This window comes from Hoplias malabaricus, chromosome 1, assembly GCF_029633855.1.
Source record: "Hoplias malabaricus isolate fHopMal1 chromosome 1, fHopMal1.hap1, whole genome shotgun sequence".
Lineage (NCBI taxonomy): Eukaryota > Metazoa > Chordata > Actinopteri > Characiformes > Erythrinidae > Hoplias > Hoplias malabaricus.
Genome location: NC_089800.1, coordinates 89091419 through 89163019, shown reverse-complemented (window position 1 = coordinate 89163019; position 71601 = coordinate 89091419). Strand labels below are relative to the sequence as shown.

General features: G+C 44.9%; 4 protein-coding genes across 7 annotated transcripts in view; 2 read left to right on the top strand and 2 right to left on the bottom strand.

The window, feature by feature from the left end:
* daam1a (dishevelled associated activator of morphogenesis 1a) overlaps positions 1-15175 on the top strand; it is a 69359-nt gene extending 54184 nt beyond the window's left edge. For both annotated transcript variants that reach the window (XM_066675960.1, XM_066675961.1), the window contains exons 16-25: positions 4137-4234; positions 4758-4842; positions 5161-5267; positions 6871-6959; positions 7979-8147; positions 8843-8950; positions 9066-9126; positions 9256-9390; positions 11497-11667; positions 12768-15175. In XM_066675960.1, coding sequence (XP_066532057.1) covers positions 4137-4234; positions 4758-4842; positions 5161-5267; positions 6871-6959; positions 7979-8147; positions 8843-8950; positions 9066-9126; positions 9256-9390; positions 11497-11667; positions 12768-12977 — 1233 coding nt within the window. In that variant the 3' untranslated portion in view covers positions 12978-15175. The remainder of the gene's footprint in view (positions 1-4136; positions 4235-4757; positions 4843-5160; positions 5268-6870; positions 6960-7978; positions 8148-8842; positions 8951-9065; positions 9127-9255; positions 9391-11496; positions 11668-12767) is intronic.
* Positions 15176-27922: 12747 nt separating this feature from the next.
* On the bottom strand, positions 27923-30286 carry LOC136663970 (G-protein coupled receptor 135). The gene has a single exon (XM_066640952.1). It carries the CDS (start codon positions 30089-30091, stop codon positions 28820-28822), a length of 1272 nt encoding a protein of 423 aa, XP_066497049.1. The 5' UTR covers positions 30092-30286; the 3' UTR covers positions 27923-28819.
* Positions 30287-31489: 1203 nt separating this feature from the next.
* Positions 31490-45994, top strand: jkamp (jnk1/mapk8 associated membrane protein). Its single transcript, XM_066675959.1, has 7 exons — positions 31490-31603; positions 33252-33331; positions 38991-39145; positions 39839-40045; positions 40614-40795; positions 42246-42322; positions 43936-45994. Exons 1-7 carry the CDS (start codon positions 31600-31602, stop codon positions 44152-44154), a joined length of 924 nt encoding a protein of 307 aa, XP_066532056.1. The 5' UTR covers positions 31490-31599; the 3' UTR covers positions 44155-45994.
* Positions 45995-46078: 84 nt separating this feature from the next.
* ccdc175 (coiled-coil domain containing 175) lies at positions 46079-65932 on the bottom strand. Of its 3 annotated transcripts, XR_010803793.1 has the most exons (20): positions 65546-65932; positions 63762-63847; positions 61245-61356; positions 60795-60930; positions 59915-60143; positions 58992-59114; positions 58131-58240; positions 56768-56849; positions 55175-55311; positions 52490-52600; positions 52031-52102; positions 51801-51936; positions 51592-51720; positions 50522-50660; positions 50251-50330; positions 49730-49882; positions 48210-48312; positions 47953-48041; positions 47746-47789; positions 47138-47210 (listed from the first exon to the last, which is right to left on the bottom strand). XR_010803793.1 is itself a non-coding variant. In XM_066675957.1 (19 exons), the coding sequence occupies exons 1-19, from the start codon at positions 65610-65612 to the stop codon at positions 47040-47042; spliced, it is 2220 nt and encodes a 739-aa protein (XP_066532054.1). In that variant the 5' UTR covers positions 65613-65928; the 3' UTR covers positions 46079-47039. The 3 variants fall into 3 exon arrangements, 2 of the variants coding, with proteins under 2 accessions (XP_066532054.1, XP_066532055.1); XM_066675957.1 differs by lacking the exon at positions 47953-48041 and having other exon boundaries at positions 46079-47210; positions 65546-65928; XM_066675958.1 differs by lacking the exons at positions 47953-48041; positions 65546-65932 and adding an exon at positions 64502-64639 and having other exon boundaries at positions 46081-47210.
* Positions 65933-71601: the final 5669 nt, after the last annotated feature.

Sequence of the window (71601 nt, the reverse complement as noted above, 5' to 3'; positions counted from 1 at the left end):
ACTAAGCTCTAAGCTGAAAAACAGGCTGCTTCAAATTCACCTTTGTAATTTTACTAATTAAACTTATAAATATATACTTCATGTAGTACTTCAGCCTACTCAGCTTTTTGAATCATGGTAGCACAGGGCATCAGGTGTCGTAAGAGAGGTCATTTACTGATATCACACTCACACAGACTCATTATAAACAGTGTTTCAGCTTTACAGAGTTTTCTCTGATTTGGATTATATCAGAATAAATATTGTGACAACTAGAGGTCTCGTGTCGGTCCACAGTGGTGTGTCAGTACCCTGCTCAGCAACTGACCAACTGCACTTATTTTACCAAAGCTGAGAGATCCACACAAAATAATAACCTTTTACAAATTACCCCAGCAGTGGTCAGTCAGTGTGATTCTGACCGGCAGAAACAGAGGAGACAGATCTACGGCAGATCAGTCCGAGCCCAGTACGAGCCGTGTCTTCAGGAGAGAATCTGCAGAAGAGAAACATCTTCAGCCAATCAGATACAAGCTTCTGATTTAGGAACCGTCCACTAATAATTCCTTCAGTAACGTCCAGTGGTTCCCAAAATGCAACCAATACAGATTGATCCACACAAAACCATTTTGCGTTAATGGACATCAGTCATAAACTACACTGTACACACACAGCTCCTCACTCCCTCTACAGTGAACTACATCAGACACAAACTACACTGTACACACACAGCTCCTCGCTCCCTCTACAGTGAACTACATCAGTCACAAACTACACTGTACACACACAGCTCCTCGCTCCCTCTACAGTGAACTACATCAGTCACAAACTACACTGTACACACACAGCTCCTCGCTCCCTCTACAGTGAACTACATCAGTCACAAACTACACTGTACACACACAGCTCCTCTCTCCCTCTACAGTGAACTACGTCAGTCATAAACTACACTGTACACACACAGCTCCTCTCTCCCTCTACAGTGAACTACATCAGTCACAAACTACACTGTACACACACAGCTCCTCGCTCCCTCTACAGTGAACTACATCAGTCACAAACTACACTGTACACACAGCTCCTCGCTCCCTCTACAGTGAACTAAATCAGACACAAACTACACTGTACACACACAGCTCCTCGCTCCCTCTACAGTGAACTACATCAGTCACAAACTACACTGTACACACACAGCTCCTCGCTCCCTCTACAGTGAACTACATCAGTCACAAACTACACTGTACACACACAGCTCCTCGCTCCCTCTACAGTGAACTACATCAGTCACAAACTACACTGTACACACACAGCTCCTCGCTCCCTCTACAGTGAACTACATCAGTCATAAACTACACTGTACACACACAGCTCCTCGCTCCCTCTACAGTGAACTACATCAGTCACAAACTACACTGTACACACACAGCACCTCGCTCCCTCTACAGTGAACTACATCAGTCACAAACTACACTGTACACACACAGCACCTCGCTCCCTCTACAGTGAACTACATCAGTCACAAACTACACTGTACACACACAACTCCTCTCTCCCTCTACAGTGAACTACATCAGTCACAAACTACACTGTACACACACAGCTCCTCGCTCCCTCTACAGTGAACTACATCAGTCATAAACTACACTGTACACACACAGTTCCTCGCTCCCTCTACAGTGAACTACATCAGTCACAAACTACACTGTACACACACAGCTCCTCGCTCCCTCTACAGTGAACTACATCAGTCATAAACTACACTGTACACACACAGCTCCTCGCTCCCTCTACAGTGAACTACATCAGTCATAAACTACACTGTACACACACAGCTCCTCTCTCCCTCTACAGTGAACTACATCAGTCACAAACTACACTGTACACACACAGCTCCTCGCTCCCTCTACAGTGAACTACATCAGTCACAAACTACACTGTACACACACAACTCCTCTCTCCCTCTACAGTGAACTACATCAGTCACAAACTACACTGTACACACACAGCTCCTCGCTCCCTCTACAGTGAACTACATCAGTCATAAACTACACTGTACACACACAGTTCCTCGCTCCCTCTACAGTGAACTACATCAGTCACAAACTACACTGTACACACACAGCTCCTCGCTCCCTCTACAGTGAACTACATCAGTCATAAACTACACTGTACACACACAGCTCCTCGCTCCCTCTACAGTGAACTACATCAGTCACAAACTACACTGTACACACACAGCTCCTCGCTCCCTCTACAGTGAACTACATCAGTCACAAACTACACTGTACACACACAGCTCCTCGCTCCCTCTACAGTGAACTACATCAGTCATAAACTACACTGTACACACACAGTTCCTCGCTCCCTCTACAGTGAACTACATCAGTCACAAACTACACTGTACACACACAGCTCCTCGCTCCCTCTACAGTGAACTACATCAGTCATAAACTACACTGTACACACACAGCTCCTCGCTCCCTCTACAGTGAACTACATCAGTCATAAACTACACTGTACACACACAGCTCCTCACTCCCTCTACAGTGAACTACATCAGTCACAAACTACACTGTACACACACAGCTCCTCGCTCCCTCTACAGTGAACTACATCAGTCACAAACTACACTGTACACACACAACTCCTCTCTCCCTCTACAGTGAACTACATCAGTCACAAACTACACTGTACACACACAGCTCCTCGCTCCCTCTACAGTGAACTACATCAGTCATAAACTACACTGTACACACACAGCTCCTCGCTCCCTCTACAGTGAACTACATCAGTCATAAACTACACTGTACACACACAGCTCCTCGCTCCCTCTACAGTGAACTACATCAGTCATAAACTACACTGTACACACACAGCTCCTCGCTCCCTCTACAGTGAACTACATCAGTCATAAACTACACTGTACACACACAGCTCCTCGCTCCCTCTACAGTGAACTACATCAGTCATAAACTACACTGTACACACACAGCTCCTCGCTCCCTCTACAGTGAACTACATCAGTCACAAACTACACTGTACACACACAGACAGCACTAGAGTTCAGATTCACACAGATGAATAAATAGAAATGATGTGTGTTAGAAATATACACTGCACTGTTAACATCTAGATTCAGTCGTTTCAGGACGTGTGTAGTGCACTACAGAGGGAGGATGGAGTGATTTGGGATGAAACCTGTGTGTTTCTCTCATGTCTCATGGTGTTTTGAAGCCTCTTTTTAAGAGGTACTATGGCCCCCTACTGGTCTGGCATAGATACTGACAGATCTTTTTGTTGAACCACTATTGCAGGGGTAATTAAATAAAACTCATTAAGGTCCAGTTAGAGAATCTTTTCTCAAACCAAGGTCCAGAACATAATGTGTAACCTGCACCTGATCAGTGCCACGTCCTGTACATTGAAGTAGCCTCGTAGTTATAGCAACATTTTATGTCGTTAACAACTGAATTTCAAATCACTTTCAATTACACTTCAATATTCAATAAGATTCATAAATATTATAAATAACAAATACTCTAAAGAAAATGTCCCTTTCTTGTTTCAAGTCAAATTTACAAATAAAAATAACGCACATGTAAATAAAGTCCCTAATGAGTTGCAGTTGACTTTACTGCTTTTCCATTAGCAGCGATCTGATTGGCTCTCATAGCTGGAGGGCGGGACTTTATCCGTAAACAGAATCCATGTTCATCGTTATGAGAATTTCAACCCGTAATTGTTCCTTTATTATTAAAGTTTCTGGTTTTAACTCGCACCGCACCGTCGTCCCGAAAGTGTCCCTAAAGAGCTCTGATCTCGTCCCTCGGGCTGTTTTTACTGGCCCCAGGACAGCGGCGTCTGGACCCTGCCCTGTGTGTGTCACTCAGTGGAGTCACAGCGCTCGTCATAATGCACAGATCTGATTGGCTGAGGAGCCTCACGTGTGATATGCAGAAACACATGTGATTGGTCTGTGAGTTTCCTGGAGCGCTAAACCTGCATCGTAACGACTAGAAGAGTCACACCACTTCAAACACACACTCTGTTCACAATTAAACAGCTCTTAATAGTTTATCAGCTACAGTTTATTAGTTTATTTTCCTCTGAATTTCTCCTCTTTCTCGTTACTGATATTTATCTTGAATATTTTACAGAAAGAGTCTGAGGACGATGCAGTGACCTCTAAGAAGGTGAAGGAGCTTTCAGTCATCGATGGACGTCGAGCTCAGAACTGTAACATCCTCCTCTCACGGTCAGTAACAACCCTGATATAAAGAGTTCGGTGACAAATTTGATGTATACAATTTTATATACAATTTTATACGTTAAGTTACATTTTATACGTACGCCACTTGCAGAGAATCGTCTGAGCCATAGGTTAGTTTAGATCTCAAAGTGCAGGGCTAACGTTGCTAACAAAGACTAGAACCCAATAGTCACCCAAATAACCCTCATCACTTCTGTAAACGAATACATCACATATAAAGCTCTCAGACTCTGTGTTTGTTAGAGTTCTTCTTTATACACACTGTCAGAAATGTTCTCAACTAAAGTATCTCTTTAGATTTTTTATTTAAAGCTGATAGGGTGTTGATCCTGTTGATGGTTGTGCAATGTCAGTTAACCCTTTAAACTCTAAGTGTATTATTCAGGTCCTACTTTAAAAAAATAACTTTTTTGCACCAAAACCTACTTTGACCAGAGGTGCACAAACTTTTGCCCAACGGGAGATAAGGTGTGTACTACCCTCACTGTCTCCGTCTATTCCTGGGCAGGTTAAAGCTGTCTAATGATGAGATTAAAAGGGCCATTTTGACCATGGATGAGCACGAGGACCTGCCCAAAGACATGCTCGAACAGGTAAAACACACACACACACACACACACACTTTGCAGTGTTGCATCCAAGGTGCAGTCATTGTAAGGTGCAAACCGTATCCCGTTTGTGTGAGGGATCCTGGACTAGGAGGAAATATGAGGACGGTGTAATGAAGGAACAGCTCTATCTCCTCCCTCAACATCCACAGATGAAGTGCCCCTGAGGAAAGCACCTAACCCAGCAACACAAAGCTGTTGTACAATCGTGCAGTGCGAGTAAAAGCATGTTTCACGCTTCGCATTCGTGTAAAAGGTGAGCCTCTGAAGGAACAGTCTCTCTGTTTTTCTCGTGTTGTGCAGCTGCTGAAATTCATTCCTGAGAAAAGTGATGTGGATCTTCTGGAGGAGCACAAACACGAGCTGGACCGGATGGCCCGAGCGGACCGCTTCCTCTACGATATGAGCAGGTACCAGTGTCTATATCAAATACTGCTCAGTCCAACAGCTCCAGAGTGGAGTAAATAACACTGACCATGTTTCAGATGAGCTTTAAGGGCCGTTTCTTCCACAACACAAAGTAGTCCCCTTCTGAGTTAAATATAGAGCTTTAAAACTATTAAAGCATCCAGTTCATCTCAGATTTCTCAGTGTTTTGCTTCGACTGGATGAGTGTAAATGAATCGTGAGTGATATAAGATCAGCTTTATTTACTGCAATCATTTGGCACTTCTTTAGCATCAAAGACACGTGACTGTCTGTGAGGAGTGTGGTGTGTTCTCCCTGTGTCTGCGTGGGTTTCCTCCGGGTGACTGTCAGTGAGGAGTGTGGTGTGTTCTCTCTGTGTCTGCGTGGGTTTCCTCCGGGTGACTGTCTGTGAGGAGTGTGGTGTGTTCTCTCTGTGTCTGCGTGGGTTTCCTCCGGGTGACTGTCTGTGAGGAGTGTGGTGTGTTCTCCCTGTGTCTGCGTGGGTTTCCTCTGGGTGACTGTCTGTGAGGAGTGTGGTGTGTTCTCTCTGTGTCTGCGTGGGTTTCCTCCGGGTGACTGTCTGTGAGGAGTGTGGTGTGTTCTCCCTGTGTCTGCGTGGGTTTCCTCCGGGTGACTGTCAGTGAGGAGTGTGGTGTGTTCTCTCTGTGTCTGCGTGGGTTTCCTCCGGGTGACTGTCTGTGAGGAGTGTGGTGTGTTCTCTCTGTGTCTGCGTGGGTTTCCTCCGGGTGACTGTCTGTGAGAAGTGTGGTGTGTTCTCTCTGTGTCTGCGTGGGTTTCCTCCGGGTGACTGTCTGTGAGGAGTGTGGTGTGTTCTCTCTGTGTCTGTGTGGGTTTCCTCCGGGTGACTGTCTGTGAGGAGTGTGGTGTGTTCTCTCTGTGTTTGTGTGGGTTCCCTCCGGGTGCTCCGGTTTCCTCCCACAGTCCAAAAACACACGTCGGTAGGTGGATTGGCAGCTCGAAAGTGTCCGTAGGTGTGAGTGTGTGAATGAATGTGTGTGTGTGTTGCCCTGTGAAGGATTGGCGCCCCCTCCAGGGTGTGTTCCCGCCTTGCGCCCAATGATTCCATGTAGGCTCTGGACCCACCGCGACCCTGAATTGGATAAGGGTTACAGATAATGAATGAATGAATGAATGAAATTGACGGGGATCAGAAAGGTTTGGGAAATCTGACCACGCTTGTTTTATGATCAGATTTCACCAGATACAGTTTATTCAGTTTTACTTAAAAGGGTTTGAGGATCTCAATAAGGTCCTTTGGGATGAAATACCTATGTATCAGTATCTATTCACCCATCGCCAGTGAACACTACACAGGATTACAGCTGTGCTGCAGCTGCCGTCATCTCGGGAGAACTTCCGTCTGAAAAGAGCCGCTCTGTGTTTCCACTTTAGAACAACGGTTTCTCCGAGGGCACGACTCGGATCGGTTTATGGTTCCAGACGCGTAATGGTTTCCGTGCTGATGGTGTTAAATAAGGTTTATAGTCTCCGTGCAGCTGGAGGGTTGAGGAATCCTGACCTCTCCTGGTGTGTTGTTGTCAGTCTCGGTGTGAGAGTCACAGTCATTTCTGTCTGAAACTGCAGGATTGACCACTACCATCAAAGACTGCAGTCCCTCTACTTCAAGAAGAAGTTCGCCGAAAGAGTCGCGGAAATCAAGCCCAAAGTCGAAGGTACGCTGCCTTTTAAAGTTGTAAACACAAATACACCACATGCCACCAACAGTCTGTAGACACCCCCTTATTTATGTCGGGATCAGACTGCACAATGTTTTTGTTCTTCAGGACGTTCACTGTGTCAGATTAGTGCTGTAAACGTGTGCCGTGTCTCGGTCGTGAGACTGGGGACACTACAGGTTTGACACGGACCACTCTTGGTTCTCGTCACTGCGTGAGTTCCGATGTCGTCGGGAGGTGGAGCTGTAAACTGTGGATCACGGCGACAGAAGAGCTGTGTGAGATGCTGGAGGTTTTGTTCTGAAATGAAGTAGTAGTAAAAGTGATAGTGGGTGGTTCCTGGGTGTTACAGAGAGGACGGTGTGGACCGTCTCCTACAAAGAGAACCTGAGGAGATATTACACGTCCAGAGCGTTTCCTCAGTTCAGTTCCACTGACAGCTGCAGCAGAGCCTCCCTCTCTCTCTCTTCTCCGTGTTTACAGATGTGCCCCGGACAGAGCTCTGTCTCCTATCGGTCATCGTCAGGAACATGGCGTAGGAGACGTCAGACCGGGCCAAAAGGTCAAGACAACTCTAACACACTCCACTTCTTCTCCGGGAGTCGTGGGGCGTCTCAGAGACGCATCGTTGATCTTTGATTATGTCGCACTCCACGACCGCTCCTCAATTTCGTTTCAGACGCTGGATATTTGTCGGATACAACACAATTGTGTCAGAATCGGGCTAAATTCATGTAGTCTGATCCCGGCAGAAGTGAAATAAAACACTGTAAACCACCTGCACATGAACCTAAGGTCATCATGTCCAATGCCAATCATGAGCTAGAGGCATCTAAACACCTCCTGCACTGGGCTATGAAGTGGAACTGTGTTCTCAGGAGTGATGTGCCTCCATTCAATGCCATTGTTCTCACAGCAATGCTACAGCCACACACACCTCACACACCAGTGCTGTCTAACTGACTGCTCAGCTGATCTCTGGGGTTAATATTGATTGCAGTGTGTTTGTTTTTCAGCTCTCAGCTCGGCGTCTAAAGAAGTTCTCCAGAGCCGTAACCTGAGCCAGCTGCTGGAGGTGGTGCTGGCCCTGGGGAACTACATGAACAAAGGCCAGAGGGGAAACGCTTACGGCTTTAAAGTATCTTCCCTCAACAAGATCGCAGACACCAAGTCCAGCATCGACAAGTAAGAGTCAGAGCATCAGCCACGGCCCGTACATTCAGACACAGTCCCTTAGTTATTCCAGTAAACTCTCCATGGCCTTGTATCCGAGTATATTCCTGAATTTATCGCCTGAAAACTCCTGCTGAAGTGTTGTTGTCCAAGTCTCTCCCACGACGAGATTTCACTGAGAGTCTGATTTTAAAAAAAGAAAAGGTGAAATCTGCTGTAACTTCAGAGATTTTGCCAGCGCTGGTTTGTGCTGGATGTGAATGAGCTCTGCAGTTGGTGGTGATTGACAGGTCTCTGGACAGTCAGGGCTCTGCAGGGTTTACACCTCGGTTTGTATTCGGTGTGAGCGGGGACTGAGAAAGTACTCGGTTCCAGGACCAGATTTGGTCAGAGGAAAAGCAAAAGAGTCGAGTCAGTGCGGTTGAGTCAGTGAGGTTGATTCAGTGAGGTCAGGTGCTGATGTTGGATGATCACAAACACCTGGACATCCCAGAGGCATTGGATTGAACCCCACTGAACCCACTTCTTATGTGAGCAATAATCTAGTGCTCACTGTAACAGACTGTTTTTACACTTTCAAAAACTTAGCAAAGCAAAGACGTTCTGTCCGTGCTGATAACCCCCACCCTCTCTCTCTCTGTGTCTGTGTCTCTGTGTGTCTCTCTCTCTCTCTCTGTGTGTGTGTGTGTGTGTGTGTGTGTGTGTAGGAACATCACTCTGCTGCATTACCTGATCACCATCCTGGAGCAGAAGTACCCCAAGGTGGCACTGTTTCAGGAGGACCTGCAAAATGTTTCAGAAGCTGCTAAAGTCAAGTATGTGCTCCTAAATATCACTCACGTAAACACACACACACACACACACACACACACACACACACGTGTGCATTGTCCTGATGAAAGGGCTGTTTCTCTGTGTTGTTTACTGTAGTATGACCGAACTGGAGAAGGACATTAATAACTTGCGCAGCGGCCTGAAGAGTGTGGAGGCAGTGAGTGACCCTCTCTCTCACTTTGTTTACCTCATATTTTACAGTTATTTTACAGAAATATTAGTGAATTAAGTCTCAAATTATCTTTATTCTTCAAATGTGTGTGTGTGTGTGTGTGTGTGTGTTTAGGAGCTGGAGCATCAGAAGAAGGGTAGTGCTAGAGACCCTGGGGATAAGTTTGTGTCAGTGGTCAGTCAGTTCATCACCGTGGCCAGCTTCAGTTTCTCTGACGTAGAAGATTCTCTGCAGGAGGCGAAGGAGCTGGTAAGAGGCAAAACACTAGACATTTCTGACTGTTCACAGCCTGAGGGAGTCAGTAGCAAGAAAAACAACACGGTAGAATGCACCTAATGAGGATATTACACTATACAGCACATAGTAAAGTAACTGCACCCTCCGTAGAAGTGGGCAGAGGGAAGTACTGTGTGGCACAGACTTGGAGAACGTGTAGAAACGTGTGGACTATAAATACGACTCAGACCGGCTGTAGGATCATACAGATTTATAGAAAGGAAACTGTGGATGGAAAGCCAAAGAATGGTGCAGTGATAAACTGTCCCTACACCGTAAAAAACTGTAAATGACAATAAATGACTGTAAACTCTAAAAACAGTTTCTGTAAAAGTGAAATACTATAAATACTTTTATCAGCCAAAACCCTCCTTTTTACATCTCTTTACTGTAAAAAATATAATGTTTCAAAGTTAAATTCACTTGCACTGTGCTTTTAACAAAAATATTCCGTAGTATTCCAATAACAGACAACACTGTAAATTTTGCTTTTATTCTTTTGTAAAAATTACATTAATTCACTGTTAAACGCACAGACCATTAGGGGGCGGTACAAGTGGCCAAGGACTGGGCGGAGCTGAGACTCATTAGGGAGCTCCCAGCATGCCTTGCAGCTCCATATTTTCTGTCTTTGGATTTTTGATTTTTGATTGCATTAGTGAGGTGTGTGTGTGTGTGTGTGTGTGTGTGTGTGTGTGTGTGTGTTCAGTGTTGATGTGTGACGAGGTGTGTGTTGGTCAGAAAAGTTCAGGAAAGGTGCCCAGTTACTGCACATTTCTTTACTTCTTTCGGCAATACCTCCTTTTAAGGGCTGAATGTAGGAGGCTTATTTACAGTTTGGCTCCATTCTCTCATTTAAAACACTATTTACATCTAAATTTATGACAAAACAACGTTTCTTTGTTTTTTATGGAAATACTATGGGTTTTTTTACGGTGTGTATCTTTTTTACAGAAAAGTACTGTAATTAATGCTGATCTTTACGATTATTTACGAAAATAATACTGTAATGTCGTATACATTTTGACTGTAAATTTTACAGTGAATTTTTGGCAACTACAGCTGCAGTGTTTTATTTATTTATTTATTTTTTTTTACCATAAATTTTATGGATTGTTTTGTTTTTTTTACAGTGTAGAAGATACTGAAATAAATGGTCTACATGTGCAGTGTAAACAATGTGCAGTGTAAACCGGCTGATAACATTAGTCTATATCTATGTAATAACCTTATATCTATATGAGCTCTTATACATAAGAATGTAGGGTACAACTCTGACTGAGGTCATAGAGGTAATGCTTTTTACAGCTTTTTAAAATAGCAGCTCTGAGTAAAGCTGTCTGTCTGTTGGAGCCGGTCGTGGAGACGGTACGGTCCAGGTTTATAGTGAGACAGAACACGGTGAAGTGTGTAACTCTAGATCTCGGTCCCGAAACCTGGGCGCACACATTAAAGTGTGTGTGCTTTGAAGTGGACTTTAAAATCCCGAAGTGTGCTCCGCTCCTCACAGGTCTGAGTGGATTTATTGGCCCCTCCCTGACCACAACACACACCGTTAATGTTTAACTGGGGTCAGACACACGGATCCGTTTCAAAGACGGGTTTGGCCCGGTTTCAGCTCCGGAGGAACCACATGGAACGGATTTGGCTGCGTTTATAAAGACCTCAACATCACACAGACGCTTTGGGACCCTTCGCTTCCTTTTGAATTTTTGAGTGTGGCTTTATTGGACGTTAGCGGGTCCTCACACCTGTGAACACTGTAATACTGAGGAAGCAGCGGTGGGACGAGAGGGATGAGATTTTTTAATGTCGGTTTTAAGACAGCGAGAAAGTTGTGTGTTTACTCTTCTGCCAGATGTGTGTGTGTGTGTGTGTGTGTGTTAGAACATGCTAAAAGGCTAAACACCTGATTTTCTCTGTAGGACTCTGTAGGTTTTAAAATAGGTTAAGGGCGTAATTACTGGGACCTCCAGGCCACTAGGTGTCAGTATAATGATTGTTTTATAACATGACACAGTATTGCAGTGATCCTCTCCTCGTCGTCTGTTTTCATCCTTCCCTCGTCCCTGTGTCCAGTTCCAGAAGGCGGTGAAACACTTCGGAGAGGACTCCAGCAGCCTGCAGCCAGACGAGTTCTTTGGGATTTTCGACCAGTTCCTGCAGAGCTTCACGGACGCCAAACAGGACAACGAGAACGCCCGCAAGAGGAAGGAGGAGGAGGAGCGCAGGGCACGCCTGGAGGCTCAGGTACACACATCCACAAGGCAGTCTGAGGCCTTAGGTGTTCCACACAGATGTTCCTGACAACAACATCAATGTCCAGAAGATCTAGGTGTACAATAATCTTTAAAGGGTTTAATGTGTAGTGTATAACTGTAGTTCAGAATTCAGACATTCTCCTGCTTGTAGTGGGTCATTTATGTGATGCCTGGGTTTGGGGTCATTTAAGATGTGCCCACTACTTTGTAAGTCATGGGAACAAGATAATTAGACTGTAATAGTCAAGTTGAAGCCATATCTTGAAAATGCCTGGGAATGAGATACTTATATTTGAGAATGAGATAATTAATTGTGGCCAGGGCTTGGTAAAGAATGTGTATGACATAAATAATAAGATCCTGGGAATGAGATAATTATATTTGAGACTGAGATAATTAATTGTGGCCAGGGCTTGGTAAAGAATGTGTATGACATAATTAATAAGATCCTGGGAATGAGATAATTATATTTGAGACTGAGATAATTATATTTGAGACTGAGATAATTAATTGTGGCCAGGGCTTGGTAAAGAATGTGTATGACATAATTAATAAGATCCTGGGAATGAGATGATTATATTTGAGACTGAGATAGTTATATTTGACACTGAGATAATTATATTTGAGAATGAGATAATTAATTGTGGCCAGGGCTTGGTAAAGCATGTGTATGACATAATTAATAATGTCCTGGGAATGAGATCATTAAGGTGTTGTCACAACTTGCAAAGGCTGAGGATCTGAAAATAAAGTAATGGCCACGACTTCAAAACGAGATTTAAAAAAAAATAAGTGTTAAAAAAATGTGGCCTTAATGAGCCTGGTGTTGAGAAAAGTATTATCATTTAAGGCCACAGCTTTGTAAGAGAAGAGAATGAGATAAAATTAAAGTAGTTAATTAATAGGAATGAGTTAATTGGGTGTGGGACTAGAGATGACTTTGTCAGACACAGTACATTGCGAGTCCCAATTTCATTATCTACAGAGGGCACTAGGTAGGCCACAGGCAGCTGTTTGAGACACAGCCCAAGACTGTCATGGCCACAAGGTGTGTGACTGGAAGAGTGACTGATCCCTCTCTTTTCTCAGCTGAAGGAGCAGAGAGAGAAGGAGAGAAAGGCCAGGAAAGCGAGGGAGAACTGTGAGGAGGACGGGGAGTTTGACGACCTGGTGTCGGCGCTCCGCTCCGGAGAAGTGTTCGATAAAGATCTGTCCAAAATGAAACGGAACCGAAAGAGACCCAACAACCAGAGCACCGAGACGAACCGAGAGAGACCCATCACCAAACTGGACTTCTGAGACCCTCGGAGTCCACCGTGACGCTACAGCAGCGCCAACATCTGTAACCCATTCCTTCTGATGAGGGGAGAACGCAACAGGGACTGAACCCAGGACCCAGTGGCAGTGACACTGCCTGCAGCGCCACCTTGTGTCTCACACTGGACTCCTCTAACGTATAAACCTCTGAGCCACCTGTCAGCACAGCAGCGCCACCCATTGGTGGAGACCAGGAACAGCAGCTGTGATCGTGTCTAGAATCAGAAATCAAATTCCTAATTTTGATATTGCACTAAACTGTTTTATTCTTCTATCACAGCACCACCTAGTGGCGATAAAGAATGATGAAGTTAGGGAACTACACCTGTGCTTTGAAATCCGAGCTGCAAGTGTGTAAACACTGACACGTCAACAGCCCAACGCTAGCCCTACAACTGCTGAAAAAACAAACGGCAAATCAGATTCTAGAGGTTTGATTTTGTACAAAAAGTTTTTTTAACAATGCCGCCTGGTGGTGGAGCCTAGGAACTACAACAACGCCACGTTAAATAAAATCTAAACTAAACTTCTGAGTTGTCAGTGAATAAAAACATGCAGCTGCTGACTCTACACCGGGTGGAAAGACATTTACTTCTCCTCAAAGCTGTGCATCTGAGGGAACGTGTCCTTGAAGGAACTGCATCGTTTTTCGCTAAAATCCAAACAGCTGGAGTTTTGATTTTCTACAAAAAAATTAAAAATACATAAACATCGCCGCCTAGTGGTGGATCCCAGGGACTGTCTGAACCTCAGATCTCTGCACGGGAGTAAAACCCTGCTCTTACACTGCCGCCTGGTGGCGGATCCCAGGGACTACAGCTGTGTATTATTATTATTATTGGGTTTTTTTTGCACAAACTACAAATATTTAAACAATGCTGTCAAAGCACAAGGAAGAGTTGTCATTAACTCTGATCTAAACTGGAAAGCACATCTGTGTGACTCTGTTTATCTCTCGCTCGCTGCCAAAATCCTCCTCGACAGTGTTTCCCTCGAGAAAAAGTGGGAATAAAGGGCTTATATTTGTGATGTATTTAACACACACTGCGGCGGGGCTCTCCTCGTTCGCGCTGGAAGAAGGAGACCTCCTCAGAGAAGATGGTGGTGATGATGTTGTCGATGACACGGTGGAGGAATAAACACTGACTAATGCAGGGCTTTCCTTCATCTGGAGCTTTCCAGGATTCACAAGTGAAGGGGAATTCCACCCATTTCTCTGAATTTCGCCATGATTCACCAGTTGAAATGTAAACACAATGATGGAGAGAGTTTGGTGTGTGGTGGTTGATTGTAGAGACACTTGTGGTGGTGAATGGAACCAGGCGTCTCTTCATCTGCAGCTCAGATCCAGGAGTTAACTTCCTCTCCACCGCCAGCGGAGCGTTGTGCGTTTGATGATGATGGAGAAATATGGGACACCTGACATCAGTACGTTTTCTAGGGGACTGTTTTGCCTCACAGTGCCCTTCTCATTGATGCAGTGTGTTTCTATGAAGGTGTTGTAGAGAAGGACGTCTGGCTCCATTCACCACCGCTGTGGATTTTCTTTAAAAATAGATCACTTTGTTCCTGTGTTAAATATTTGCTGAAAATGTGGGAAATGGGTGGATGTTCAGTGTTAAAGTCTTTAATAACGAAGCACAAACCAAACCTCTCTCTCTCTCTCGGACCTACGTCTTAATAATTACATAATCACTGAACATACGAAGGATGTAGAATATGCTGAGGTCCGCTGTGTTGTTTATATCTCTCTGTAATCTCTGTGTGTGTTTGATTGTAGATATGTAAATACGAGCGCTCGGAGACGTTGATGTGCTATTTTCCTGTTGATCAGACGCCACTGTGTCCTTTTGGGCTGAGAACTCCACGTTTGTAATAGATTCCTTTGTTTTTTTGGGTTCCTTCTGAGTTCTCTTTATTTAAGGAAACCTCTTTTTTGATGTGAGGCAGTGATCTGACATTAAACCCTCAATGACTTTGGTTTCTTTGTGTGATCTGTGGCTTAATGACCCTTTTTTCTTTTGGCCAGTGCAACAGCGCCATCCACTGGGAACTCTGACAAACAACATCTTCATGAATCACAACAGTGAAGACATTCATGATTTTAATCTGGGCGCAAGGCGGGAATACACCCTGGAGGGGGCGCCAGTCCTTCACAGGGCAACACACACTCACACATTCACTCACACACTCACCACACTCCTCACAGACAGTCACCTGGAGCGGGAATCGAACCCACAACTTCCAGTAACTGTCCAGTTACTGTTAATTAAAAGAGAATATATATATATATATATGAATGAATGAAAAACAACGTAAAGGAAACTCTACAAATCTCTACAAAACAAATACAACAATACTATATTTTGTCCAAAATACTAAAATGTTAAATAATAGGAGATAAATCTTTAAATTTTATATTTTTAAATTTTATATTTTTTAACCTTTGTATTTTAACGGCGTAAAAACGGCGGTATTTAAACTTTCACGGCGTAATTAGCGTAGGGACCCCAAGTTCCGGCCACTTTAATTACAATACTGGAAATCTTAACTAACTATGAATAAATAGAAGTACTATATTCACTCAAATCAACATTTTTCAGGAGTCAAATATGTGTAGATTAATGTCCAAGACTTGCTTGACTTTGAAAGAAAATATGTTTTTAGATAAAAACGCTTTTGTTTAAGTAGGTGCTAATACTGCTAACTTCGGCCACCTCCCCTGCTTCTGACAGTCAAACGAGACCGTTGCTGCTAGTGATGTGTCGGTCGCGAACGAACCGGTTCAAAGAGCCGGCTCTTGTAAGTGAACGATGAGAGCCGGTTCCCGTTTAAGACGGAGCCATTTTTTTCTAAGGCTTGTCATTCAACCAATCAGAGAACAACAAGCAAAGGTACCAATCAGCGAAGAGTTATACCACCAAGCGGGTAGGGGAGGGGCGGGTGGCCGGATCAACCCCTCCGAGCGGAGACACTTGGTTTTCCTGAATGTCAGTCTGCCTTCAAAAAAATAGTAGAAGAAAATGTTAAATCAGTTAAATGTTTGTTGACAGTTGTGGTTGTTTTAATCACTACCGTTGAATGCTGCTGTTTTGCACTTTGCAGAGTATTTGTTTATTTTATTACCCAGAAATGGATGATTATTTAATCTAATAAGATATTTTGTAATACCTACCCTTTGGGTTCCATTGGCTGTATTTCAGAGTTTACAATTTTTTATTAAGGTGTTTAAATAAAAATCCAGTTATTTATACAATTGAATGTGTGAGTGCAATCAGTGAGTTATTAGCCATAAAAACAATTGGCCATTGCAACACTATTATTATTTTTAATATTGAACAATAATATTTTGTCCATATAGTCATGTAAAATGTAGGTAATATTGTTCTGTACCAGTGGAAATAAGTGGTAAAACAAAGAACCATTTAGGAGCCGAAAGAGTCGGCTCTTTATGAAGAGCCGAGCCAAACGAGCCGGCTCCCCAAAAAGAGTCGAAATTCCCATCACTAGTTGTTAGCACATTCAGTGGTTTTGAGAGGTTCACAATGAGATTACGTTTGTCCTGTGTTGGTATCCGTACTCTACATGTAAGGGTTATAGTGGCGGTAGATTTTCCCCTCAGAGAAAAGGAGGCTAACCGGTAAGCTAACTTTTACACTGAGGGAAATATCCGTCGCGAAATGGAAATGTGTTGTGTTCTACATGCAGTTTTACACACAAAGAGTTACAACACTGTTAGAGACACTTAAATATTGTTTAGATGTGTGATTTCTTGCAAGACTGATGTTTAAATGCCCCACTAAGGCTTGAATTTACGTTGTATTGTTTTATCCAATGCGATTGGCGGAGAGAGAGAGAAAGTGGAATCGCACCATATATGGCATGAAATAGGGCGGAAATAGGGGACGGCCGGAGTTGGGGACTGATAGTTGTCATTGAAAATTAACAGCGGAGTACACACGGCGGGTACACGGAAGGTGACACGGTTGAGTGAAGACTTTGCATATTTGGAAGGCATAAATTTGACATGTTTGTGACTCTAGGTAAAGACGCCCCGAAATGGATAGGAGTGAAAGCAGAGTTATTCTCAAATGGAGTTCTCGTAGCGCTTCAGCTTACTTCTGGTGGCGAGATTTGGAAGATCTTTCCTGGGGGCCTCCTTCACACAGCTCCTTCAGTTAACGGTAGCCAACGTTTCCGTCTCAAACAAATTCACCGATTTAACAGACGTCAAATTTACAGAAACTGTAGTTTCAATAAGAAACGTATTGCAGCGTTCACACACTGGACTGTCAGAAACCCTGGATTAGGAGCACGTGGCTGACGATGGGAACAGCGCGGTGAGTAACCATCCTCTGAAAGAAGCACAGTGGATTTAAATCATGAAAATCTCCTTTAAATCCCTGTAACTGTGGTATACTTTATTCAAATGAGACGAAACTTCAGAGGCTACTTCAAGGGATTGTTTGGAGGTAGCATGGCTGTTTTGATATTGGTGCAGTATAAGAACTAGGTTGAAATTTGGAAAAATATGGGTTGGTGTTGAGGACCGTACGATAAGAATATTTGACGCTATCAGCTAATTCATTTTGAATAAGAACAATGGGCCCGCGGCAGGACATGTCTGCACACAGGCTAAACATGTCAGAGTTCTGTAGTTTTCTATTACATTGGGTCATCATTGCTGCCGGAAACCAGAACAGTTCTGTGGAGGATGTGCAGGTTCCTGTTTTGACAACAGAGTCTTGTCTACGACATAATTCTGATTGGATATGAACAATATAAAATCCACTGAAGAACAAACAAGGAACATGACATCACCATCAAAAATAAACCTAATGGCTTTGTCATTGTTAATATTTTTAAACAAAATTTTAAATTGAGTGTTGAACAGTGTCCTGTAATGAGTTTAAAAATATCATTGTCCCTTTATCGCTGTATTGATATTTTGTCCCGTCCCTAGTTCGTATGTAATACACAGTCTGTGGGACCCATTCCCCGCCCCGTACCGAATTGTTACCCCTCCTCTGTCTGTACACAAACTACAGTGGAACCTCTACTAATGAACTTTCCAAGATATGAACCGGGCATTTGAATATTTTTTGCCTCCACCAACGAACCACGACTCTAGAAACGACCCAGAGCCGCCTCCGAGCCGGCGGCTGGAAATGGCCACTGACCCCAATCGGCGAGTCTCCCAGCGCCCAGACTGGAGTGAGCTTTTAAGATTAGCACGTTGTAGCTTTAGCAGTTTAGCGTTAGTGTAAATAGCAGACATTGAAATTTGCGCTAATGTAACCCAGCTTCAATATAGTTCATGTTAATTAAATAGGCACTGGCCCTTTAAGAGTTTACGGCCATTTCACGTTATGTTGACGCAGTTTCCGACTATAGAAGCGGCCAAAGATTTACGGCCAAACTCTGAGAACTCCCATTGAAATACATAGACAGGAGAGCACGAGGTTCAGATGAGCTTCAGTGTTGAGAGGAGTCGCCTGAGAGTGTGTGCAGCCAGCTCTGGCTACCTTTTAGCTAATTCTGTTAACTGAGTTTCCTGCTAGACACGAGGCGTGCCCCGGCTCCTGGATTCACTCAGCCCCGGAGAGAGAGCATCATATCTGTATATTGACTTGGATCACTTCAGTACGCTTAAGGGGCTGGAACGCATTAATTGCTTTTCCATTATTTTAAATGGGTAAAATTGACTTGAGAAACAAACTTTTCTACTTGCGAACCAGGTCACGGAACGGATCAATTTGGTAGGTAGAGGTTCCACTGTACTCTACACAAATTTTGCAATAATATAATAGGCCTTGTACTTGCCAGTTTAGCCTCTTGCACAAAAATAAAAATCGCAAGGACCCTGTAAATCACTGCTTGTGGCTATATATATATATATTTTTTTACTTGTGTTGCATTTGTGGGGGGAAACAACCACTTGCACTTTAATTATTATTATTATTATTATTTATTTTTTTTTAAATGTGTGTTTGTTTATTTGCGATAAAATGCCTTCCACGTTTAACACTGCTGGGTAACGTGGGATCTGTAGTTTATTTTTCTGTCTATTGTTAAATAATTATCTCTAATATTATGCATGTGTGTAGGATATGGCCAATAATAATAATATTGTTGTTGTTGTTATCATTATCTGACCATTTGTCTGTTGTTGTTTTGTTATGTAAATACATAGCCTTTATCTGTTACATTAACATATTCTCGTTCTTTAGGCTGTGCTTTCTGCTGTGTGTTGTTCTTTGTCTTGGTGAGTAGCGTACATTTTCTTGTTGGTTACATTTATATGTTGGAAACACATCTCAAATATTTTCTGTTGTTATTGGGTGATTTCATTGGTGCTTTTCCACTGCATGAGATCAGATTGACTCGCTATTAGCTGGTCTTTTTCTCACTGGCACAGCTCCCCACGGAATGGAGCCAGTGATGTCACAAACCCCCGTCTCTAACGGGAACCGAGGGCTTTGAAAACCACCACAGTGCAGCAGTAAAATCAGGCGCTGTTTACTCGTTGTGTGGCGTGATGTTGTTGTTTGGACTGAACATGACTCCGCCCCCTGTCACATGTTCTCCTTTCGCTGGAGATTTTCCTCAGACACCGACCCCAGGAGCGTCTGCCCCTCTTCAGAAACCCCTCGGGGGAATGTTACGAGCTGCTGCTGAGAGTCGGATAAAAACTAATGTGAACGCTGCTGACGGGTCTCTGGCCAATCAGAGCTCTGCAGGGTTTACACCTCACATTCGGTACCTGCTCGGCTCGGTTGGAAGCATGGACTGAAAAAGTACCAGGTTCCAGGGCCGAGACCAGGTTTGGCCGGTGGAAAAGCAGAAGAGTCGAGTCGTGTAGGTTTCGTGCCGTGGAAAAGCACCACATGTCACTTGTAGAGGGCACGTGAATTAATGTTTAATATTCAGATTTGAAGAATTGTTTAGTTTGTGAGATATAAATAGTTCACACACACACACATGCTCGTGCTGACATAGTAGCATTCAACTAAATCTCCCTCTGTGTGAGAACTTGACATGGAGTAAAAAGTGTCTGTGTACAATACAGTTTTCCCTTTCTTATTAAGTTATGTTTTTGGAGATTTGAGATTTTTGTTTAGTCCCAAAACACATTCATCTGACCTAGAGAAAAGGTGTATTTCATTTTAATGTAGTTTTGTTACATTTCTTCACAGTTGATGCTCCTGGAGAAGTCAATAATGAAGTAAATATCACAGCAGCAGTTGGTCAGCAAAAGAGAGTGGACTGTAAAATCAATGAAACAGATTTCCCAGAAGATACTGTTTATCTGTGGAAAATCACTTCAGGGGTAACTTTTATAGAATTTAGCAAAGGTGCAGCTAACATTTCTGATAACTACAAAAAGCATGTCAGGGTCCAGAGTGATACATTTTCCAATGGTGACTGCACTTTTTTCTTTGAGAATGTCTCAGAGGAATTAAGTGGGACGTATAAATTTTTCAAAACAAGTCCTGAAAAGGTTTTACGGACGGTTCATCTCTCTGTGCAGGGTAAGTCTCACACTTCCTACTTCTGTGAACAGTACTGAAGTATCACAAAGACTAAACAAGCTAAATAAATTCTAAACATGCGGAATCACTCGTATTAAACCTTGGTGTTTACTGGAATTCTGTGAAGAGCTTTGCCAATAAATTTGATACGATGATGATGATATTCTGCTTATTGTGCATCTTGTAAATGATGTAAAACATCTGTCTTGTAGAACAACTGTTGCCTGGAGTAGACCAACAGCATGTAACACCTTCACCAGCTCCTCCACCACCGACCGGTGAGTAACAATAAACAACTAACAGAAGCTAATGTATCTAACTATATCAGCATCACTAGACTGTGACAGAGCACCCAGCGTCATGTTTAACAGGAAAAGCTGTAGTGTCTTTAGTTAAATGGCCACTGATAGTTGTTCCAATTACAGAAGTAGAGAGTGTGAAAGGTTATGAAGAAGGCTGTAAGGAAAAGGCTAGGGGTGCAGTGGTGTGGGAGAGGGCTACTGAAGCTAACACATTAGTTCAATTGAGGAACTTAAAGGTGAGTAGCGAGGTGGTTTTGTTGGGATCTGGGAATGCAGTGATAAAAGCAGCAGCACCAGTAACTGGAAGGTTGCCGGGTCGATCCCCAGAGCCGGCAGGTCATTACTGAAGTGACCTTGAGCAAGGCACCTAACCCCCCACTGCTCCCTTATTAAAATGGGTCTAAAATCACGGGAATTGTGCTGAGTTTGGTGAACAACGGCAGGTCATTCAGCGTGTCCTTTTCTCAGGGGAGAGGGGAGAAAAACAAAAACATGACCAAAGTAGATTGTAATATAATCACTAAGAGAATCGCTAATAAAGACGGCCCTACCCCACGTACGAAATCTAAAGAGCAACCTCAGTGTGATTTAAAGTTATTTTCTGGTGTTAGAACTGGTCTATGTCATAAGAACATACTATTATTACAGCTTTTACACCACGTCTGAATTTATATTTTGATCTTTGTTTTATTCAGAAACTTGGAAGATTGTCCTCGGCGTCCTGGTCCTGGTCCCGATCCTGGTCGTTGTAGGAATATGTTTTTATAAAAGAGGTGGGTAGCACTACAAGTGACTCTTCTAGCAATATAGAGTTAAACATATGAAACGTTTAGTATATATTTATCACCAAGTGTTTGCCACATTTTCACCTATTAGTAAATCGCAGAGTTTCCCACATTTCAAACTTTACCCCCCATTTACCACTTCCTCTTTCCATGTTCCATGCAGGTTGTTGAAATAACCCTGAAATGGCACCTGCGGAGGAAGGGAACCATCTCCCCCTCCAAGACCTTCCTGCCTGACTGCAAAAAAAAAAAAAAAATACAACAGCCAAACTTGCATCAAAGGGCATTCCACAGGACATCACTCTCTCAGTCTCTCATCTAGGACTCTTCATCTAATCGTTTCAGACAAAATGATCACTGTGATATATGTTCATTTGTTGTCAGATTCTTCAACGGAAGTCTTAACCGCAGGTGCCTCAGATTACTCAGGACTGTTCGGCCAGTAATGGGTTGTCTGGAACAAACTTTTAGGAAAATGTACTGTGTATCTTAAGTTATGAGCAGAACAAATTTGGGTGTAAATCTTTTGTAAAACAGTTTTAGTAAATAACTAGATTCATCAAAACGCTCAGGGTTTCAAAAATGTCCAAGACACTGTAAAACAAGTCTGAATCTACTGAAACTCCATTCTTTCCAATTTGTGAAACATTTTAGAGCCAGCTTTTAGAAACAAGTCCCACAGATCTGAAGCAGTTCACTGCTTAACTCTGATATCTTTTATACTTGTTTTTCATAACTTGTTTTTCTCTGATGGCGTATCTGAGCTTTAAATATACAAAGTCAGCAGCACTATGCAGCCATAACTGGACACTTTCTGCTTGTAGTGCTTTAAAAGTATCACAAGTGTAAAGAGGATTTCTGTTGCTCTGATGGTGCTTGAAATTAGCTTCCGAGCACCATCAGAGCAACAGAAACCCTCTCCGCATTCAAGAAATCCTTGAAAACCCAGCTCTTCTGAGAGTATCTCTTGCACTGAAAGTCTTTCTTTAATGCACTTATTACTTCCTGCATATTGCACTCAATGTAAGGTATTTTGTATAAATCGTGCTGTAGTTTGAATGTTAGATCCTCTTTTGTAAGTCGCTTTGGATAAAAGTGTCTGCCAAATGCATAAATGTAAATGTATAAATAAACTTGCCTTTCATCATATGGTGGTCATTTGAAATTCATGGGTGTGGATTATGGTAATGGAATACTAGTAAAGAAATGTTCAAACCTGCCATTGGCAAACAATTGGTATTCACCAACATTCACACGTTCCACCAAAGAGTCTGGTGTTTTTGCAGTGATTATGTATTTAATCAGAGACCACACAGAAGCACTCTGAATACAGACTGAAACTGTAGAACTACAATCTGTTTCTCTGTATACGTTATCATCCTCTCCCCCCTGCCCCTCAGCGCTCAGGACCCCCACAGAGCAGGTGTGATGTGGTGGTGGATCATTCTCAGCGCTGCAGTGACACTGACAGGGTGGTGGTGTGTTAGTGTGTGTTGTGCTGGTGTAGAGTGGATCAGACACAGCAGTGCTGCTGGAGTTTTTAAACCCTGTGTCCACTCTCTGTCCACTCTGTGAGACACTCCTCCCTCGTTGGTCCACCTTGTAGATGTAGAGTCAGAGACAGTAGCTCATCTGTCGCTGCACAGTGTGTGTCGCTCGTCCTCTAGTCCTTCATCAGTGACACAGGACGCTGTCGGCTGGATGTTTTTGGTCGGTCACTGAGGCACTGAGGGCTTTAAAAACTCCAGCAGCACTGCTGTGTCTGATCAGTTGCTGTTCTTTTACTTAGAGGCTCACCTGAATTTTCCTGGTGTGTTAAGAACTACAATGGATTTATCCTAAAGTCCATTGTATGTGTGTGTGTGTATATAATGAGACCAACAATATTTTTGGCAGAACCTTTAATCAGAATCACTTTATTTCCTCAAATTTAATGGACATACAAGGAATTTGTCTTTGAGAATGCACACGTACTCTAACCTGTAAAATACAAAACAGTCAGAGAAATGAGTATTAAACTAAAGAAACCAGAATAAAGAAAAAAGAAAACTGGCCAAAAAGAGTCATGGCGTGAGCTAAAGCTTTATTTCCTGTAATTATTCGGAGTGAATGTGTGAGTGTGTGTTGCTCTGTGAAGGACTGGCGCCCCCTCCAGGGAGTGTTCCTGCCCTGCACCCAATGATTCCAGGTAGGCTCTGGACCCACTGCGACCCTGAACTGGGTAAGAGTTACAGATAATGAATGAATGAATAATTCTTGTAAAATGAACCTTGTTAATAAACATTATTATATTTGAATATAATACTGCAACACATTTAGTGATTCTTTGAAAAAAATATATTTTGGAAAATGGCTCCATATCAAATGAAAATGTTTCTGAAATAATGTTCATAGTAATGGTGTGATAATATAATGTGATAAAGACGTTAATATGGCTCTGTTTCTCAGGGACTCTCAGGTGAAGAGTTACAGAAGACACGGTGCTTCCCGTTTATTTACTCCTCTGATCATCAGGACAGTGTTTTTCTGACAGATTCCCCTTTGTTTCTACGTTTTCCTACAAAAATACAGATCCAGTTTGAAGTAAAACAGAACCAAACGCTGATAAACGAGCACTAAACTAGAAATAAAATGCAGTGAAGATGTCTGTGAGGTGCTACATTTGCTTTAAATCCAAAGCAGTCGTAAATGTCTTAAAGGTCTCGCTCAGAACTAATCAGAAACACACAGCGCGGGCTCCTTAACGATTATTAATCACCACCATGTTCCCCATGGAGCCATTACACTGTATTCATTTTATAAACAAGTCAAAGTTTCATAAAGTTGTGTTTAGGAGAATAAACTTCATCTCGTATCAAAATGCATATCGTGCTTCAGTGCAGGTCAGCGGTACAAAATCTGTATCATTCAAACAGACGGAGTTAAAGGAGCACTCCAGGTTTGTTTCCCCAGGCTCTGGAGGAGCTGCACATGATGAGCCTAACATCACCTTACACTGCACTAGTCATCGGCCAGAGGTCCACAGCACAAACACAGGAACACTGATGGAGCCATTGCCTCGGGGATTAATGGAGTTGTGTTTGTGATTCAAGGTAAAACACACACACACACACACACCCCTGTGGACAGTTTTACACACACACACTCCTGTGGACAGTTTCACACAGACGCTCCACCTACTGTCCTGCGTATGGACTGTGGGAGGGAACCCACGCAGACACAGGGAGAACACACCACACTCCTCACAGACAGTCACCCGGAGGAAACCCACACAGACACAGGGAGAACACACCACACTCCTCACAGACAGTCACCCGGAGGAAACCCACACAGACACAGGGAGAACACACCACACTCCTCACAGACAGTCACCCGAGGAGTGGACTCTGCAGCACACCCTGAGAGACGTTACCTGCTGGGCCTGTTACATTCGCTTCATATTTACTCTGATAATGACAGGCCCTCACTGGTAGAGCTCAGGGTTAAAAAGCTGGAGTTTTCCTGTAATTCCTTTAAAACACTGGCTGCTACCGTTCTGAAATGTTAGCAGCCAATGAATGTGGAGCTCCAGGTTTCTTTATTCTGTTGTAGTGCAAAGGAGGAGGAGTTGCTTTGATGGCTAGTGGACTGAAACTACTCTTCATCTACCCACAGTGATAAGATGCGTTTGCACTTGTCCCCGATGCTGTTGGCACGTTCCAAAAAACAATGACCATGAATTAACCATGAGTTACAGGGAGGGAACGGAGCTTAAACGTGGGCTTTATGACCTGTGAGAACTGACCAAGGAAACAGAAGCTGTCTGTGACCATGAGCTAACCTTTCAATAACAAAATAAAGCTTAATCTTAGACTGAAATAGACTTTCAAAAGGTTTTCAACATTAACTTCCCCTCAACTGCACACAGTGCCATCAACTCCAGGACTTTGAGGGTCAGCACATGCTTCTTCTGAGATATGTGAAGCCAGCTCACCGCTTCTTTTCAAACTGCTGCTAATTTAACACCAGGGGACAGTTAAACTCGCTGGAGGAGAAGGCACACCGCCCAGATCTGTCACATCAGTTTAGAAGTGACTTGTTAGCTCTGTGAGCACAGGGGGAGAACAAGAGCCATCCAACTCACCCATAGAGAGAGAGAGAGAGAGAGAGAGAAGTCAGTTGTGCCCTCTAGGACGTCTGATCTACATTAAATGCACACTGCTCTTTTTCAGTAGGCCTGAGGACTAGAGCTCAATGAATACTCTATAAGTGCTTTCCACTGCATGATTCCTACACTACTGCACTCTTCTCTACTTTTCCCACTCCTCCACCAGGTGAATCAGGTCCTGGTTCTGGAAGCGGGTTCTTGTTTAGTGGCTGTTCTCTCGTGGTTCAGAGCGAGTCGAGTAGGGACTAAACCGTGACGTGTAAACCTTGCAGAGCGCTGATTGTCCAGAGAGAGTCGTCACTCTACGCCACGCGACGCAGACGACCAGCACCAACTCTCCATCTGTAAAATCTCCAGCTGCAGCAGAGATCACGTTTGTTTTTATCCGACTCACGACAGCAGCTCGTAAAATGACGCCGTGGTCTTTTGAAGAGGTTCAAACGCTCCTCGGATCGGTGGCCGACGAAAGAATCCAGCGAGAGCTGGACGCTGCAACAAGGAAGGAACAAACTCTACTGATCTGTCTGAACTGATGACGGAGCTGTGTTCAGTCCCAAACAACAACAACACGCCAATACACCATGAGTACACACCGCTTAACGTTACCACCGCCGTTGTTGTGGTTTCCAAAGCCCTCTGTTCCTGGAGTTTTGAAACATTACTAGCTACGTTTTGGGAGGGAAACTTTGGTAGTGGAAAATAAAGTTAGCACCAGGAACCAAACAGAGAGTGGGGTCCAGTAAAGTCGAGTAGAGTGGGTGCCATGCAGTGGAAAAGCACTATATACATCCAAACATATAGTAGCTCAGAACTGAAGGCTCTGCTGTATTTATATGGTACCGCTTCTGACCCAGATGTGCACTATGTATATCACTAATTCATTTGAAGGGTGACAGATCCTACGCAGGGCTGTTATCACAGTAAAAGGGGGTGATAGATGGTTTGAACCTCATTGCTGTGGAAGCTATGGACAGCACTTTCCTTTACTCACTTCAACTACTTAAAGTAACAATAGGCAGTGTTTCGACATCAAAATCTCAGCTTCAAAATCATAGTGATGCTCCACTGGGATGTAACAGGGAGAAAAGAGACTCGTTGCTACTCCAGACTCAGGACTGCAGAAACTGCACTATGTAATGGAGGTGGGGAGGCCCACGCTGCCTCTTACTGATGTGTGTGAAACATAGTGGATACTAGAGTCCGTCTGTAATTCCCACATCGGTGTTTAGTTCCCAGCAAAGGGACGACACACTTAAAAATGATGGTTCGTCACGGGTTCTTTAGTAAAGAAAATGGCTCTATATTGAACCCTGAGCACCTGTAGCATGACTAAATGGGTCTTTGCGTCATGAAGGGGTTGTGTATGGCACAAAAAACAGTTCCTCTGATGTCACAAGCTTGACATCAAGGGAGGGACGGTTATTGGAGCCGTGTGGAACCCGGTGCTGTATAGAACCGTCTATAGCACATTCTCCATCAACCTGAAGAACACATTCATGATGCAAAAGGTCCTTCGAGTGTTCAGGGTTCTGTATAGAACCATTTTCTTTACTTAGAACCCCTCGAATGACCATCGTTCTTAAGCAGTGCACGTGAGTCAGTGTGGCGTATAAAAATGTACATTTTGTTTAAGGGAATTTGTTGCTGCTGAGAACAGTCTTCCTCCGAGCAGCAGCCTTTTAAAGCCCCTCTAATGCTATAAACGTCATCAGTTTATCTTCCCTTTCCTAGCTTCCTCAGCCAAGGGGTTCGGACCAGTGTTATAACTGTAGATATCACACGGAGAGGAAGTGTCTGCACATTTTATAATGCGTTTAATGTAGCCTCGTTTCCCTTGATTTTAAAGGAACACAATGTATTATTTTTTACCTTAAAATTACAGCTTTAACTTCATTGTGATGTTCCACCGAGCTGCAGCAAGGAGAATAGGGCCTCTGTTGTTGCTACTCAGGCTCAGCACTACAGAAACTGCACTATGTAACTTTGGGGGCGTCGTATTGGGGTGAAAGAGTTCTCAAGGCCCCAAGTGGGGGGAGGGCCTTTGAGGCGTGTGGAATTTATTTTCCTTTAAATATTAATATCATTTAAAAATCACAATAAATGTTGCTAACTAAAGTAAATGTAACGTTTTGCGTAAATAAGTCGGTTGAATGATGGATTGAATGGTGTGTCGTTGCCTACAAACAGGCCTCACCCCTTTCACGAAAATGGTTTAGTCCGGGCTTTTTAATTAGGTGCATTTAGCTTAACGTTCATTCTGCTGAAGCGGTGCGCGTTGTAGCCGTGCTGTGGAAGATAACGCTAAATAATAGCATTGATAATGAAAACTAAATCTGCTTTTCAGAAAAGAAAAGAGAGGCAGGAAAGAGACAAAAATAGAAATGAGGGAAAGCAACTGCTAACAAATGTATCTTCCAAGAAAGATGAGCCCAAACGTGAACGCAAATACCCTGCGTTAACTGAACTCCTGTCGTTATAAAACGCTTCAATACCACCGCGATTGTCAGTGCTAACAACTGCAAAACTAGCAATAACATGGTGCCTTATCGGTAATCTGAGAGTTTTGGTTGAGAGGGTCCCATGGGCACTGCTTGTGCATAGGGCCCCGAATTTATTCCTACGCTCCTGCTCCTCCGTAAGTTACATAGTGCAGTTTCTGCAGTGCTGAGCTCAAAGTAGCTATTCTCCTATTACAGCTCAGTGGAACATCACAATGACGTTGACGTTGTAATTTTAGGGTAAAAACACTACCTAGTGTAGCTTTAAAGGCTCTGTATAATGCTTTAAATGTAATTTTCAGCGGCGGGTGATATTCCCATTCCCAGTTTCCTCGGCCAAGGGCTTTGAACCATTAATTGAACAAATAAAACTACTGATTGTCTGAAAATATTTCGTCATATAACGTAGACTCTATTTCCTTGATTTTAATACTTAATATCGTAATCGCAATACAGATCTTCATCGTCCACATCGTCCAGCCCTTGATCAGTGTCTTAGTCAATTCGCTGCTTGAATGATGTAAAGCAAATTAAACCATATAAAAGATAGAAAGTAAACATCACAAGCTGGTGTTGGCCGTCTGGACCTTCCTCTCGGCCGTCTCCGTGACCGTATCGGGCTGGCCGTCCCGGCAGAAGAAGATGGCGGGGTTTTTGCAGGCCCACATGGCGACCTCTCCGCCGTTGGCCGGGCTGGAGGAAGACACACGACTTCCTGCGGCGTGCCGGGTGGCGTAGCGCTCTCGGATCCTGTCCGCTCGCGTCCTGTCGCGGATCCTGTCCGCTCGTGTCCGGGACAGGTAGGCCGCGATGTTTCGAGTCCTGTAGCCTTCCTCTCTGCTCCGCCCCAGCAGCATGGAGATGTTGGGGTTCCTGATGGCGTAGATGAGCGGGTTTATGGCACCGTTGGCCCAGGCCATCCACATGGCCACGGTGTCCATTGCTGGGTTGAAGCTGTAGTCTCCCACGGCGGTGATTATTCCCATCAAACAGTACGGCCCCCAGCAGAAGATGATGAAGACGATCATGATCAGGACGGTGGTGGCCGTCCTCATCTCGCTGTAAAAGCGGAGGAGGTGAGCGTAGGTCGTGACCGGACGCACTCTGATCTCTGAGAGTCTGACCGTCTTACAGATGTTGTAGTGGCAGAAGCACATGAGAGCGAAGGGAAGGAGATAGCAGACCACAATCAGGGAGACGCTGTAAGTGGTGCCCATTCTCGAGCTGCTAGAGTGGAACACATACATGCAGTGGTAGAAGCCAGGCTTGTGGACCACTAGGTGGTCGGACGTCCAAAAGAAAATGTACCAGGGGAAGGAGAAGACCACCGCGGACAGCCACACGGCGGTCAGCAGCTGCATGGCTTTCTTTCTGCCGATTTTCTCCTGCGGCTGCCTCACGATGGCGTAGTATCGGTCAAAGGAGATGAGGGTCATGGTGAACGTGGAGATGATGCCGAAGCAGGTGTTGAAGAAGCCGTTGGCGATGCAGAAACGGTCCCCAAACATCCAGGAGCCGTCCTTACTGAACAGCATCATGAAGGAGAAGGGCAGGCAAAGGACGGCCGTTAGGAAGTCGGACAGAGACAGGGACATGATGAAAGCATTGGTCACTGTCCTCAGCTGCCTGTGCTTGATGATGACCATCACCACGGCTGAGTTGCCCAAGCTGGACAGCAGAAAAATGGCCAGGAGTAAAAGGGCCTGGGCGGCCACAGCCACGCCGTGCAAAACCGAGTGGCCCCCAGACACCTTCACGGGACTGCCAGCCACAACACTGCTCTGGTTCCCAAAATCCACAATCAGACCTGATCTGGATCTGTTGTTGTCCATGTTGCTGGCCACTGGACACGGGTCTACACAGCAGAAGAGGATGCATCCCTTATTCCCTCCTCCTTCCAGCTCTCCGCCTCAGAAACGGTTCACAGCGTCACAGCGCGGAGCCGGATCAGCGGCTTCTCCCGGGCGCCCCCTTATCAGCTTCGTTTACACGTTTATAACGCGTTTCTCCATCTGAAGGCGCCACCCTTCTCCCTCCGCTTAAAGGCTCCTCACTCTTGTGCCTGTAAACCCACCCGTTTTCAGGAATAGCCACGCCTTCCTCAGCGGGGATTGGCTGATGGTATTTTTTTTTTTTGTGCGCCCCCCCCCCTCAATTTTAACTATTTCATGTTCATTTTTTATTTCCAATATTATATTCTTCTTTTATATGCAATTGTACTGTTTTATTTTATTTTGTTTTATTTATATTCACCATCAAATGCACACAACGAACTTCATGTATGTGAAATGGACTGGGAAAAATAAATAATTGTATTTTTGAAATAATATAAATAATCGTACATCAGATATATAATAAATTAATATCATATTAATGAGCATATTTCAGCTTGTCACTTTTTATACACGTTCACACTTATATTAGAAATTAATTCAGATATTTTTCCATGTTATAAAGAGCTCATCAAAATAATCAAAGAATTTTATTTGTTATTTTTTTTTATGTTTATAGTCATTACTAAGCTTTTCTTTAGTTACCTCTTTCTATCACTGACTACTTTGCCGTCCCTTTGCTGCTGTAACACTTTGAATTTTCCCACTGTGGGACAAATAAAGGATGATCTCATCTTATTTTCATATTTAATATAATACAAATAATATACATTTGTGAATAAATGCACGTATATTGTCTGTTGCGCTGAGTGACGGTCCCGCGTTAAAAACCCAGTGGCTGAAATCTCTTACTGAGGGCGGAGCCGTGTTTAATATTAACCAATCACAAAAGGGTAAGCGGGTCACTACTGACCAATCAGAGCAAAGGAGGGCGGGGATTTCCTCAAAACTGGTGCAGTGTACGCAGGTAGTGACGTTTAGAGCCGTTACCATAGTGACAGCGCTGATAAATCTTCTCTATTACATTTTAAAAACATTCACTCGTTCATCTTTAACGTAATATAATGTGATTTAATATTATCATTTCCACAGAAGTGTACACCGCGTGTTTAATTCTATAAACACTATAAACATAACCAAAAAAAGCATTAAAGGTTCCATCATGCCTCAGTTCCTTTACAACGAAACACTTCCCTTTAGCGCACACTGAATAAAAATGTTTATTTCTAAACCTCAATATTATATTAAAATTGTAAAAAAATGTATTTAAAATGGATGACAAAATAATAAAATATGAAGGATAAAAAACAGAATGTTGTTGTCCCCGTGTTCTCCGCAAGGGGGTGCTCACATAAACACACAGAATAAATGTAGCCGCCCGCTAACAGCTAACACACTCTGCTGTGTTTTTCTCTGTTTTTGAAGACGTTATATTCTTTGCTGGTGTTATGGGTGAGTAGATGTAGGTCTTGGTGTTTATTCTGTTTATAGACGACGGTGTCAGTGTCTTTAACAGTGTTATTTGCCTCCTTTTTGAAGCGAGGTCTCTCCAGCTTCTAATTCGAAATTTCCGTTCCACCTTAAATGGCCGTTAAGAACTCCTGCAGACTTAAGGTGGAACGGAGAGTTCCAATGAAAAGGAAGCCAAATGAAAACGTACACACATTAGGGACATAGCAGTTTAATAGTAAATGTGTTAAAGTGGCTGGTGTGACGTTAGTGACCGTGTGTAATAAAAATCATATTTATTTTGTCTAATTGGTTTTAGTCCTGAAATGAAAGCTAATAATATAGACAGTGATATTTTGTCCTCCTTAGGATTTTTTCAGGCCAACTGTTTAACCCCTAACATTCCTCTCTGTTCAGAATTGTTTTTATAGAAGGTTTTTACCAAGGTTCAATTCCGCTTACGCGTTATAGTGGTTTAATGTAGCTTTACACTAACTTTACACTTTCTTGAATTTCCCCTGGGGATCAATAAAGTATCTATCTATCTATCTATCTATCTATCTATCTATCACATACATTCAGTGGGTGTAGATCTACATCTTCAAATCCCTCCGCTGCTCCACTTAGTCCCTCAGGTTTATGACGTAGGAAACGCAGGCTTTCTGAATCCATGCCGTGCACAATGTAGTATAAACACCATCACACGCACACGACAACACGTTTAAATGTGTGTCTGTAACTGGAGGGGTGTTTAAACACTTTCCTTCATGGTGTTCATAAGGCCCCACAACACCTACATACGCCCCTAATGACAGTAATACAGTGTCACACGACCTACTGTGGTTTTAGGCACCTGAGAAACGTAGATTTTGACTGTCTGATTGTTGTATTCTTGAATACAAACACTTCATGTTTCACCGTTTTGGTTTAAAGAAGACGGTGCATGTACACATTAGTGTGTGGATCTGGCGCCCAGCAACACACACACTTTTCTGTGCGCCCCCTAATTCAGAAACAATGCATTAAAACGAGCCATTCGGATTCTGCCCCGCTTCTGACGCCAAGTGCAGAGACTTTAATTATTGCCCTGCTCTCGTCTGTGACTTCTGTACACTCCAACTACAGGCTGTGATGCTATGTTCCGTTTACCTCGTAAGTCGGATGTCGAACTTTCATCTAGTAAACATTCAGAAAACCCTATGCCTAGGTCAAAGGTCAGAGGTCAGAGATCTCATCCACAAAGGGCTGGCTGCAGGTTTTCATTCCAAACAAACAGGAGCACACCCAGTATAATTGTTTAGAGATGGATACGATCGGTGACCTAGGTGTTCATTGTTAGCTTGTTTCTGGTTAGCGTTGATAGTGATACCGATTGATAACAGGGCATTATGCGAGATTTTACACGTCCACACACAGAGGTGAGACAGTACTGTGTGTACGACTGATTTAAAGAGACACAACTAGATAAAAGCACTAATATACCAGTGACACCACTGCTTTTACACACTGTTGATATGTGGGCAGCCATATTGGATTCTGAACTCGGGGTTGGTGAGACTCCTCTGACTTTCAGAGTGTGGGACGTAGTGTTAGTTCTAGTGAATAATGTTGTAAGTGTCAGAATGTGTGATATTATTTTTGTCTGCTGTAGCTGTGTCCATGAGCTCGACCTGTCCGGGGCTCTACTGTGGAAAGACTCTCATAAATGGATCAATAGAGGGAGAATGTGGGGTAAGTACCATTTAAAACAGTTTGTGTCCGTGGGGTTTATCCAAAGGGAATGGTATTTATAGGGCGTCTGTCTCATTTACTGTGGAAGGTATTGAGGATTTGAGTGAATGCAGCAACGTAAATATTAGTGAGGGTCAGGTGCTGATGCTGGGTGATTAGTTCTGGATCACACGCACCACTCCAACTCATCCCAAACATGTCGGAGGGAGCCGACAGAATAAATGTATTACTCAGCATTACACAAACACTGCTCCCCAGTCACCACAGCTCAACAAGGGGTTAATAAAGTAAATTCACTTCCTCTTTCAGACGGATTTATACAATTTATTGTGATAAAGCTCACCCCTACACCATCGCAAAGTGAAATGATGGGAGGTGTAGGGGTGAGCTTTATCACAAATGGTGGCAGTGACTACGAACCTGATGACAGCAACTACATACAGTCCACGACAAGAAACGAGAGAGAGGTACGACGCCGAAAAGCGGAGGAGCGTTGTGTAACTCCAATAATAACCACTAGGAGAAGATGGCTCCCAAGAAACCACCAGTCACCCAGACACGGAGCGAAGAAGAGGAATGCGAGTCAACCACCGTCAAAGGGAATACATCGGAGATCACTAACTTGCAGCAGATGCTCGAAAGCTTTTTCAGCTCTCAACAGCAGAGAGATGAAGAACTGCGGAGAGAAGCGACGAAGCAAGAGCAGAGGTGGCGTTCCCTACAACACCAGTTCGGCCTTCTACAGGAAGAAGTACGGAGGGGCCAAAGTGGAGTACAACAACACAGGGAAACGGAGCATTCCACAACAGCATCGCACACAATATACAGACCCGCGACTCCGGCAGTAAGTGCATACGACGCGATGGGAGAACAATTAAGGACAACACAGGTAGCGTGGCCAAGACTCCCGCAACTTAAAGATGATGATGACATCGAACATTACTTCATAATGTTTGAGCGGTTAGCGCTAGCGGCTAGATGGCCGAAAACGGACTGGGCTTTTCATCTGGTCCCCTTGCTGGAAGGAAAGGCAAGAGCAGCCTACGTCGCCATGAGCGTTGAAAAAATAAATGACTTTGAAGCAGTAAAAGAGGCTATTCTCAGAAAGTTTGAGATTAACCCTGAGACTTACAGACAGCGTTTCCGTAAAGGGCACGTATTAAACAACGAGACGCCGAGGGAACTATTCACGCGGCTCACGGGACTTTATGAGAGATGGATACGTCCAAAAGACAAGACAAAAGAGGACATTGGACAAACCATCGTTCTGGAACAGTTCCTGAGCGTAATCAATCCAGAATTGAAGAGCTGGATATTGGAACGCAGCCCGACTTCTGCGGAGCAAGCGGTTGAAATGGCAGAAGCTTTCATCGCGGCACGGCAAGCCGAGGGAGAGTTCCAGCTCGGGAAGTCAACCTTCAACAAACAGTCCAGTAAGTTTGAGAGACGTGACTATGGTAGTGGTGTTGAACGTTCAAAGCCAGCCTTTAAAATGCAGTGGCATAAGTCCATTAAAAGCTCAGCTGAAAAACCAAAAATAAGATGTTTTAGCTGTAACCAAATAGGACACAAAAGCTCTGAATGTCAATATCCTCCCACTAGCTCTAACCAACTGTGCTACACCCCTAGAAAAGAAAATCCCTTTAGTACACAGGAAGGTAGTGATGAAACCACAGTAACAGTTAAATTGAATGGCAAACAGTTTAGGGCTTTATTAGATACTGGGGCGAGCCAAACTTTAGTCACACAAGCATGTCTTGAAAACTCTCAATATAGCCTTACAAGTACGTTAAAGGTCAAATGCATACATGGTGATGAGCAGATTTATCCTACAACTGAGATTAATATATCAATTAAAGGGCAATCCTACCTGGTACGCGTAGGAGTGGTACAAAACGCTCCATATCCCATCATACTAGGCAGAGACATCCCTATTTTGATTGATTTATTGAACTATAAAAATGTAAAGACGGCAGAGGCTATGGTAGTGACCAGGCAAAGCAAAAAAAATTTAGCCAAAGAAACCACAGAACTTTTTAAGGAATTGCCATATGCTGCAGAAACTAAAAAAAAGACAAGGAGAGATGTAAGAAAAGCTGAAGTTATGGGAACCAAATGTCTGGAGAAAATAGAACTGCCAGATACAGATAACATTAGTTTACCCATTAACTTTGAACAACTCCAAACATTAGATGAAACTTTAAAACCACTATTTGAAAAAAGCAAACACTATAGTGACATCTCTGATAAAGGTTGCCACTTAGCGATTAAAGATAACAAACTATATAGAATCACTGATAAAGGTGAGCAACTAGTACTCCCGGTAAGCCTTAGGGAGAAAGTGCTTAAAATGGGACATTCAGATCCCTGGGCAGGCCACTTCGGGCAAGCTAAAACATTCAGCCGCATAGCATACAGATTTTACTGGCCAGGTCAGTATGCAGATGTGATTAGATACTGCAATAATTGCCCGGAATGTCAACTCACTGCAACTCTAAAAAAGTCAGACAAGGTGCCTATGGTGAGCATGCCTATAATAGACATACCATTCTCTCGCATAGCAATGGACGTAGTAGGGCCGTTACCTAGAACAAAAAACGGCAACCGTTACATTTTAGTAATATGTGACTATGCGACAAAATATCCAGAGGCTTTTGCCCTCAAAAACATTAAAACTCGTCAAATTGTCAATGCTCTGATACAACTTATTTCAAGAGTAGGGATCCCGAAAGAGATATTGACAGACAGGGGCACTAACTTCACTTCAAAACAGATAAAGCAAGTGTACGATCTATTAGGCATTAAAAGTATTCACACCACACCATATCACCCTCAAACTGATGGGCTAACGGAACGTTTCAATAAGACTCTGAAACGAGCTTTACAGAAGGTGACGAACAACAACGGTACAGACTGGGACATGTGGTTACCCTATGTGCTGTTCGCATATCGTGAAGTACCTCAAGCTTCCACCGGATTTTCCCCGTTTGAACTCCTTTACGGAAGACAGGTGAGAGGTCCGATGGATGTCCTGAAAGAAGCGTGGGAAGGTGAGAAGAGTGAACAGAAACTGAACATTTTAACGTATGTCTTGATGATTAGGGACAAGTTGAGTCAATTGACGAGTACTGTCCATGAAAACATGGAGAAAGCTCAAGAACAGCAAAAACACTGGTATGATAAAGTGGCAAGGAAGAGAGTTCTGCAAGTCGGGCAGAAAGTACTTATTCTACTACCCACCAGTGACACTGGGCTTTTAGCCAAATGGCAGGGGCCATATAAAGTGCAAAGACAAGTCGGAGAAACTACATATGAACTCCACCTGCCTGACAGACGGAAGAAATTTCAGAGCTTCCACATTAACATGTTGAGACCCTGGAAGGAGCCTGAGAATAAGAGTTCGGAGCAGCTATGGATAAGGGCCGTTCATGATGAAGACGAGGTGGCCGAACAGTATTTCCCCACAAGAAAAGAAGGTACCGTTCTTCCAAAGGTGCCCCACTTAACATCACAGCAACAAAAAGAACTACTGCACGTGGTTCCACCTAAGCTCTTCTCAGATGAACCAGGATTAACAGACGTGACCAAGCATAACATCAGACTCATCAAAGATGAACCGATTAGACAGTTCAACTGCAGAGTTCCAGCACGACTTGTCCCAGAGTTGAAAAAAGAAGTTGAAGCTATGATCAAAATGGGAGTAATAGAACCGTCAAAGAGCGAAAGGTGCAGCCCTGTCGTCTTGGTTCCCAAGAAAGATGGAGGCTTACGGTTTTGCATTGACTTTTCAAGGCTAAACGCCGTGTCTGCTTTTGACCCATATCCCATGCCAAGAGCAGATGACCTAATAGAGAGGCTAGGGAAGGCTAAAGTTCTGTCCACGGTGGATTTATGCAAGGGATACTGGCAAGTTCCACTCAGCCAGTCCGCTAAAGAGCTGACTGCATTTAGAACACCATCAGGACTATACCATTTCCGTACAATGCCATTCGGATTACACGGTGCGGCTGCAACCTTCCAGAGGTTGATGGACGACGTTCTCAGAGGTACGGAGGACTTCGCGGCAGCTTATATAGATGATGTGGTGATCTACAGTTCATCATGGGAAGAACATCTACAACATCTAGGCATTGTCCTGAGGAAGATCGCAGATGCAGGTCTAACAGCAAACCCCAGCAAATGTCATCTCGCTCGTGAGGAGGTCTCATATCTAGGTTACATCCTGGGCGGGGGTCAAATAAGACCTCAAGTGGACAAAGTAGAGGCCGTGAGGGCAACACCCCAACCTAATACAAAGAGGAGTGTACGTTCATTTTTAGGTCTTGTGGGATGGTACCGCAGGTTCATCCCTAATTTTTCGACTAAAGCAGCAGCACTGACGGATTTAACCAAGAAGGACATGCCTCAAAGGGTTAAATGGACAGAGACCTGTGAGTATGCTTTTAAAGACCTCAAAAATGCATTGTGCCAGGAGCCAGTTTTAGCCAGCCCTGATTTTTCGAAACCTTTTATTGTGCAGACTGATGCATCAGGTACAGGGTTAGGTGCTGTCTTGTTACAGGGGGAGGACGCTGAGAGAAAACCTATCCTGTATATAAGCAGGAAACTGTTTCCACGTGAGACTAACTACTCTACCATCGAGAAGGAGGCTCTCGCTATCAAATGGGCGCTTGACTCTTTAAAGTATTACTTGCTTGGACATGACTTTGTTCTAGAGACAGATCACAAAGCTTTGCAGTGGATCCAAAGAATGAAAGACTCTAATGCTAGGATCACACGATGGTACTTGTCATTACAGCCCTATTGTTTTGCTATAAAGTATAAAAAAGGTACCCAAAATGTAACAGCTGACTACCTGTCCCGCCGCTGGAAAGGCGTTGAGCTTAAGGAGGGGGGTGTGTGATGATGTACAGTACCTGTGACACATCACCAAGAGAAACCATTATGTATACTTACCTGTACTTACTCACCTGCATACGGGTCATGTGAGAGGGAAAAGAGTACTATCTCTTGATGCTGAGTTTTACTTACCTGGTTGAATCCATTCTCCACAGAGGGAAGGGGGAACTAGCATCTAGAAGAGGGAAAATATATTATCTAATAAATAGTGATATTATGAATGAATGTTAAACATGCCATGGCCGTAATTGAATCTTGGTACAGTTGTTAGTTCATTGTTAATTTTTATTGTTTATGAAACTTGTGTATCCAAGATACAATAACTTTTACCTCTTAAGGGAATGGTATATTCTAAGGGGCGGGGCTACCTATATATATACCACACAAGGGTAAAAGAGAGAGACTCTGCTAGACCGTAGCGAGAGGAGCATAACCTAAGGGCATACTAAGACTCAATTGATTTAGTTGTCTTTATCCTTTTGTCTCTGCTAATAGAGAATTTTGTTTTGTTATTTTTTTTGTCCTTAAGGAGCGCGCATGTATATATTGTATATAGAAATATAAAGTCTGGTGTGTAAATAAAGGTGGAAGGGAACCAAAAATCGAACCTCTCGGTGTTATTTCAAGTCGACCTTATAACATCTCAGGCCTCTCGCCCGAGATAAATCACATTTATCAATGAATCATTGTATCAGCAGAAGCTTTAGGACGTTAGAAATTACAGAAATTGAAGTTTTATTTGTTCCTGTTCTGTTCAAAGGTTTGTCCCCGAGGGCAGAGGACCAGCGAAGGGAAAATCTGCAGAGTGTGTGAGGACACGCCGGAGCTGTACGACTGGCTTTACCTGGGGTTCATGGCCATGCTGCCTCTCGTCCTGCACTGGTTCTTTATTGAATGGTATTCTGGGAAAAAAAGGTAAAGGCCAGTCACATTTAAAACAGTTTGTTTCCTCACAATCCTCACAAAATGGTGAAATATCTTCTGATTTGTTTTTTTAATCATTATGAATTTTATTTACTCTATAATCATCAAATGGCTTTTTCAATTTATTTTTTATCAAAAGCACACGCCCCGTTTGTTGTAAAATGCAGTAAAAACAAGAATCAGAATTGCGTTAATTCTCTTGAAGCTTTATTTAGTGACAGACGCACAAACCCACTCCCACTGGACTCTACCACCTTTTCTTTAGAGGCACAGTTTCAGAGTTTGGGAACCGAGGAGACCACAGGCTGGTCCAGGAAGCTGTGCTGTTGTAGCACGTGCAGAATGAGGCCTGCCATTTTCTTGATGCCGTTTTTCTGAAATGGTCCCAAGCCAATGTGACTGTACTGATCACAGTAGCGTGACCGTGTCTCATGCAGCACTGTCTGAGGGCTTGAAGGTCATTCACATTCAGCAGTGGTGCCTGGCCTTGCTCCTGAAACTCTTACAGCTTTATTAGAAGAACCACACTAGAATCAGACTCCTGCAGGAGTTTTATCACTGAGACCTGTAAAATACTTTGTTACCAATGTCCTACTGAGAATCTCCGAATCCAAACAGTGTTATAGTGTTTAAGAAGTCATATCTGCACACGTTAAATCTTCTTATTTCTGCTCTCTCCTGTAGCTCCAGTGCCTTGTTCCAGCACATCACGGCGCTGTTTGAGTGCAGCGCTGCAGCAGTGGTCACTCTGCTGGTGAATGATCCGGTCGGACAGTTGGCCATTCGCTCCTGTCGCGTCAAGATGCTTTCGGACTGGTACACGATGCTCTATAACCCCAGCCCCGACTACGTCACCACTTTACACTGCACTCAGGAGGCTGTGTTTCCGCTGTGAGTCTCTCCATATTCTCCATTTACACTGATTTATGTTCATTCTGCTTCCGATGTGAATCACATACACATAGAAAGAGGATGTATGGCATTAATGGTATCTGTTCAATGTGTGTATATGTGTGTAGCAATGGGGGTTGTTCGGTGTGTGTGTGTGTTGTTATCTGTGTGTTAGCAGTTGGGAGAGGGGGAGTGAATGGAGAGGTTGGGAACCGGATGTGATGGCATGGGGGAAGGAAAAACTGACGCTTCTGATTGGTCGAGGGGTGGGACTTCCTGTAATTAAAAGACAGTGAATGAATGGTGTTTTGTAACTGGAAGCTGTCTCATTAAATCTAATGTTGTTCTAGTCTTTGACACTAATCCAATATAAAACTAATAACAGCTATTTTTATAGGGTGTGTTTTGTGTCTGTGTCCTTTCACTGTGGACTGTTCTGAGCATTTTAAACTTTACTTAAATAATTGATCATGAAGCCATCAGCCAGTGAAATCCCAGCCTTATGTCAGACGAGTTATTACAGGAAAACTGCCGGCTGTAATGTGTGTGTGTGTGTGTGTTTTTCCAGATACACCATAGTGCTGATCTACTACGCGTTCTGCCTGGTGTTTATGATGATGTTGCGGCCGCTGCTGGTGAAGAAGATCGCCTGCGGTTTGGGGAAAACTGACAGATTTAAAAGCATTTACGCTGCTCTCTATTTCTTCCCCATCCTCACCGTTCTCCAGGCAGTGGGAGGAGGACTTCTCTGTAAGTGTTTCCCGTCGCGGTAAATTGGGGACGACAGCTTATTGGTTTTAAAACTGAATTTATATCAAAGAAATCAAAATTACATTTGTGTAAAGAGGAATGAATCAGCTTCATGAAGAGAATCTTTCAGTGATTTTCCCTCCATTTAGATTTCTACGTTTTTAAATAACAGTTTTTACTTTTATTTGAATATTCCTTTATTCACCCGGAGGAAACCCACGCAGACACAGAGAGAACACACCACACTCCTCACAGACAGTCACCCGGAGGAAACCCACGCAGACACAGGGAGAACACACCACGCTCCTCACAGACAGTCACCCGGAGGAAACCCACGCAGACACAGGGAGAACACACCACACTCCTCACAGACAGTCACCCGGAGGAAACCCACGCAGACAGAGAGAACACACCACACTCCTCACAGACAGTCACCCGGAGGAAACCCACGCAGACACAGGGAGAACACACCACACTCCTCACAGACAGTCACCCGGAGGAAACCCACGCAGACACAGGGAGGACACACCACACTCCTCACAGACAGTCACCCGGAGGAAACCCACACAGACACAGGGAGAACACACCACACTCCTCACAGACAGTCACCCGGAGGAAACCCACGCAGACACAGAGAGAACACACCACACTCCTCACAGACAGTCACCCGGAGGAAACCCACGCAGACACAGGGAGAACACACCACACTCCTCACAGACAGTCACCCGGAGGAAACCCACGCAGACACAGGGAGAACACACCACACTCCTCACAGACAGTCACCCGGAGGAAACCCACGCAGACACAGGGAGAACACACCACACTCCTCACAGACAGTCACCCGGAGGAAACCCACGCAGACACAGGGAGAACACACCACACTCCTCACAGACAGTCACCCGGAGGAAACCCACGCAGACACAGGGAGAACACACCACACTCCTCACAGACAGTCACCCGGAGGAAACCCACGCAGACACAGAGAGAACACACCACACTCCTCACAGACAGTCACCCGGAGGAAACCCACGCAGACACAGGGAGAACACACCACACTCCTCACAGACAGTCACCCGGAGGAAACCCACGCAGACACAGAGAGAACACACCACACTCCTCACAGACAGTCACCCGGAGGAAACCCACGCAGACACAGGGAGAACACACCACACTCCTCACAGACAGTCACCCGGAGGAAACCCACGCAGACACAGGGAGAACACACCACACTCCTCACAGACAGTCACCCGGAGGAAACCCACGCAGACACAGGGAGAACACACCACACTCCTCACAGACAGTCACCCGGAGGAAACCCACGCAGACACAGGGAGAACACACCACACTCCTCACAGACAGTCACCCGGAGGAAACCCACACAGACACAGAGAGAACACACCACACACATTATTGTATTATCTTTTCATTTTGTCTGTTTCTTCTTTGTCAGACTATGCGTTCCCCTACATTATTCTGGTCTTGTCCTTGGTGACCTTGGCTGTATACATGTCTGCTTCTGAGATACAGGTAAGACTTCCAATACATTTATACAGAGTCTGCCTCAGAACACAGTTCTTTCTCTACATAGACACTTTTTATATCATAATCTGCAAACTCCTGCCAGGTTTATTGTTCCTATTCTGAGGTTCTGAGACTCACTCCCACTGAGATCCTTAGTGTAATATTCAGGGAGTTTCAGATGCGTCCTCAGTCCCTGAGGCAACAGAGAGTTTAGAGGAAGCTTTTCTTCAAAGAGAAGCTCGGGTGGACGTCAGCGGATCTCACCGATTTCTTTTTTAATTTCCCCATTTGACGTCCAAACCCCCGTCCATTCCTCAGTTCCTCCAGAGCCAGTGATAACTAACGTGAACGTGATGAAAACCTCAGCAGAAGAACACATGCCCTGAACTGGATGTGATCAGGAGCTGAGGGGAGTAAACACTGGGTCTGTTGAAGTGGGGGCTATGAGCCGTCTACCTACAGCACCTCAGTGAGCTCTACTAAGAAGCCGAGGTGCTGACTGCTCAGAGCTGCCTCTGTAGACAACGGCCAAGCACTTAGACACACTCAGAGATATGAGTTTTTATTCATTTTAATAAACATTTGAGTTGTTTTTAAGGGTCAGTGGCTTTACAGCAGAATGGATTAGGACAGAACCTAATATGAAAACTCTTGACATAAAAAGTAATGGAAATTAATGTTCTGTGGGGATTTAGCAGCAGAAAACAAACAGGAAACAATGGTAAAGCAATTTTCCTGGTGTTTATTTAGTGTAGTGACAGTGCGCGGTGTCTGAGCTCCGGAGCCATGAGGGCCTGGGTTTGAGCCTCATTTTGGGTCACTGTCTGCGTGAAGTTCAGTGTATTCTCCTTCGGTCTGCGACTGTGTGCTTGTGAGCTCTGGTGGAAGGGGAGGGTGTGTGTCCAGCATAAGACCTGTGCTTAGTCTGTTGTCTGGAGAGACGCTGGGGTTGTTGTTTCTGTTTGGAGGAACAAAACAACTCAGTGCTTCTCTTTTCAGACGGTCCCTAACCAATGAAAGACAACGTTAAATATGTTGTGGAGACTGTGACGGGGCGGACATTCATCATCAAAAACGAAAAGAAAGAATACAGTTTAAAGCTTTGCGTTTGTTTTTTAAAATTTAAATGGTTTCTTAGACGTTAATGATGTGCTTTGTCTGAAAAAATAAAGGTCCATTAATAATGTATGGCTTGTGTTTGCAGTTCTCGTGTTACAGAGCTGTACTTTCAAAGGTTCTTTAAGGGAATGAAGGTGCCGTTGTTTTCTGAAAGTCTCTGGTTTCTTCTGAAATGTCGTGGGGAGGCTTTAGAATGGGTGTTGGAACATTTCTGTGAGGATTTGATTGTATTTCAGTCATTAGAAGTTTAGAGGAGTCATGTACTGGTTTTGTATGACTTCAGGAACCCCTCAGTTCCCTCAGGAACTTCAGGATCAGGAACCCCTCTCTAACTCATTGTAGAGGAACCAGATCGAGCCCAGGCTCTTCTCCATACGTTTCTATGGAGATACACAGTGTAGCTGAGTTAACAGTTCATTTATTATAAGGGGTGTGACCGAGCTAATGTGAGCTAATGTGAATTTTAACCCTTCTGTCACCACTCTCCTCTCTCTCTGCAGTCTTTTAAGAACCTCGTCGCAAAGAAGAAGCGGTTGGTGGTGCTCTTCAGCCACTGGCTGCTGCACGCGTACGGCATCATCTCCATCACCCGACTGGACAGTTTAAAGCAGGATCTGCCGCTGCTGGCTCTGGTGCCCGGACCGGCTCTGTTTTATTTACTCACAGCAAGATTCACCGAGCCGAACCGGATCCTGTCTGAGGGCGGGAACGGACACTGATCACGTCTTTACTCTTCGTCACAGGGCTTCAGTTACTGGGAGAAATGGCGTGTTGTTACTTAAGGTTTTTTTTTTTTTTTTTTTTTATATATTTCTGCACCATTCAGGGAGTATTTCACCGAGCAGGGTTCTGGGTCCGCCCAGTGATGAGGAGTGTCCAATAGAAAGGTCCCTGAGCTCTCTTCTGATTGGACAGGTTTGACGGGCTCTCTCGCCTTGTGAAGCTCTCCTCTCTGGAGAGTGTTTGATTGTGGACTCGAGAAATACGTTCCAGTGGCGGTGAAGGGAACCAGGCGTCTCCAACACGAGTCCCGTGTCTTATTCCTCTCCGTCAGCTGTGACCTCCACCTGAGATAAAGATGATGATGATTGTGGAGAATATGATGAAAAAACCAAGCAAAAAAAAAACGTTTTTGGAAACTGCTTTGCCTCATAATTCGTACTTTTTGTTCTCCTCCAGGAATGGAATTTTAAAAATTAGTTTTCGGTCAAAGCCTTCCTCAGGACTGTTGTAAATCACTGTCTCAGACATCAGCCGTTTCTTCAGAACCATTTCAGACACCGACTGTGAGCAGCTTTAAGAGCTCTGCTGCAGGCTTTAGCTCACATCCAATGATCTGTCCTTAAACATCATCTTCAGAAGCTGTTGATTTCCTGACAGAGGCGTGTTAGACTTAGGAACTGAGACCAGCCTCAATCAACAATCAACGAGAAGATGGTCGCTGTGTTTACGTCTTAACCCTTTCAGTAAACAGTCGTGGAAGTTTAAAGAACACCAGGTCACAGTGGATGGCGATTACAATTTCGGTCTTTTATTCTTGAGTCCACTCAGAGTCTCTCTGGAAGGAACGAGGCGAGTGTGTGTTGTGTGTTCTCCTCAGACCGAGAAAGTCACAGATCTGGTGTTTGATCAGTGGCCGGGGTCATGGTCGTAACATCATTATTTGGAGTTTGAAATGTGCACAGCTTTAATAGAGAATCCACACTTTTTTGCTGAACGTCACCTGCAGCTCTTCTGTGTCCGTCAGGTCCAGATTCATCCGACCATGGATCGGTTCCTGATATCAGACCTTAGCGCTACGTGGACTCTGTTAATAAAGTGATGTGTAGCGCCCCCTTCTGTAGCCCACTGTCATTTCACACATCCTCAGTCTCCCTCGCTCCTTTGGTTTGCAGCTTGTCCTTAAAGAATACAGTACTGAGTTATTTACATGGACTCCGCTGTGTCGGGGAAGGTCATAGACGCAGTGTGAAGTGTGTGTAGCATTTGCAAAAAACCTCCACCCGTCCTTCCAGTGTTTTCTATAAAGGATTTGAGCATTCATGTATTCTGATCTCTGTGGGGGGTCCTGGAGCCAACGCCCTGTGGCTACAGAGGGCTAACGGTATTAACATTAACCTGTGCAGACTTTATGGGAAATCTACTTAGTGTTTGCAGGTTATTCATCAACACACTGTTTCTCTGAGGTGCTGCACGCAGTGTGTGGATGGTGCATGTCCTTTTTATTTTGCTGTTGTGATGACGGATGTTTTCTGTACAGAATATTCCCTGTAAATAGAGACGATGCGCTGATTGCAGCTGGTCTGTGAACTGTCTCTGAGACGATTAAGTTATTCTTTTTAAAAAGATTCAAATAAAAGAAATCCTCCTCTGACGAAACACTCCAGAGCCCGGGGAATACTCTTTAAACCCGTGAAACCCGGCCTGGCCCCTTCAGACGACCCTGCTGCTGCTGGCCCAGGTTCAAATGTAAATACGTGGATATTGATAGTGATTTGTGTAAAACGCATGACTCGAGTACATCACCTGACTGTGTCTCTTCTGAAATAAATGTACGTTTAAATGGACTGTGTTCACTGTTTTATTGCTTTATGAAGATTGTGAGGAAATAAACAGAAGAAAGTGTCAGTGCGCCACAGCTCCAGGATCTTCTCTTTATTTCAGATCAGTGTCGGGGTTTAACCTTGGTTTCCTCCAACAGTGTGAAACACATCTATCTATCGTTACACTTATACAGCGCCTTTCTAGACACCAGAGGACGCTTTACAATCCACACACTGCTCAGAACGTTCAGAACACTCAATCCACACACACACTGGTGAGAAGTGGCAGCCAAACGCACACAGCGTACCCTCGACCAGGAACGACCGTCCACCTGGAGGACTGTATCGGGCACTAGGGTTTCACCCAGGACAGAGACACCATCCATATCTGGGCACACACACAGACATTCTTTCACTCACACCAGGACAGTTAGACAGAAGCCAATTCCTACCCTCCATGTTTTTGGACTGTGGGAGGAATGATTCCAGGTAGACTGGACCCATCGCTGCAGTCACCTGGAGGAAACCCACGCAGACACAGGGAGAACACACCACACTCCTCACAGACAGTCACCCGGAGGAAACACGCAGACACAGGGAGAACACACCACACTCCTCACAGACAGTCACCCGGAGGAAACCCACGCAGACACAGAGAGAACACACCACACTCCTCACAGACAGTCACCCGGAGGAAACCCACACAGACACAGAGAGAACACACCACACTCCTCAGAGACAGTCACCCGGAGGAAACCCAGTGACCATAGGGGTATATGTGTGTGTGTGTGTGAGACTGGGTGTGTATGTACTAATTATAGTGGAGACTGTAGGAAAACAATGCTTTAATATATCAGCGCACCCTGCTTTTTGGATGTGGCACACTACATTGCTGCCAATCACAACATCGCTCATTTGCATATCAACCTTAAAAGCACAGTAGCTGGGGTGGTGTGTTGCCGGTTTGATCCCCAGAGCCGGCAGGTCATGACTGAAGTGCCCCCAACTGCTCCCCAGGCGCCCTGGCTAGGGATGTCCACTGCTCTGGGCACTGTGTTAGTTTAGGAGTGGATGTTTTGTCGGTGTGTGGTGCTCTGTAACATAGAGCTAATGGCGTCCAGCTCCGTCTCCAGTCTGCTGCTGATGTCTCCGATGTGGTGTCCTCTTCTCTGGAACTTCAGGATGAGACGGTGCAGCTCTTCGATAACAGTCTGGTCTCTGTTTGCAGATTCCTGCGCCGAGAAGAGAGATTACATCACTGTTGTATTCGAGTTAGTGCAAATCGTACAGTAAACACTGATCAACCAGACTATATTCCATCTGTTTCTCTGTATACTTTATTTTCCTAATTTCCCCCTGTTCCTCAGCGCTCAGGACCCCCACAGAGCAGGTGTGATGTGGTGGTGGATCATTCTCAGCGCTGCAGTGACACTGACGTGGTGGTGGTGTGTTAGTGTGTGTTGTGCTGGTGTAAATTAAAGTGTGCTTTTTTACACTCCCCCCAGTGTAATTCATATTTACAGCACTGTAATGAAATCAGTGGGTAGGGGTGGGTATCCTACCCTCCTCCAAAAGGTACACAGTAGAGTTTCCCCAGTGCTGATTCTGGAACAGTGACAACAGAGGCTCTATTCTCCCTGTTACAGCTCAGTGAATCATCACTAGGATTTTGAAGCTGTAACTTTTAGGCAAATATATTACGTATTGTTCCTTTAATGGTTGTTCAGACCCGTTTAGTGCACTGTGGGAGATGATATGAGTCCTTACCTCAGTAGCCAGTCTGTCTGTGACCCAGGCCTCTGTTAGACCCACTGCAGGAGAGAAATATGAGGTTATTATTCATTCATTCATTTACATGTTCTGTAATTGCATCATCCAGGATGCAAGGGAAGAACACACACACACACACATGCACATACTCCTTCACGCACTACACTCACACTCTCTGCACTGATTCACTCGCTTTTACTCAACCACGTTAGGAGCTGCTCCACAAGAGGGCGCTATGTCTCACTTTCTCACTCAAGTGTAAGGCCTCTTCTCTAAGAGAGGGGTGTTCAGTGCTTCACACCAGGGACACACCAAGGCAAAAGTTAGCTGCTTTTCAAAAGCACAGAATTATTTCAAACTACTACTTAATAATTTCAGAAAGTTAAACAGAAATGAAGGTCCTCCACGGCTCTGAAAGTCTGTAGATCCACATTTCGTTGGAGAGGGAACGATAAACTCACCGCAGAGAGACTGCACTGCTTCCTTCATCCACATCATCTGCTCAGAGTGCGTCTCCTTCTCTGTCTCTGCATTAAAGAGGTCCTCCTTCATCTGCTCAATCCTCTACAAACACAAACAGACAGCAGTGATGCTTCAGGCCACGGATCTGGGTCTAAATGAGAGGAATCTTTAGTTTTTATTACGTTTCTCATTAGATAAACTAGTCTTATTTGAATGTAGGGATTATATTTTATCCGACACCATTCCCGCTCATGTAAGGAAATCCTAAACAACTAATAGGTTCATAGATAATTATTGGTTTGCAGCAAATTCAATTTCAATGTGTTCTCCCAGTGTCTGTAGGAGCATGTGTTTCTCAAGGCTGTCTAAGGCTGGGAGTCCAGAGAGAGCACATAGGTGGGTAGGACAAACCATTCTTCACCAATCTCTCTGCTCATGGTGTTAGCTAGTGCAGGAGTCTGTTGGCTGATGTGACAGACCTGGACAGTCTGCATTCTCCTCCAACACGTTAAGGTGTTCAGTTCCAAAAGAAGTGGTGGGCTTGCCTTGGAGGAAGTACATGTTCGAGCAGTTTGTGAGACCAGGGGAGACACGCTGACACTTTAACATTGACCAAGTCAGGAGACTCTTACATTTCATGCTGTCATTCATTCATCTTCAGTAAGCGCTTCATCCTGATCAGGGTTGGGTGGGTCAGAAGCCAGGAACACACACTGGACAGAGCACCAGACACTCACACAGTCACTCACACACTCACTTTAGATACTGTGAGGAAACCGGAGCACCCGGAGGAAACCCACGCAGACACAGAGAGAACACACCACACTCCTCACAGACAGTCACCCGGAGGAAACCCACGCAGACACAGAGAGAACACACCACACTCCTCACAGACAGTCACCCGGAGGAAACCCACACAGACACAGAGAGAACACACCACACTCCTCACAGACAGTCACCCGGAGGAAACCCACACAGACACAGAGAACACACCACACTCCTCACAGACAGTCACCCGGAGGAAACCCACGCAGACACAGAGAGAACACACCACACTCCTCACAGACAGTCACCCGGAGGAAACCCACGCAGACACAGAGAGAACACACCACACTCCTCTCAGACAGTCACCCGGAGGAAACCCACACAGACACAGGGAGAACACACCACACTCCTCACTGACAGTCACCCGGAGGAAACCCACACAGACACAGAGAGAACACACCACACTCCTCACAGACAGTCACCCGGAGGGAACCCACGCAGACACAGGGAGAACACACCACACTCCTCACAGACAGTCACCCGGAGGAAACCCATGCAGACACAGGGAGAAAACACCACACTCCTCACAGACAGTCACCCGGAGGAAACCCACACAGACACAGAGAGAACACACCACACTCCTCACAGACAGTGACCTAATTGAACCCAAAATCCCAGGACCCTGGAGCTGTGTGGGAGCGCCACCGTGCCGCTCCTGGGCGTCTGCGGTGATAAATAAATGTAAATGACTTGCCAGGTGGAGTCGGCTGTTTTCCATGTCGACCTGCTCCAGCATCAGTCCGCTCTCGTAGATGTGCTTCTCTGTGGAGCTGATCTCAGCTGCCTGATTCACAAGCATCTCCATCCTCTCAGCTCTTAAAGCCTGCAGCTCTCTCTTTATATCCTCCTACAAACACACACACACACACACACACACACACACACAAAATACACTCCATATAGAACGTCTACAATTCTGGGGAACTGTTGTTCTCCTTGTTTTTTTTTTCACGTTAAGAATCTCAGAATCTTTTAAGGTGGAGCGGTGTGTGTGAGTAAGGAATGAATGAATGAATGAATGAATCCTTTTGAAGATGGGTGCCCTTTTTTGGCTTGAGCAGGAGAAGGTTTTAATGCCAGTTAATGTGAAAATATCAATATATTTCGGAGCACTGTTGCTGCTTCACTCTATTTTAATGTTTACGGATGTTGCCTGAAAATGAATAAGAAATGAATACAGTGTTTTAAATGAATAAGGAATGTACAATGGCTCACCTTCGACTGAAGCAGTGCTGCTGTCTGCTTCCTCAGCTCCTGGATAAAGAGCTCAAGGCTGTTCTTTCTGTTCTTCATCTCTGATAACAACAATGAAATGAAATATCAGTTTGGGGGTGGCCATGTTTAAAAATGGGTTCAGTACCGTGTTTCTCACACCTCCAGGTCACTAGATGTCAGTATAACAGCTTTTTTGTAATCACTGGAGAGACACTGGTTGCTGCTTTAAAGAGGTGTGATCCTTTTAAAGATGTGAAGATGGTGTCTGAACCTGAGGTGTGTTTTTTGAGCGTCTGATTTCTAGAAATGTCCGCGTCCAGCTGAGCCTCCGCCTCCTTCAGCACAGACTCCTGGACTTTAAGAGTTTCCTCTTGATCTTGTTGAGCTCTGGTGATTAATTCAGTCTCTGTCTTTTGGGAAAAAGACACAGTAAAACACAATAAATTAACCTTAAACACATCTGGCCACTTTATCAGAAACACTTCTCCTGCTGGAGTACAGTTACAGACAGTGGCTCATTGTTAGATTCACAGCATGTTTCTACATCATTTATAGTTCATAAGAAAAGGTGTTTCTGATAAAGTGGCCAGTGAGTGTCAGTAGAAGGGGGGTGTTTCTGATAAAGTGGCCAGTGAGTGTCAGTAGAGGGGGGGTGTTTCTGATAAAGTGGCCAGTGAGAGTCAGTAGAGGGGGGTGTTTCTGATAAAGTGGCCAGTGAGTGTCAGTAGAGGGGGGGTGTTTCTGATAAAGTGGCCAGTGAGTGTCAGTAGAAGGGGGGTGTTTCTGATAAAGTGGCCAGTGAGTGTCAGTAGAAGGACGGTGTTTCTGATAAAGTGGCCAGTGAGTGTCAGTAGAAGGACGGTGTTTCTGATAAAGTGGCCAGTGAGTGTCAGTAGAGGGGGGTGTTTCTGATAAAGTGGCCAGTGAGCGTCAGTAGAAGGGGGGTGTTTCTGATAAAGTGGCCAGTGAGTGTCAGTAGAGGGGGGTGTTTCTGATAAAGTGGCCAGTGAGCGTCAGTAGAAGGGGGGTGTTTCTGATAAAGCGGCCAGTGAGAGTCAGTAGAGGGTGGGTGTTTCTGATAAAGTGGCCAGTGAGTGTCAGTAGAGGGGGGGTGTTTCTGATAAAGTGGCCAGTGAGTGTCAGTAGAGGGGGGGTGTTTCTGATAAAGTGGCCAGTGAGAGTCAGTAGAGGGGGGGTGTTTCTGATAAAGTGGCCAGTGAGTGTCAGTAGAGGGGGGGTGTTTCTGATAAAGTGGCCAGTGAGCACAAGTAGAGGGGGGGTGTTTCTGATAAAGTGGCCGGTGTGTATATCAGCTGTAACAGTATATGACAGTTATCTTACTTTGAGCTGCTGTATTTCCGCTCTGTAATCATCCTCTATTCGTCTGCGCTCCTCCTCAGCTCTGGACACAGTGTCTGTCAGTTGTCTGATTAAAGAGTCCATACCCACGTGCTCCTGAAGCTGCTTCTCCTGCAAACGTATAAAACCTCGTTAAGATTTTAATTGACTATCAGTGAGAGTGTATTTTCCTGCGGCAGATCGGCAGTGACCTCTTCTTGTAGGTCGCCGTGTTTCTGCTTCATTAAAGCGATTCCTGAGCTCAGCTCCTTCACGTCATGTTCGTGCTGTTCTTTAAGAACCTCCAGAGACTGACAGAGTTCATCTCTCTCGACCTCCAGCGCTGCTCTGAGCAGAGAACATTAACACAGCCAGTGTTCACACTGATCTCAGGATCTGATGGGTGTGATATATTAGTGAAGGTTGGTGTAGCGGCTAAAACCTGCTCTGTTTCTCTTTGGCGAGTCGACCTCGCAGCTCCGCCACGTTCTTCTCAAACAGCGCCGCACTGACTCTGCGAGGAATGAAAGAAGTAAACAGGGACATATCACGACAAATAAAAACCCTTTGTTCAGTGTATGTGTACGTTAAAGAGTGGATCTGGAGCCCACTAACCCACACACAGTGAAACAAGACCCACCCAGTCAGCTTTCAGTGGGCTGCCTGAGTCAGAGCCTTTCTGATGCCGCTCCGGAGACTTTAGAGTTGCCCCGCCCCCTCATTAGAGTCTGTTCACGTGAGAGTGCAAAGACCCTGCTGTGGGGTTTGACTCTTGTGGTGTTTTCACCAAAGCAGGTCACAGACGTTTGATTAAGATGTGAGTGACAGAGTTAGAATGTGAGAGAGAGAGAGAGAGAGAGGAAAAGAGAAAGAAATAAAAGAGAAAGGACTTGAGTCTCACTTGTTGGTTTCATGAATTCGTTTCATCTCCTCCTCCATCTTCTTCACCTCCTGCTTGTATGTGGCGATGGAGGCCACTCTCTCCTCCAGTCTCTGCTTGGACTTCTCCAGTCTGAGGGCAGAGACATGGAAGGTGCTCTCTTTACATAAAGGGTGCATTAAAGTCACTGTCTTCTCGTGTTTGGCCATAGAGTAAAGCAGTTCAGGAGTGTTGAGCTGCTCCAGAAACACCTCTCCGCTGCTGCTCTGAGCTGCGAGGGAGGGTCAAATCGCAGAATGATTTACAGTGGGTTTACGAAAGCAGCATAAACCATGTGGCATGAGAAGTGTAGTAAAACTGGTGGACAGAACCTCAGTGAAAAACCCTGCTGTTTACAGGTTTCTTTCAGGCAGAGGGTGCTCTCGTTTCTGCACAGGATCAGGATCATAAACGTATCTCTAGCTCTGATTGGCTCTGTGGCAGACCTGACATCACGTATGCTAAACTTAGCCCCGCCCATTAAAAATCTAACAGAAGAAAACGGCTGGAGTAATAATTTCTCAAAAGACAAAAGACAAAAGCCTGAGGCCTTCCCTCTACGCAGCTTCAGAGCACATTCACTCCCAGAGAGAGGAGAGGAGGAGGGGCAGTGGCTTTAAGAGGAACAGAGGAAAAGACACTAGACAAAACTAGGAGTAAAATTATTAGCTTGATTTACCTCTCAGTAAAAAAATTAATGGTTTAACCGTTCATACAAAGTACATATTCCTTCATTAAAACACATTTCTACGATTAAACCATTAACAGTTAAAACAAATTCATTCATTCATTGTCTGTAACCCTTATCCACTTCAGGGCGGCGGTGGGTCCAGAGCCTACCTGGAATCATTGGGTGCAAGGCAGGAACACACCCTGGAGGGGGCGCCAGTCCTTCACAGGGCGACACACAGACAGTCACCCGGAGGAAACCCACGCAGACACAGGGAGAACACGCCACACTCCTCACAGACAGTCACTCGGAGGAAACCCACGCAGACACAGGGAGAACACACCACACTCCTCACAGACAGTCACCCGGAGGAAACCCACGCAGACACAGGGAGAACACACCACACTCCTCACAGACAGTCACCCGGAGGAAACCCACGCAGACACAGGGAGAACACGCCACACTCCTCACAGACAGTCACTCGGAGGAAACCCACGCAGACACAGGGAGAACACACCACACTCCTCACAGACAGTCACTCGGAGGAAACCCACGCTGACACAGAGAGAACACACCACACTCCTCACAGACAGTCACTCGGAGGAAACCCACACAGACACAGGGAGAACACACCACACTCCTCAGACAGTCACCCGGAGTAAACCCACACAGACACAGGGAGAACACACCACACTCCTCACAGACAGTCACCCGGAGGAAACCCACGCAGACACAGGGAGAACACACCACACTCCTCACAGACAGTCACTCGGAGGAAACCCACACAGACACAGGGAGAACACACCACACTCCTCAGACAGTCACCCAGAGGAAACCCACACAGACACAGGGAGAACACACCACACTCCTCACAGACAGTCACTCGGAGGAAACCCACACAGACACAGGGAGAACACACCACACTCCTCAGACAGTCACCCGGAGGAAACCCACACAGACACAGGGAGAACACACCACGCTCCTCACAGACAGTCACCCGGAGGAAACCCACACAGACACAGAGAGAACACACCACACTCCTCACAGACAGTCACCCGGAGGAAACCCATGCAGACACAGGGAGAACACACCACACTCCTCACAGACAGTCACCCGGAGGAAACCCACACAGACACAGGGAGAACACACCACACTCCTCACAGACAGTCACCCGGAGGAAACCCACGCAGACACAGAGAGAACACACCACACTCCTCACAGACAGTCACCCGGAGGAAACCCACGCAGACACAGGGAGAACACACCACACTCCTCACAGACAGTCACCCGGAGGAAACCCACACAGACACAGGGAGAACACACCACACTCCTCACAGACAGGCACCCGGAGGAAACCCACGCAGACACAGGGAGAACACACCACACTCCTCACAGACAGGCACCCGGAGGAAACCCACGCTGACACAGAGAGAACACACCACACTCCTCACAGACAGTCACTCGGAGGAAACCCACACAGACACAGGGAGAACACACCACACTCCTCAGACAGTCACCCGGAGGAAACCCACACAGACACAGGGAGAACACACCACACTCCTCACAGACAGTCACTCGGAGGAAACCCACACAGACACAGGGAGAACACACCACACTCCTCAGACAGTCACCCGGAGAAAACCCACACAGACACAGGGAGAACACACCACACTCCTCACAGACAGGCACCCGGAGGAAACCCACGCAGACACAGGGAGAACACACCACACTCCTCGAATCCACAACCTCTAGGCCCCTGGAGCTGTGACAGAGACACTTCCTGCTGCTCCTTCATGCCATCCTTTAAGACACTTAGTTTTTTTTAAAATGTGAGTTGTAAATCATATTCTTAAAATGCTAAATAATAAATTTTGTTTCCTTTTTAACTTTTAAATCTGATGTTTTTCCAAATCCTCTTTAAGTGGTGAGGTTTATCAGGAGGTCAGACCGTTACAGAGATGTTTCTCTCAGAGGAGTAAGTGGATGTAGGTGTTTACTGTCTCTTGAGACTGTGGTGGTCTGCTAAAGCCTCGTCCTCTTTTTTCCTCTGGACGCTGAAAATGGACGACGACTCGGCGAGGGACTCCAGAAGATTACGGTTCAGTTTCTGTCCTTCATCCAGCTGCTTGTCCACCTTAAAACACATGAAAATAAGGTGTAATTTTCACTGCTCTCGCTCAGTTTGTCATTGCTCTCTTTCAGGTTTTCAAGGGTCTCCCTTGGATATTCTCACAGCTGTCACTTCGATTTGTCTCTGCTTTTAACCCAGACAAAGAAAAACAAAAGAAATGAGTACACTGAGCGAGCCCTGGGTTAGGAACACCACCTTGTTTCTCCATTCACTCTCCACTGACCACACAGTAGCACTCTGTATTTCTACAATCACAGACTATAGTCCAGCTGTTTCTCTGTATACATTCCTACCCCCCTCTCCCCCTGTTCTTCAGCGCTCAGGACCCCCACAGAGCAGGTGTGATGTGGTGGTGGATCATTCTCAGCGCTGCAGTGACACTGACGTGGTGGTGGTGTGTTAGTGTGTGTTGTGCTGGTGTAGAGTGGATCAGACACAGCAGTGCTGCTGGAGTTTTTAAACCCCTCAGTGTCTGGACCGAGAACAGTCCACCGACCAAAAACATCCAGCCGACAGCGTCCTGTGTCACTGATGAAGGACTAGAGGACGAGCGACACACACTGTGCAGCGACAGATGAGCTACTGTCTCTGACTCTACATCTACAAGGTGGACCAACGAGGGAGGAGTGTCTCACAGAGTGGACAGAGAGTGGACACAGGGTTTAAAAACTCCAGCAGCACTGCTGTGTCTGATCCACTCTACACCAGCACAACACACACTAACACACCACCACCACGTCAGTGTCACTGCAGCGCTGAGAATGATCCACCACCACATCACACCTGCTCTGTAGGGGTCCTGAGCGTAAAAACATCTGTAACTGTAGAACTACAAAGAGCTGAGAGAATGCACAATGACACAAGGTAGATGTGAGGGTTCAGTGTAAATATTTAGACGTGATAAATGTATTTAATCCAGATAACCGCTTTAATCCAAGGTAAGAAACGCCTACATGACATTTAGAATAATCAGATGACCGATGACATCCCATAATGATCATGTTTGGTGTGTGTGTGAACTGTGAACACACTGTTTCCTGTTTATTTCTGATCACGATTCGTATTAAAAGCACGGTGACACTGTGGCTGTGGCGATCTGTTGGAGAGAGTGCTAAAGGATGACTGATGGGGCTCTTGGTCTCTCTTAGCCTTTAATAATCTGGTCCAATCTGAGCTGATGGCCTCTAGTGTGTGTGTGTCTGTGTGTGTGTGTGTGCGATAGCAGATCTGAGCTCTCACTCTTGGAAAGGTCATCTCTCAACAACACGGCTTTGATGGCCGAGCTTTTCAAAGCTCCCTCTGACCACAGCTCAGCTGGACTGGCCTCAGGCGGGAAGCGCAGACCTTAAATCTCATATCTGAGAACCAGGATTTATTGTTTTGATCTCTCCTAAAAAAGGAGTTTTATAAAGTGAAGCAAATAGTTTATTAAATGAGGACAGAACAGAAGGGCCCTCACCTCTGTTATCTTTCGCTGAAGAGTGAGAACTTCCTGATGAAAGTCCTCTCCCACGTCTCTCAGCTCTCTCTCTTTCAGCTCTCTGTTAATGACAGCAACAAACAGATCAGTGTCAGCGGTGTAAAGCACCATAGCACCCCCTTGTGGAGTAGTTTCTAAATGTGTGTTAATATGGGAGATAAAAAGTGGTGCAATTTTTAACTGTGAATAAGTGACTTATAGAATTATTTCTATTGTTGCTTTTATCATGAATAAATACAATGCTTTATCATTGTTTGTATATTGTGTAAATGCATCTGCCATTTTCAAAATTGGTGACAAAATTGGAAATTTTGTTCCAAAAATGGCAGAATATTAATTGCTAATCTGCAGAATGTATGGACACAGAATGTAAGACATTTCAGACGGAGTTTGTGGGTTCGAGTCCCGCTCCGGGTGACTGTCTGTGAGGAGTGTGGTGTGTTCTCTCTGTGTCTGCGTGGGTTTCCTCCGGGTGACTGTCTGTGAGGAGTGTGGTGTGTTCTCTCTGTGTCTGCGTGGGTTTCCTCCGGGTGACTGTCTGTGAGGAGTGTAGTGTGTTCTCTCTGTGTCTGCGTGGGTTTTCTTCGGGTGACTGTCTGTGAGGAGTGTGGTGTGTTCTCCCTGTGTCTGTGAGGGTTTCCTCCGGGTGACTGTCTGTGAGGAGTGTGGTGTGTTCTCCCTGTGTCTGCGTGGGTTTCCTCCGGGTGACTGTCTGTGAGGAGTGTGGTGTGTTCTCTCTGTGTCTGCGTGGGTTTCCTCTGGGTGACTGTCTGTGAGGAGTGTGGTGTGTTCTCCCTGTGTCTGCGTGGGTTTCCTCCGGGTGACTGTCTGTGAGGAGTGTGGTGTGTTCTCCCTGTGTCTGCGTGGGGTTCCTCTGGGTGACTGTCTGTGAGGAGTGTGGTGTGTTTTCCCTGTGTCTGTGTGGGTTTCCTCCGGGAGCTCCGGTTTCCTCCCATCCAAAACCACGTTGGTAGGACGATTGGAGTCTCAAAAGTGTCCATAGATGTGTGTGTGTGAGTGAATGTGTGTGTGTGTGTTGCACTGGTGCCCCCTCCAGGGTGTGTTCCTGCCTTGCGCCTAATGATTCCAGGAAGGCTGTAGTCACCTGGAGGAAACCCACGCAGACACAGGGAGAACACACCACTCTCCTCACATTACAAATTTCTCTTTATTTCTAATAGAGACACTAGCAAGAGAGTTTAATGCTGGTGTAATCACAACGCTGACTGACCACAGCTGATAAAGCGAAGGTGAACATTAAATAATGAGGCTCTGAGTTGTACACTCTGTCGTAAAGAACCACAGGGAAAAATCTGAGGCTTTGAAGAAAACCATGGCCTACTTCATTCTGTGGTTCTCCTCTGAGTTCCTGATCTGCTCCTCCAGCTGCTGGGCGTGTTTCTGGTGTGAAGACTGGAGTCTGGAGATGCTCCTCTCCAGCTGAGAGATGTGCTAAAACACACAGGATCACCTTAACAGCACGTACCACACACATCTACCATTGCTCTTCTCTTTCATTCCTTTTTCCCCTGCGGTCCACTAATAACTTCAGTGTGGTTTAATAAACCTGAAACAGTCGCCACGACCATTCTCTCCCCCCCCCCCCTTTAACGTTCAGAGTTGAACAGGCTGCTTCAGTTACTGTGACATTAATATAAAGATTATGGCTGATCTCCTCTCAATGTTCTTTCATTGGTTTTTATTATTGGGAGCGTCATTCAGGGAACATTAAAGGAGCAATCAGTCTTTCTGTAGATATGAAGCACCTAATGGAACTGGCTCACTCCATCACTCTCACACTCACTCACTCATACACACACACACACACACACACACACTCATTCACTCAATCTCTCTCTAACTCAGGCACTCGCTCATCCATTATTCACTCGTTCATAAACTCAATCCATCACTCCCCTACTCATATTCACTCAGTCACACATCCAGGCCACTAGGTGTCAGTGTAAATCCCATGTCATTAAGTGAAGAATAATGAGTGGAAATAAAATGACTAACAGCTTAAAAAAAAAAGAACTAAGGAACTGAGCGGAAAACACAATCAAACATTTCTAGCAGGTGGAGAATGATCTAGAACCAGAGGTGTTCCTTTAGTTCCCGTATGCGTCCGTTCTCTTTGAATACACAGTGTTATTTACTTTCTAGAACCTGGTGCAGAAATTATTCCATATTCCTGTACACTCACTTTTGAATGGTCTTTAATTCTCTCCTCTCTGTCCATCAGCTCCGCAGACACAGCGTCCAGATCTCTGCGGCACTCTGCATTCGTCTTCTTCTGCTCCTGGATGGTGCTTTTGGTTTCAGTGAGCTATAAACCAACACAAATACAGCAGATTTCACATTTTAAAACTCAGTAACTTATAGAAAACACTACTGTAAAGAAAACACTGGTCACAGAATGAACTCATGCCGTAGGGTTGTGCAGTATTTAAAAATGAGAGTGGTTTTTAAGCCGTGTGTGTGGTGTGTCTGATGTCTGTACTACGTCTTTAAGTACAAGGCAAAAAGTTTGTTTATGTGCATTTAAGAGAGCCACAGGGAGGGGGCGCTGTGGGAGCTCACTGACTGCTGATGTCACAAACGGGTGTGGGATAAAAACCCGAGTCTGGGTTAAAAGAGAGAGGAATGAAGCTGAAAACAGACGAAATACTAAGAAGAACCTTCATTCGACTCTGTGCTCATCTGAGCCTCAGGTCGCGGGGAAATCACCTGGCGTCGTGTGTTAAACCACAAATGCCTGTTAGCGCCAGCTGTGCTTCTAAACAGTGTAGAATTGCCTTATTTCGTGTATTTTACAACTTTTCTGTTCTTTCAGCACAGTGTCGCTGAAATTTGCTCTTTCTCAGAAACAGGTTTGTATCGTCAGCACGTGTCTGTGTGCACTGTTGGGCTGTGCTGAGCTGCACAGCGCCGAAAACCCTTCACTCAAGAGGCTCACGCAGCCTGGAAGTGCATCCCCCCCAACCACACAGTAATACCGTATACCGCATTAACATTTTAGACAGTATGAACAATGTGATGAACAATGTGATTACCACCTGTCCCTAGCATGCAGACTAGAAAAGCGCAAGATGCAGGTTTTAACGTGCAACGCCACCTCTAACGTACCTCTTTCTGGAGCATTTCCTTCATCTCAGCACAGCTCCTCTTCTCCTGAGTCAGGTTTTCTGCCAGATGTTTTCTGGCCGCCTCCAGCTGCTCGATCTTCTCCTTCTTGCTTCTGATGTCGACTTTCAGTTCGTTCAGAGCGATCTGTTTCTTGGCTTTTTCCAAGAGCTGTTCGTTCAGCTGCTCAACTACATCCGAGTGTCTGCACTTCTTCAGCTCTCGCTCCGGCCTGGAAACACATTCCTCACAGGTCAGAGAAGTGCATTTTCTGTAAAATAAGTGATTGTACAGCTTTGTTTTAAACACGATGGTATTTCGGGTAGTTGCTAGGTTGTTTTTACACTGGGAACAACTTCACACACCCAGTCACTCACAGACTCCAACCTGAGGACAATTTCACACACACACACTCACTCTCACTCTCACACACTCACACTCACACTCTCACTCACACTCACTCACACACACACTCACTCACACACTCACTCACACACTCACTCACACTCTCCCGAGGTGAGGAGCTCAAAACCCACCTGGGATTGTTTCACTCAAAATAATTTAACTTCATTCACTAAAAAGTTCTTATTGCCTTTTAAATGAATCTTTACGACCAGAGGGTTTTATTTATAGAAATATTTGTCCGCTTTATAGCATGTGCTCACACGCTCACTTTTCATCATTAAACCAGTGACCTGTCTCCTCCTCCTTTAAAAAGTCTGCTCTCAGCAAGTCCAGCCCTCGGAAGTTTCCTGAAAGTTATACCACACAAACTTTTCTCTTCCCTGGACTTCAGAGCTGAGGTAAAGTAAAGGGAGATCTAACAGCGCAGGCTGATGATGTCTCGCCGTCTCCTTGGCCTTTCCTGCTGAACAGCACTTACAGGAGGGTGGCGTTTTCCTCCTCCAGGAGCTCCTTCCTCTTCTCCATGAACTCTATTTCCTCTGTGACACGTTTCATCTCCGTCTGGAGCTGGTTTAGCTGAGCTGAGCTCACGGCTCGAGCGGCCGACACTCCGGCTACACACCGACAGAATAAAGTGGGTTTCATTTGGTTTGAAATGATTTAGTAGACATTCAAAAAAGATAGGACATCCTGGTGCACACACACACACACACACACACACACACACACTCACACTCACACTCACGGATAAAAGTACAAATGTCATTTTCAGAGATATATAGAATACACTGCTCTTTTCAATTCTAATTAAAAGCACCTCTTGGTTTCACTCATTTTCTCTCACAAAAATTTCTGAATGTTTGATGAACAATGATGGATTTTGGGGGTTTGTTAAAAGCCGGATAGAGGAGGTTTTATTTGATCTCACCTAATATTTCACTCATAATCTGATCTCTGCAGCTCAGGAGCTGATGGCGCAGTTTACTTGTCTCTATTGTTTCCACCTCCAGTTCCTCATGAGCTGCTTTTCTGGACGCCTCCTAAAGAATATTAAAGAGAAATTAGGAAAGACAACACTTTTTATAACTTCATAAACTATTGGTCCATCGTTGGTACATACGGAAACCCACGCAGACACAGAGAGAACACACCACACTCCTCACAGACAGTCACCCGGAGGAAACCCACGCAGCCACAGTGAGAACACACCACACTCCTCACAGACAGTCACCCGGAGGAAACCCACGCAGACACAGGGAGAACACACCCCACTCCTCACAGACAGTCACCCGGAGCGGGACTCGAACCCACAACCTCTAGGACCCTGAAGCTGTGACAGAGACACTACCTGCTGCTCCACCGTGCCGCATAATGGAAATATGAACCTATTACTAAGAAAATGTGACTCTGGGTGAAGTCCAAAATGCAGGATTTATGACCACATAAGTAAAGCCAAGAGATGAAGACAGTCCAGTAAGATTGACCCTCAGGTCTTTTCCTGCTCTACTGCTCTGTGGAATAACCCCGGGATTTGTCACTGATTCTTCCACAGTGTCTTTAAAGTAAGGAAACTGAAGCTGAAAGATCATCTTGAGGGAAGGTTTTACACATTGTTTCCTTTTCGCTCAAACTTCTCTATGTTCTCCAACATAATGATTAGTTAGCCGCTGCTAATTCTAAAAACACTTACCCAGAGTTACCATTTACGATAAGTTTGGTGAATTAGAGCGACCTACTGAGTGAAATAAGAACTTCTTCATTTGTTTTCCCCTAAGTGAGGAAGGTTCATGGTGGTTATGAGAAGGACTAAGGCCATTCAGCGGCGACTCAATGCTGTGATTTGTGATTTAAAGTTACATTAGCCATGTTTTCTTTTCAATTATAAATGTTTTAAAAATGCTCCGGTTTCCTCCCACGCTCCAAAAACACACGTTGGTAGGTGGAATGGAGACTCAAAAGTGTCCGTAGGTATGAGTGTGTGAGTGTGTGTCACCCTGTGAAGGACTGGCGCCCCCTCCAGGGTGTGTTCCTGTCTTGCGCCCAGTGATTCCGGGTAGGTTTCAGACCCACCGTTGCCCTGAACTGGATAAGGGTTACAGACAATGAATGAATGAATGAATGAATGAGTTTCACATTTCACTTCATCCTCCTTTGAAATATAGACCAGACCTCTCCACTCCAGACCAGGCCCTGTCCCAATTCCTCTCTAATGCTCCCTCTGAAGTGCTGTTTTCAAGGCATCAGGAGATTGACAACAGAACTGGGTCACACTCGTCTCACAAACTCTTAACTGTATGAGTGTAATATGGAACAATACTGTTATTAAATATTCAATATTTTCAGATCCATCAGCCTCAGAGTCATTTCTATGCGTTGTCAAATTTGCGTCCAATACCATCTGCATGTTTTTTTCTGCAGGATTCCTACAGTCACAGGACGTCTGCACGTCTGAGAACGACACATTAAAGGACATCTACGACTGTGGGGAAATGCAGTTCTCTCTGCATTGTTTACGTTCAGGATCTCTGCGTCTTTTAAGGTGGAATGGCGTGTCTGAGGGGAAAAATGACACGAAGTCTGAAATGGTCTGTAAGTGTTTATTCACTGTTTGAATTCCCACAGAAAGTCATGTGTAACTTGAGGTGTTTAGTTTTGTAGCACTGTCGCTAATGCAGTTAGCCGTCCCGCGAGTTTGGAGATATTTCCACCTTAAGTGATCCGAACCAGCAAAAATATGTCAGTGTTACCCCCCTATGGAGCAGGAATAGGGCAACATCCTCCTCTCGGTTGGTGCTTTTGAATGTTTGGTGTTCTCTCAGTTGTCTAAAAAAAAAACAAACAAAAAAAAAAAACGACAAATGCCTTTTCTCACCCATGAGCAGAGAGAGAGAGAGCCTAGCATACCCAACAGAGCCTATATATATATATATATATATATATATATATATATATATATATATATATATATATATATATATATATATATATATATATATATATATATATATATTTATATTACTCTAATTTACAAACACTGGAAACACATTAGAGCAGTTTCCAGCACAAACCGACTCATGGAGAGGACACATCTGATGCTTATAAAAGGTGTTTTGTGATTACAGTCGTGAACTACACCTGTAAGTGCTCGCTGGGGACACACTTGAACAACATTCATGTTGCGTTATGTTAATGAGACGTCAAAACACCTTGCACACCTAAAATAGCACAAGGAGACTTACCCCTGGTGTATGTTTGGGCACTGACTGTCTGTTCACCACGCAACAACTAGAAATGAGCTTGTGTTTGTTCCAGTGAGACACACAAGACATGTTAACATCACAGTCGGCCTTCACAGGGGTCAGGGAGCTCGTTTCTCGGCTGTGTGCTAATGATCGTCTCACTGAGCCGAAGCTGTGGATCAGAGCGGAGGAAAGTGCTGATTTACCAGTTCTCTAATAGACTCTGCGATTTCTCTCAGGTGATCAGTGGCTTCTCGACTGAACGACACTCCTTCCTCACGCAGCTGCTTTTCTGCAAAAAAACGAGCCGTCAGTTAGACCTTAATACAGCGCAGTACAGTATCACAGTTTACAGCATCGCAGTATTGTACTAAATCACACACATCAATCAGCCATAACATTAAAACTACCTCCTAGTTTCTATATTCTCTGCCCATTCTCTCAGCTCTTTGTAGTTCTAGAGTTACAAATATATTTAACGCTCAGGACCCCCACAGAGCAGGTGTGATGTGGTGGTGGATCATTCTCAGTGCTGCAGTGACACTGACGTGGTGGTGGTGTGTTAGTGTGTGTTGTGCTGGTGTAGAGTGGATCAGACACAGCAGTGCTGCTGGAGTTTTTAAACCCCTCAGTGTCTGGACCGAGAACGGTCCACCGACCAAAAACATCCAGCCGACAGCGTCCTGTGTCACTGATGAAGGACTAGAGGACGAGCGACACACACTGTGCAGCGACAGATGAGCTACTGTCTCTGACTCTACATCTACAAGGTGGACCAACGAGGGAGGAGTGTCTCACAGAAGTGGACAGTGGAGCGCTTGACCCCTCTTCTTAGGCCCATTCAGATAAAGCAGCTGTAGAAGATGGAACCCCTAGTTCCGGCCACTTGTAAATACAATATTAGAAATTTTAGCTAACTGTAAATAAATAGAAGTACTATACTCACTCAAATCAACATTTTTCAGGAGTAATATGTGTGTAGATTAATGTCCAAGACTTGCTTGACTTTGAAAGAAAATATGCTTTTAGATAAAAACGCTTTTGTTTAACTTCGGCCACCTCCCCTGCTTGTGACAGTCAAACGACACCGTTACTACCACATTCAGTGGTTTTGAGAGGTTCACAATGAGATTACGTTTGTCCTGTGTTGGTATCCGTACTCTACATGTAAGGATTAAAATGGCGGGAGATTTTCCCCTCAGAGAAAAGGAGGCTAACCGTTAAGCTAACTTTTACACTGAGGGAAATATCCGTCGCGAAATGGAAATGTGTTGTGTTCTACACGCAGTTTTACACACAAAGAGTTACAAGACTGTTAGAGACACTTAAATATTGTTTAGATGTGTGATTTTTGTGCAAGACTGATGTTTAAATGCTCTACTAAGGCTTGATCTTATGTTTTATTGTTGTTTTACCCAATGCGATTGGCGAAGCGAGAGAGAGAGCGGAATTACACCATATATGGCAGTGGCCGGAAACAGGGGACGGCTGGAGTTAGGGGAAAGACTGATTATAGAAAATGAAAAATTAAAGTGTATTAGTGAGGAAGGTAATGTCATCTACTGTTTCCTCTGATTGATTTTGATCATAAACGTTTATAAAGGGTTTAGTTGCAGTGCTGCTGTGTGACCTGGTCGCAGCACTGACTCTGGAGCTTCCTCAGCTTTTTATTTCACACCAGAATGATCCAGAAAGAGAAGAATAGAGCGGTGCACAGGACGCTCTGAGAAGCTCCACCGACCACAGTTCACTCACTGCGTGGATCTAAGACTGTTATTCCGCTGTCTTTTGGCCACAAGTCAACATTATACATCTATTTACTGTGATAAGTAGATTCTGAGTGGAGACGTTAAACCCAGAGCGCTCTGAGGTGGGACGTCAGAGGCGAAAACGCTGGAGAGTTCGTGTTTATTTACGTTCACTAACATTACACTGAATATGAAGCTGAAACTGACTGTAGTTGTAGTTGATTCTGTAGTTTTTGTCTTACCCAACTCTCCTAGATGCTCCAGGGCGACGTTAACCGCGGGGAAATCCGGCACTAAACACGCAGCCATAACAAACAAGCAAACAAAACAGTACAAACAAACAAACACGCCTTTAAATAAACGCTCTGCTCCTGTTCGGGTTCAGCGCGTTGTCTCTGAGCCTCGCGCTGCGTGTTTACACACGCGCTGCCATGGCAACAGACTCAGATCGGAGCCCCCACGCGGTGTGGACACGGCTCACAACACGGACACAAAGCGGGATAAGTTCTGGATTATTTCATCCTGATAACTCACAGATACCCGGGTATTCCGCAGTGAGCCGGATACAAAGCCCCTGACTAAATACTCCCCTCTGTTCAGCTGGAGGAACTGTGGAACTTATTTCCAAGATAAGACTCCTCTAATGCCCTGAAGTGGTTTAAAAAAACTAAACAATGCCACACAACAACAAGGTCCAACTTCATTTTATTTCATTAAAGGAGCCCTTCGTGCGGTGCCCTGCTGATGACGTCCCTTCAAAATAATTTAAGGCTGACATTTAATATTGAAGATACACACCTCACAGGTCGATGGCGTGCCTCAATTAATAGTGACGCATTATTATAGAAGAACAGAATTATAGAATTATTTTATTTATCCAGACAAATCTTGGCATTGGTGTAGGACTTTTATTGTGTATTATTAACACGCTACAAAATAAGCTAAAAATCAAACCCAGACAGTGAGCGTATACCGGTCCACGGGTGTAAAAACACTGACTGTAGACCACTGCTGGACCTCTCAGATTACTGTCCTGTACAGGATCTAACCCATTATTAATCTAACTCATTATTAATCTCCTCCAACTGATTTAACGTTCACAGACTTTTATTGTGGAAAACAAGCTAATATAAATATTACCAACAACAACTAAGTGAGGTATAATAATGAGTAAAAGCCTGATATAAAATGATTCAATTCTGAAAATGTTAACACTGCACTGGATTAAAATTATTTACTAATCTAATTTATAAAGAATAACAGAAGAATCTAATTAATGAAACATTACTAAATTGGACTGTGAATGGATAAGTGCTAAAATGTAGCATTTTGTCAAAAATTTTGTTTAATCACCGGGGGTCCGCCCAGAAAACGCTTAGCAAAACAGCAGTGGACCTCCATCTTTGCCCTCAGTCACCATCGGAGGTCCTCCATCTCCTTGCTCTCAGGGAAGCAGCGCATGAAGACTACGGCAGAGTTTTAGGGCCAAGGCATTCGGATTAAAATCAGAATAATTCAGAAAATAAAGCCAGAATGTTTTCATAAACACTGTTTGAATTATGAGATTAATCTAAAGTCTTAGACAGCCATTAGACTCCCAGTCTGTGCCCCAGTTTAGAGTGATGTGCAAAAACCCAGGCAGATGCCGATACCTAATCGGATATTTTAAATATTTTTTTATTGTTTCAGAAAGAGCAAATAAAAAGTATAAAATATAAATATAGTTATATTTAAAAAAATAAAAATTATTTATAAATATTTGAATTACATGTGGTGTCACAGTGGAGCAGCAGGGAGTTTCTCTGTCACACCTTCAGGGTCCTGGAAGTGGTGTGTTTGAGTCCTGCTCCGGGTGACTGTCTGTGAGGAGTGTGGTGTGTTCTCCCTGTGTCTGTGTCATCCTCCGGGTGACTGTCTGTGAGGATTGTGGTGTGTTCTCTCTGTGTCTGCGTGGGTTTCCTCCGGGTGACTGTCTGTGAGGAGTGTGGTGTGTTCTCCCTGTGTCTGTGTCATCCTCCGGGTGACTGTCTGTGAGGATTGTGGTGTGTTCTCTCTGTGTCTGCGTGGGTTTCCTCCGGGTGACTGTCTGTGAGGAGTGTGGTGTGTTCTCCCTGTGTCTGCATGGGTTTCCTCCGGGTGACTGTCTGTGAGGAGTGTGGTGTGTTCTCTCTGTGTCTGCGTGGGTTTCCTCTGGGTGACTGTCTGTGAGGAGTGTGGTGTGTTCTCCTTGTGTCTGCGTGGGTTTCCTCCTGGTGACTGTCTGTGAGGAGTGTGGTGTGTTCTCTCTGTGTCTGCGTGGGTTTCCTCTGGGTGACTGTCTGTGAGGAGTGTGGTGTGTTCTCTCTGTGTCTGCGTGGGTTTCCTGTGGAGAACACACCACACTCCTCACAGACAGTCACCCGGAGGAAACCCACGCAGACACAGGGAGAACACACCACACTCCACACAGACAGTCACCCGGAGGAAACCCACGCAGACACAGGGAGAACACACCACACTCCTCACAGACAGTCACCCGGAGGAAACCCACGCAGACACAGGGAGAACACACCACACTCCACACAGACAGTCACCCAGAGCAGGAATCGAACCCACAACCTCCAGGCCCCTGGAGCTGTGACAGAGACACTACCTGCTGCGCCGCCCTAAGATTGATACAGTTTGTTTACATTTGTTTTGAGAAACAACATAAACATAAAGTTCTTCATTTGTCATTGCTCCAAAGATTAGACGGTGAATATCATCTGAGTAAATCTTCACTTCCTCTGAGGTGATTCCTGAGGAATATGTAACACAAGCTCTGTGCTGAACCGGTCCAGAGTGTGTCCCTCCCTGCTTTAGAGGACATTTCATCTTCTGCCGTATGATACTGCAATGTTTATATAAGCTCACAGGCCTCATATTCATATAGAGTCTCTGCAAATATAAGCACAGCCATGTGAGGGCACTCTCGCTGCACTGGTTTTCTCACTCAGAACAATGCAGCACACACTTGAGAAGCAATTAGACCGGCTCCGAGCTGCAGTGTTATATTGATTTCCTCACCGCAGCTCGGAGGAAATATCTTGTATGTTTCCCTCCTCAAAATACGTGCGCTTTCCGTCTCAGTGAATCGTCTTGGAACGCCGCCCCACTAACAGTGCATTTCCAATTTTTAACCCTGGGTCAGAATCAGATCTGGAAATAAACAGACAGCTTCTCTCCATCTGAAGCTCTGAGAAGACGAGTCTGGTTCTGTTCAGGTAGATGCTGTAATAGACTCTTGGTTCTTATGCAAATGTGTGACCTTCCTTTGTAATTGCAGAAAAAATAAAGCTCCTAAAAGAGACATATTAAAATCCCTTGTATATCGCATGTGTACATTTGGGGCTCTGGAGTCCACTAATGCACACACTGAGAAACAAGTGAGAAAACACCGGATAAAACGAGCCACTCTGATTCTGCCCCGCCCCCTCGTCTGAGTCTATCCAATCACAGCACTGGACCCGTGTTTATGTGAGAGTGCAAAGACGAGGTTAAACTCAGCAAAACAGACACAACGAGCGCGGAGAAATAAGAGCACTGAGTAAAAACGGAGAAGAAAGAGAACAGAGTGAAAACGGCTAAAAACCAGAGCTTCTGCTCCTCGCTCCTCACTGCTGTGCGCTCGGGGTCGGGGTGAACAGCGAGCGGCTCATTATCATTTAAAGGAACAGGTGCTGAAAGTGGGCGTTCTGAACAGGGGCTGTTTACACAGGGGGAGAACACTGCTGTGGGGCTCGTGGGGTTTGGACCGAAGCAGGTCACAGACGTTTCATTAAGAAACAGAACTGTGTTCCACTGTGGAGACGAGGGGGAATATGACACTTTTAAAGCCTTTAAAAGAACATGCTACGTCATTAGGGGCAGAGAACAGAAAGTCCACGCACACACACTGTGTTACTAAAACACTTGGCACCTGCTCAGCCCACATTACTCTTGTTTGTCCGTGTTTTGGCTGCAGTAACAGCCTCTACTCTTCAGGGAAGGCTGCAGCATTAAGCACAATGATTTAAATTTGATGCTAATTGGCGTGTGCAATTTTTCATTACTTGTTAGCGACATTAGCCTCGTAGCTCCAGTGCAACAGCAAAGAAGCAAAGTTCAGACACTAAACGAGTTTTGGCTGATTGACTACAGCAACTTTGTTTGAATTGATTTGTTGCTGAATGATGGTCGAATGTTTGCAGCAGAGTAAGAGCAGTGTGGACGGGAGCAGGTCAAGCGAGGGGCTTTAATTGGACACAGCACAGAGAGAGAGAGAGAGAGAGCACTATCAGTCTCTCGCATTTGTCTACTCTTTGCAGCCTCATCCTCTCAGGAACCTCAGTTGCGAGACTTTGTGAGGATCACTGATGTCTGAGCAAATGGAAAAGAAAAGAGAGGATGTTGAAGAAAGAGCCGGTCGGTTCTGTGCGTTAGAATTGACCCCAGCAGACGCTGCTTTAACGGTGTGTTATTTCTCACAGTTTTTAACCAAGGTTTCTGTTGGTAAAAATATTTAATAAAACTATCATTATCATTATCTGTAACCGTTATCCAGTTCTGGGTCGCGGTTGGTCCAGAGCCTACCTGGAATCATTGGGTGTAAGGCGGGAATACACCCTGGAGGGGGCGCCAGTCCTTCATAGAGCAACACACACACTCACACATTCACTCACACACTCACACCTACGGACACTTTTGAGTCACCAATCCACCTACCAACGTGTGTTTTTGGACTGTGGGAGGAAACCGGAGCACCCGGAGGAAACCCACGCAGACACAGAGAGAACACACCACATTCCTCACAGACAGTCACCCGGAGGAAACCCACGCAGACACAGAGAGAACACACCACATTCCTCACAGACAGTCACCCGGAGGAAACCCACGCAGACACGGAGAGAACACACCACATTCCTCACAGACAGTCACCCGGAGGAAACCCACGCAGACACAGAGAGAACACACCACACTCCTCACAGACAGTCACCCGGAGGAAACCCACGTAGACACAGAGAGAACACACCACACTTCTCAAAGACAGTCACCTGGAGGAAACCCACGCAGACACAGAGAGAACACACCACACTTCTCACAGACAGTCACCCGGAGGAAACCCACACAGACACAGAGAGAACACACCACAATCCTCAGAGACAGTCACCCGGAGGCCAATTGTTGCCTAGAAGTTCGATCCCTGCTGCTGGTAGTTTAACCATCTCACGTCTCTAGGGCCTTGGGGTCCTGGGTTCGATCCTCATGACTTGAGAAGTCGCCTCCTTAACTGACCTATTTAAGGTGGAACTAAACATTTGAATATGAGAACTACCTCCCAAAACTACATTTAAGGTGGAAGTGACAAATCAATAATGCGGATAACCCCAGCCTCATCTAGTGAAACATTTAAGGTGGAAATGGAAAGTTAAATATGAAGCTGGTAAATACAGGACTCAGTGAAGGTAGATACTTTAGTGAAACGTGATACACTTCTCTGAGTAAATAGTTTGATTATGGCACTCTCGCTCATTTGTGTAAATTGAGGTTCCTCAACCTGGCAACCGGCGTGAGCTTCGTGTCCGGAGAGAGGAGGGAGAGCGGGGCAGGGGACTCTCTTCAGTGTTTTTAACTGAGACTGACTGCTCCTTTAATGAGACTCAGGTGGATGAAAATGACTGGGATTGTTTTAAGCTGGTGCCATCCCTGAGTTTAAAACATTTTGTGACGGCTGTTGGGCACTGGGTGGAGCTGGGGGACTTTCTGGGGAATATCCCAGCATGCACTGCAGCTCCAGATTGGACTGTTCTGGAGGCTAGTTTGGGGGTTTGTGCTATCGTTGTTGTTGTTGTGGTGTGGTTGGACTTGATGTGTAGCGAGATCCCGCCCGTACTTCGAACCCTGTTCCTCCTGCCAGGCGACCAGTTCCAACTGTGGAGGACCCTTGCGTAGGGAGAGGACAGTTGTGACCTAATGGACTCCAGCTTACGGATGGCTGTGGCACCACTGGGGATGGAAATTGTGGTGTGAATATGCTTCGTGCTGAGCTTTTCCTCATTGCTGCTGTGTCAGGTCACTCATACAGTGATAAGAGAAGGAGCATGTGTGTGTGTTTGTGTGTGTGTGTTCGCTCTCTGGTTTTGTTTACAGCAGCGAGGCACTTAAAGCCTAAGAAGTGTCTGGTGTCACTCTCTCCATGTTGTTTACAGACAGCCTCATTATGGGCTTGATTGTGCATAATGGAACAGGTAGAGCGCTGGTTAAGTGCTTGGCTCCTTGCCGAGCCGGGCTCACATTTCGG

Excerpts from the sequence above, each read along its gene's own strand:
- ccdc175 (XM_066675957.1), bottom strand. The coding sequence starts at position 65,612 with ATGGCTGCGTGTTTAGTGCCGGATTTCCCCGCGGTTAACGTCGCCCTG. Across the intron at positions 55,312-56,767 it reads TTCAGCGAAAGATAACAGAG|GTGGACAAGCAGCTGGATGA; the intron begins GTGAGGGCCCTT and ends ATGTGTTTTAAG. Across the intron at positions 51,721-51,800 it reads ACGGCGACCTACAAGAAGAG|GAGAAGCAGCTTCAGGAGCA; the intron begins GTCACTGCCGAT and ends ATACGTTTGCAG.
- LOC136663970 (XM_066640952.1), bottom strand. The coding sequence starts at position 30,091 with ATGGACAACAACAGATCCAGATCAGGTCTGATTGTGGATTTTGGGAAC.
- jkamp (XM_066675959.1), top strand. Across the intron at positions 33,332-38,990 it reads CAATAGAGGGAGAATGTGGG|GTTTGTCCCCGAGGGCAGAG; the intron begins GTAAGTACCATT and ends TTCTGTTCAAAG. Across the intron at positions 39,146-39,838 it reads TGGTATTCTGGGAAAAAAAG|CTCCAGTGCCTTGTTCCAGC; the intron begins GTAAAGGCCAGT and ends TCTCTCCTGTAG.